The following is a 64,266-nucleotide window of genomic DNA, read 5'->3' on the forward strand; positions in this document are numbered from 1 at the left end:
TCTTTTTGGCCATGAACACACGCCTGGTTCTGCAAGAGGGTCTAGAATTGAGCCCTGCAATTCCTTCGAAGCGGCCCCACTTCTCTCTCACATAGGTGATTCTATATTGCTTCTTATCAGAATCATTAAAAGCCGTAAGCTTATCCTCAACATTCATTGTTTCATAATAGGAATGGATTAGGGATAACCCCCACAGTGATTCTCTAAATTAGTGCGATTAGGTTGTCCCATTGAACCTAGTTCTTGGGATCTCCAGTCAGCGTAGGTTGGGTTTTCCTTCGCACCAATTTATTCTATAGGCTTGAGCCCCATTCCCCTTGACATTTTCGTAACTAACTCTCTGTTTAACCCTTTGATTAGCGGATCCGCTATATTATCCTTTGACTTTACATAGTCAACAGAGATAACTCCAGTTGAGAGTAGTTGTCTAATGGTATTATGTCTACGACGTATATGTCTAGACTTACCATTATACATTTTATTTTGTGCCCTTTCAATCGCAGATTGGCTATCACAATGTATGCAAATAGCCGGCACATGTTTTTCCCATCCTGAAACATCTTCTAAAAAATGACGCAGCCATTCAGCCTCTTCACCACACTTGTCAAGAGCTATAAACTCAGATTCCATCGTGGATCTGGCTATTACAGTTTGTTTGGAAGATTTCCACGCAATTGCTGCACCTCCTAAAGTGAATACAAATCCACTTGTAGATTTTGAGTCTTTCGTATCAGATATCCAATTTGCATCACTGTATCCTTCAATAACAGCAGGATATCTGGTATAGTGCAGTCCATGATCACGAGTGTACCTTAAGTATCTTAGCAATCTGATAATTGCTTTCCAGTGTTCAACTCCTGGATTACTCGTAAATCTACTCAATTTGCTTACTGCATAGGCTATGTCTGGTCTTGTACAACTCATTAAGTACATCAGACTTCCAATGACTCGAGAGTATTCTAATTGAGACATACTCTCACCTCGATTCTTTGATAGATGTTGACTGGTATCTATCGGGGTTCTAGCCAATGCAGAGTCATCGTTACTGAATTTCTCAAGTAATTTTTCAACATAATGTGACTGACTTAGGACTAGCCCTTCTGATGTTCTATGGATTTTAATTCCAAGGATTACATCGGCTAAGCCCAAATCTTTCATGTCAAATCTTGAGTTCAATAACTTCTTGGTGGATTTGATCATCTTATCATTACTACCAATGATAAGTATGTCATCTACGTAAAGACATAAAATGACATATCCCATTTCAGTGTTCTTTATGTATACACATTTGTCACATTCACTGAATTTAAATCCACTTTCCATCATGGCTTTATCAAATTTTTCGTACCATTGCTTTGGTACTTGTTTTAAGCCATACAGAGACTTCACCAGTTTACATACCTTATTTTCTTGCCCAGTCGCAGAAAATCCCTCAGGTTGTTCCATGTAAATTTCCTCTTCTAAATCTCCATTTAGAAAAGCTGTCTTTACGTCCATTTGGTGTACTTCAAGATTCCGCAAGGCGGCAATCGCAAGTATCACACAAATAGAGGTTATTCTCGATACAGAAGAATATGTGTCAAAGTAATCAAGCCCTTCACGTTGATGGTAACATTTAATTACCAATCTGGCTTTATACTTATCTATGGCTCCATCTGATTTCATTTTTCTTTTGAAAACCCATTTACAGCCTAGTGGTTTGCTTCTCGGAGGAAGATTTACTAATTCCCACGTATGGTTTTGTAAAATGGATTCCATTTCGGAATTGATAGCCTCTTTCCATAAAGGTCCCTCAGATGAACTCATTGCTTCCTTGAAGCTTTGAGGTTCACTTTCCATCATGAAAGTGATGAAATCCGGACCAAAGGATTTCTCAGTCCTAGCTCTCTTGCTACGTCTAGGTTCTGTGTCTTGATCAAGCTCTTGTTCTTCATCATTTGTTTCATATAATCTTTTGGATGAACTTGGTTCTTCCTTAGATTTGCATGGAAACATGTGTTCAAAGAACGAAGCATTTCTTGATTCCATTATCGTATTCTTGTGAATATCAGGTATTTGAGATTCATGTACAAGAAAACGATATGCACTACTGTTTTGAGCATATCCAATGAAAATGCAATCCACAGTTTTTGGTCCTATCTTTACTTTCTTTGGAGTGGGTACTGCTACCTTAGCAAGACACCCCCACACTCGCAAGTATTGGTAAGAAGGACTTCTACCTTTCCATAACTCATATGGACTTTTATCTTGCTTCTTTTAGGGCACCTTATTTAAAAGGTAATTTGCTGTTAGAACAGCTTCCCCCCACATGTTCTGTGGTAAACCAGAACTTAATAACAACGCATTCATCATTTCTTTCAATGTGCGATTCTTTCTCTCTGCAATGCCATTTTGCTGAAAAGAATAAGGTGCAGTTCTTTCGTGTTTGATACCGTGTTGAGCACAAAACTCAGCAAATGGTGATTCATATTCACATCCACGATCACTTCTTAGCACCTTAATTTTCTTGCTAAATTGGTTTTCAACTTCACTCTTATATTGGACAAATTTGTCAATAGCTTCATCCTTACTTTTGAGGAGATACACATAACAAAATTTTGTGCTATCGTCAACAAAAGTGATGAAGTATTTATTTGCACCACGAGTTTGTACACCTTTTAGATCACATATATCACTGTGAATTAGATCAAGTGGTTCACTATTTCTTTCAATAATTCGAAAAGATGATCTTGTTAGTTTTGCCTCAACACAAGTTTCACATTTGTGTTGTTTATCAATTTTGAATGCAGGAATGCTTTTCATGTTAATTAGTCTATGAATTGTATCGTAATTAACGTGTCCAAGTCTACCATGCCATAAACAAGAAGACTCAAGCAAGTAAGCAAAAGTATTAACTTTATTCATCACAGGCTTAACAGCCAAAACATTGAGTTTGAATAACCCATTACAAACATAACATTTGCCAACAAACATTCCACTTTTCGACAAAACCACCTTATCTGACTCGAATACAATGCGGAAACCATGCTTGTTCAGAAGCGACCCTGACACCAAGTTCTTGCGGATGTCAGGCACATACAGCACATTGTTTAAAGTCAGTTCTTTTCCAGATGTCATCTTTAGGACAACTTTCCCTTGTCCCTTGATCTCGGAAGTGGCGGAATTTCCCATGAATAGTTTTTCACTATTCATAGATTCCTCAAGAGTAGCAAACATCTCCTTGTCGAAGCAAACATGGCGAGTGGCACCAGTGTCGATCCATCACTCCCTTGGGTTAGAACCCACCAGATTAACTTCTGATATTACAGCACATAGATTCATGTTCGAAACCTCTTGAGATATGTTCTCCACCATATTCACCTCTCGGTTTCTCTTTGGCTTCTTACATTCAGATGCCTTGTGACCCATGCTATCACAGTTATAGCATTTTTCAGAGAACTTCTTCTTTGAAACACCTCCTTTGGGTCTGAGGTTCAACTTCTTGTTGGAGGGAGAGAAATTTCTCTTTTTCGAGCTTTGGCCATGCTCGACAACATTTGCCTTAGCGGTAATAGGAGAAAACAATCGTCTTTCCGAACTCTTGTTGTCTTCCTCGATGCGAAGTCTAACAATGAGCTCTTCAACGTTCATCTCATTTCGCTTGTGTTTCAAGTAGTTTTTGAAATCCTTCCAAGCTGGTGGTAGTTTCTCAACTATAGCAGCCACTTGGAAAGATTCGCTCAACGTCATCCCCTCGGCGTGAATCTCGTGAAGAATCACTTGGATTTCTTGAACTTGACTGATAACCGGCTTAGAATCCACCATTTTAAAATCCAGAAAGCGGCCTACAAGAAACTTCTTGGCCCCGGCATCCTCGGTTTTGTACTTTCTGTCAAGGGATTCCCATAGCTCTTTGGTTGTCTTCTTTTCGCAGTACACATTGTACAGCGAGTCTGCCAATCCATTCAGCACATAATTTCGGCATAGGAAATCAGAATGATTCCAAGCCTCCAGTGCACTGACGGATTCAACATCTCCCTCGCCCTCTTTCAGGTTAAGAGCATCCTCGAATAGGAATCTAGCCAGGTTCAGTGTTGTCAAGTAAAACAACATTTTCTGCTGCCACCTCTTGAAATCCACACCAGTGAACTTCTCAGGCTTTTCACCGTGGCTGGCTGGGACAGTAACCGCAGCAGCACGTGGGACAACTTGAGTAGGCACAGTAGGGACAACATGACTAGTTTCCCTTTGCACGCTGGATTCAGTAGCCATATCTGAACTGAAACCACGTAATGAGTAAATCTGTTTTAAGTTTGTTGATAAAAATATATGGAAAAACAGGACAGATATGCAGTAAATCAAACAAGCGTGCTGTTCACAGTAGAGTATGACTAATGTATAAAACCAGCAAATCAGTATCTTGAAGAAAACAATAGAATAATGCTTAATTAAATCAAACTGAGGCCTGTAGCTTGTACAGTTTCCTTAAAACAGATTCGACCCCTCCTGTATGTGCTCCGAAGATTCAGCGGACGTCTGTTTCCCAGGATACAACGGGCAAACCAGCAGAGTTGCAGCACAAAGCACTATGCTAGCGAACAGAATCAGTACCTGAACTTTATCAGTGAACAGAGCAGAAGCAGTACTGTAGCAGCAGAAGCAGCAGAACTGAAGTACTGTAGAAGAAGTTCTACTGTAGCAGAACAAGTAGAGGAACTGTAGCAGCAGGAGAAAGTGGATTTTTCGGTCTCTCTTTCTAGGCTAGGCGCATCCCCTATTGATCGGTCCGACATTCGACGCGCCCAGATCGCGCTCGTACGCTTGCACACGAGTCAAGCCTTTTTTCCACTGCAAATCGGGCCCATGATTTGCACCCCCCCTGCGCCTGTGTGCGCGAGAGAGAGCCCTTTGACCAATCATAGTTACACCTCCATAAAATGTAACACAATATAACTTATCTATACCACTTCATTTTTCCAATGTAGGACAAACCCACCTTTCCAAATTTCCATTCACTCACATGGAAAGCCCTTAAGCCTAAAAGCCACCTTTAATCCAGCAGTTTATATAATCCTTGTTGGTTGCATGTGCTTTCATATATAATATGTGTAAGTATATGTTTTTTTATTAGTAATTTGTGGTGAACTACGAAATCTTTCAACCGTAAAACTACTATTATTTATTTATGTGTGTGCGGTGCAGGGAGGGATCGGAATACACCTTCAGGTGACATGCATGATACCTCAAGATAAATGTCGATGGTATTGTCTTTATTGATATAGCAACTCATCATGTAAAAACCAAGGCTGGCTCTCATGATTTCTAGTCTGGAAATGGCTTAGATAGATTCTTTTTGTGCATGTATTCAACCTGTTCGTGATCATTTTCATTTGTCAATGGGAAATTAACTAGCTAGACGTATAACAAGGGTCTCTATCTCCCACATTCACAGAAAAAGGCTGATCGATTCCCTTGCTGATACAACTATTAGTCACAATTTTTCTGTGGTATGGATCAGAACTGGCTTCCTCATCGTGAGTTGGGAACATATCTTTGAGAAGATATACATAGTGGGGATTTGACTTATGTCACTTATCAATTTTTTTTAATAACTTCGGTTTCTTTCCTTTGAATCTGTTGTTCCCGGCCGCTTAGAACAAGAAAAATCAATGAAAGAAAATAAAAAACGAAAGCTTAATTTTTTTTTAAAAAAAGAAACTTAGAAAGTTGTATATAAAGAATTGTAATCAGGTGAGGGCGATTAAGATCAGTAATATAAGAGTAAAATAAAATAATAGAAAATGATATATTATTTAATTTTATATCCCAAATATTATGATAATAATAGGATAATCTCAGGATGTGTAATCAAATGATAAGTAATTATAATGTAAGGATAAATAATAGATTATATGATATTTGGTATGATTTTAATAAAATGTATTAACTTTTTTGTGATGTCCAAAATACACGTGCTATAATTTTTTTTCCTTTTTTCATCTTTATAAAATTGAATTTACAAGATGTTTTATTTCTCAAAATAAATCCAATTTTTATTATTGATTTAACAAATATTTTATTAATCGTTATTTTCCTTTTAATTAATCATAAACACTGAATTGATTTTTAACCATAATTGTTTTTTGCTAAATAATATTATGATTAAAACTAAAAAATTATGATATTTTAAAATAAAAACAAATTTGTTTTATGAAAAAAGAAAGGATGTCATTTTTTTTTCCTTTCGAAAAAGATGAGGTTGAAGAGGGATAAATACGTAAATGTAACTAACTAGAAAGAAAAATGTACAAATTAAAACATGATTATACATCACACCTATTTAATGTGATTAATTGTCAATAATATTTCAAAACATGATTATACAACACATAATAATATTTCAAAATTTTCAATATCTCAATTATTTCCACAATTAAAAAATTTATTTGTTGTTTTTTTTTCCGTGGAAAAAGTGAATTTTTTTTTTTTACTCTTTTTACTCAATAAAAAAACATATTTTCCATCATTTTATGTTTTTATCACCATATATGAGTTCACCCAATTTTATAAAGGAAACCATATATCATCCAATATTAATTATTACACAGTTAAATAGTATTCTTTATTAATATTTTATGAAGGATATATTGGTAAAGAAACTCCATTATCATTCCTTGTCAGCATCAAAAAATAGGTAATAATTGTCCCTCAAATTCGAAATAAGTCATATGCATAGTGCGTGCCTCATGAGCCCATCGGGCTATCTTAAACTCATATACTCGAGAAGAACATGTGATAAATCGTGAAATTTTTATCAATCTTCTCCAATTATGTGTGTAAAATTATAATAATAATTTATATAATTTTTTTGTTATATGCTTAGTTTTATGTTTAATTTAATAATAATTGTAAGAAATCACTGAAGGGAATATAGTGTAATTTGAGAAAGATAATTTTGAAAATAAATTGTATCAATTTTGAATAAAAATATTGATGTAATAATTATAATTGTAAGAAATCACGGAAAGGTTATAGTGTAATTTGAGAGAGAATTTTGAAAATAAATTGTATCAATTTTGAATAAAAATATTGATGTAAGAGCAATTTAAGATATCGATTCATGCATATACCGATATGTCCACTAATTATCATTTATTCACTCTTGTAATCATACATCATTTCATCCATTATCATTCTCCATCTATCATATAACGTTTTATCCTTTTTACAATATTATCTCATCGCAGCAATATGTATCATGAATAAAATCATCTCAATTTTGTTGATAAGTGGATAAATTTAATGTTAAATAACTATACCAAGATACATAAACGAACAATAGGTTATCAAATCCAAAATTAGAGGTTATACTCGATAGATAATTCTCAATAAATCGGGAAAAAAGTAAAAGAAGTTTGACGGTCATCAGAATCTCACAACAAAGCCAAGGCGGCAGTATCGTATCATTTTACTAACGTTAGTGCATCAAACCAAATACAAGAAAATCTAAACAAGGCTTGCAAAATTTTGATCCTTCTAAAGACGAGAGACAGCCAGGCCATGACTAAGGGTATTTGATTCTACAGTCTATAACCATTTTCTATTCAAACGCCTCGTCTCAGATAAATATTAATGCAGATTGCGTCAGAATCCACAAAATTTACCTCATAAAACTGGAAATGAACAATGCAAGGGTTTCCTATTCTAAGGCTTCAAATCTGTGGGGATGATACTTTGAGAATTGGAGGAGTTTATTGTTGATCCTACGGGGATCATCTTGACAGCAGCAGCAATAGGCATGCCGAGAAACCCAAACAATATGCTAGCGGACCATTGCCGCAAAGTAAGAGGATAGGTGTTGGCAAAAGTACCTAGGAATTCGACAATGATAATCTGGAAGAGAACCGTGCAGCTTAAAACGCCCACAAAAACATAGTTGTCAAGTATGCCTTTGAAGACATTTATTTTCTCCATTTCTCTAGAGCTTATCTCGTTGAAAACCTGTGAGAGGTAAAGATTACCGTGAAATTCTGGAGTTGACAACTTTCGAAGTAAATAAGAACAAAATTTATTGCAAGGAAGAGTAAAATAAGCGTCAATTAGCATAGATTTATGCATTACTTGATTAAGAATTGAGTAACGCAAAATGGAGGAGCTTTAAAGTAACAGACAACATAACATGCATAAGAAAGATTATTGTTTGTTTCATGTTGAAGATTACCTGACAAAAGACAAATGAGTTGAAAATGAGAGTATTGAGAATGGTATCCAAGTTCTCTCCATTAAGATAGAAAACAGATTTTCCTGAAGTTTGAAGATACCATATAACAACGAATTGATAGATAGATTGTCCAAGAATGTTCCTCCACATGACACTGCTGATGAAATTCCCTTTCCGACCAACTGGTTGTCTCCTCATTAAGTCATTATTTGGCGGTTCAGTGGCTAGTGCAAGTGCTCCAAGTGTATCCATGATCATGTTGACCCAAAGAAGCTGAACAGCGGTGAGGGGGGCACTGCCTGAAAGCGTGCTACCAAATGTGAGTACTATTTTCAATCCAAGTTTGCGTACGCATTAAACACATGTTACCTGTCAAGCAGGCTGATGAGAAATTGACAATAAGAGCAACCACATTGACAGTTAGCTGGAATTGAACAAATTTTTGAATGTTAACATAAACCGAACGACCCCATTTCGCCACTGTAACAATGGTGGAGAAATTATCATCTAGAATTATAACATCAGCACTTTCTTTTGCCACCTGGAAAATTGTAAACCACAGAGTAAGTTTCTTTTACATTCACGACACTGGTTTACAAAATGCACACAGAAGTAGAAAATATGAAAAAACTTGCCACTATGATATCAAATATAGTCTATTAACTAACAGAAATTATCACCTCAGTCCCAGCAATCCCCATTGCTAGACCAATATCAGCCTCATGAAGCGCAGGAGCATCGTTTGTTCCATCTCCAGTTACTGCAACAACCTCCTCAAATGTCGACCGCAGATGTTTCACGAGGGTATGTTTATCCATTGGTGAAGAACGAGCCATCACCTTGCAAAGGAATATATCAGACATCAATATAGAATAGTCATATTAAACCACATGCATAAATAAATACTACACAATGTACTTTTTTCAGGCACCAGCTTAATGGCAAGCCAACAACCAAATGAAAGATTTTGGTGGCATTTAATCGGGCTTCCTGTTATTTCAAACTCAAGAATCAAGATTTTTAAAGTCAGTTTTTGAAAGTATCTTTGAATAATTTTATCAGAAAGTGTGTAATTCAGTTTTTGAATCCGAGCGTGAGAATTTAAAATTGGAAATTGATTTAGAGTTAAACATTTACTGGAACTAGTGTGCTGTTAACAAAGCATATATTTTTCAGAGTTGATTTTGAAAGTGGTTGAAAATTAATTTTAATGCTCAAGTGGCAATGGGAAGAAAACACAGAATTGATCATGGTAAACATGCATCTAGCATACGAATACCTGAAGTTTTGGAATAAGCTCCTGCAACTCTTCCTCGTTCTTCATCCGAAATTCTGGTCCTTCAATTGCAATACCATCATCAGTTAGTATGCCACATTCTCTAGCTATTGCCTTAGCCGTGTTTATGTTGTCTCCTGTCACCATTCGCACCATAATGCCAGCTGACTTACAAATAGCAACAGACTCCTTGACTCCAGGGCGAACTGGATCTTTTATCCCAACAATTCCTATTAAAGTATAACCCTCAAATGGGATAGGGTTTTCAACAGAAAAGTCACTTCCAATATCCCTATATGCGAGGCACAGGGTTCGAAGAGCTTCACAGGCAAATTCATCAATTGTATCCTTCATATAAGTGATGGTTGACTCATCCAGAGGAACAACCTCACCATTTGAGTTCAGAAACCTATCACAGGCATCTAAAATAATCTCAGATGCTCCTTTGCAGTGTGCTTGGAAACCTTCTCCAGGTAACTCCAATACTACACCCATGCGCTTCTTCGTAGAATTGAATGGCTCGACTTTGATAATCTTTGACACTCGTCGCTCTGCTAGGAAATCTCCTCCAAGAAAGAGGCCAAATTCAAGAAGTGCAGTCTCAGTTGGCGTACCAAGTATTTCAATTTTCTCATCTGTATTGATGACAATATCTCCTCCAGTGTTGTTGAATATAGATTTTTGAAGCATTTTCACCACAGAATCAGGAATATTGGAGCAGAAATCTGAACTTTTCATAGAGCCACTAACTTCTTTTCTCTTTCCGCAAATGCATGCTTTCACAACCGTCATGTGGTTAGTGGTTAGCGTCCCAGTCTTGTCACTACAAATAGTTGTGGCTGATCCCATAGTCTCACAAGCTGCCAAATGGCGGACAAGTGCCCTGTCATTCATCATCTTCTTCATTGCAAAAGCAAGGCTCAAAGTAACAGCTAAAGGCAACCCTTCAGGAACGGCAACCACAACAATTGTAACGGCAATAGCAAAGTATTCCAGCATTTCCAAGGCTTCATCTCCAGACCAGCTCCAGTAGGAACCTTGATTCATTTTGCGGGTAAAAAGCCCTTGCACCAGAACAGCGAAGGTAATAACAGCAAAAAAGAGACCTATTTTTCCAATAATGGTTGCGACTCCATTCAGTTTGACCTGCAAAGGGGTTTCATCGTCACCGCCTTCACTAAGAGTAGCCATCAATTTACCCCACTGAGTTCTCATCCCAACAGTAGTAACTAGCATTTTGCAGGATCCATCTTGCACTTTAGTTCCAGATAAGAGGAAAGGATTTGTGGATGTCACATTTATGGGTTCACTCTCCCCGGTCAAACTAGATTCATTTATTAACAAAGAATAACCTGAAACAAAGAGTCCATCAGCTGGGACCTGATCCCCAATAGAAAGATGAACAATGTCACCCGAGAGCAAATCAAATATCGAAATTTTTTGTCTGTAACCATTTCTAGTAACCTGAACTGTAATTTTTTTCTTTTCCTTGTCCAAATCCTTGAATTGCAATGACTGCTTATAGTCACTTGTAGCAGTGACAAAGACTACAAGAAGGATACTAGCAACAATCCCAAGTCCATCATGAGCTCCCCTGGGCCATCCTTCAGTTGCAATGCCAACAACTAATGATACAAGAGCACAAAAAGCAAGTATCATGAGGGTAGTATCTTGAAAGGCTTCCCATACAAAAAGCCAAAAGCCCTTTGCAGGGCTCTCTGCGAACTTATTAATTCCATAAACTTCTCTTCTGTGGTCAAGTGACTCGTCTGCAATACTAATCCCATTGGTGAGACAAGTCGAAAGCTTGCCAGCAATACCCTCCACGCCAGAATGAACTTTCAACTTCCTCAAATTATGGCCTTCAACAATTGATCCTAATTCATCAGCACAAATTTCAAAACCTGCCTCCTTGACTGCCTCTGGCGCTGTATAACTTATACCTGGAGGTATTGAGTGGACGATCAGTATAAAGTAACAACAAATGTTAAATCTCAGGTTGCAGTTGCACAAGTTTTTGAAATCTGACCTTGAATAAAGCTCAGAGCAGCTTGGGAAACTAATACGGCTACCCTAAGTTTTTCCTGCAATGCGATAGCATAATCACATTTAGTTTTCCATCGAACAGAACAATAATGATTCTTCCGACAGATAAGGGAAGAATATTGCGCAGCTGAAGACTCAATTTCACATTGCTACATTAAAATTCCACAAGGTTTTCCACCATGAAACACTTCCTAAAATCAAGTAACTTCCATAGTACAAACATCTTAATAATCATATTATCCTAAATGATATGCATAAACTGTATAATTCAACACGGCGCCATCTTTTCCAAGAGTATGTTTACCGCACATCCTTTCATAAAACCCGAATGAATGAAATGAACAAACCATATTTTTTTAAAACCGTTCCATTATTGACTGAACGTTGTTTTCAGAGTTTCGCATGGATTAAGATACACGAGTCGAGAAATTCACACTGCTAGATAAGCAAAAGAAATGGTCAAAAAGCTCAGTTTGTGATAAAAATTGCTAAATAAACGAGTAGTATTACGTGCGATGGAATCCACAAATCACGTTAAACCAATCGACCAAGATGTTGTGCCTGCTGGTCAACGATATAGTTTGATTTGAATTCAATCTCATAACAAGAATAAATTAATTCCCCAAAAATAGAGTACTTCGTTAGGTGGGAACAAGAGATAATAAAAAATAAACAAATAACAGAAAAACAAAGGAAAAAAGTAAAACATCGGACAAAAAAGTCAACGACGACTCAAAAGAGAGAAAGCAAAGATATTTTTGAGGTAACCAGAGAAAGAAAGATTTGAACAATTCAAAACCTGGTTAGACTTCTGGATCTCACGAACTTCGAAACGTTTCGACAGATTAGCAGTGAATCTAAACCTCCTCTTACGGTTCTTCACCAGCCAACACGCTTTCCTCCATCTCTGCAACGCTTCCTCCGATGAATTCTTCGCCTTCACTTCCGAAAAATCCTTCATAAAACTCCCCATTCTAGTCCTAATTCTTCCTATCTATACCGATCCACAAATCGCAGGCCACACTTACAGATCACACAAAATGGCAGTAAATGTCACCTATTCTAACACTACAATACAGCTTCTGGAAGAGAGCAGCTGACGAAGCTGAACATGAACCGATTTTTAATCAGTTTTACCAGTAGAAAAGTAGATTCAAAGGAGTAAAATATAAGCAAGTTGTTGGATGAATGCGATATTTTTATTCCCAAGGAAATAATGATGGAGGCGGAGTGGAAGCAGCGTCGAGGAACATTCAACTACTCCTTCCAAGCATACACACTAGTTACTCCGTACACGTATATAGACTAAGGTCAAATTGGGAAAAAAAATTGATTTCCTCTCTGGATAGTTATAGCTGATAAATTCTCTAAAAAAATATAGTTTTCAATAAAATTAAATATATGTTCTGTTTTCGTTTCGACTTTTTTGGCACCCCAAGAAAAAAGTATAATAAGAACTTGTTTCATTGGCAGTCCTAAAATTAATTAATATTTTATCCTCCACCAATATATCCGCACTAAAATTTAAAATGTTTGCCCCCACGAAATTTCCAATTCTTTTCATTATTATTGTCCTTATTACGACTTTTTCTTTCTTTCTTTCTCTCTCTCTTTTTTGCTTTCTGAGCCTTTCTCCTTCGTTCTTGCTTTTTAATAGCTTTTTGTGATACAAGCCTTTAAATTAACTGGTTAAGAACATATTCGAGGGTTGTCGGGCATGAATATTTTTCTAAATCAGAAATTATAAATATATAAACAAATAATTATAAATTTAAAATTTTGAATAAAACGTATTTTGATTGTTAATAAGTTATATAACCCAATCCTATATTGGGCCTGATTTAAGGCTATTATGGGCCTCTAGGTATATTAATATAACCCCACTGCCCAGACAGAACCACAAATAGTTTGTGATTTTGGTCTTTAAAAAATTGCAGACAAGGAGTTGGTATAAAACTTTCGAGGCCTTGGCCCATTTTGTTACCAGCGTGCTCTAATTCTCATGAGTTGTTGACCAATTTGATTTCTTCAAAATTTATATTAGAAACACTATATCTTGTTGGTCCAGTAATCACCAAAAGTATGTAATTGATACGATTTTTTAAAAAAAACTGTATATTTCCCTATTGTTTAATGTTTTTATAATATAGTTAGATTTTTTTTATTTAAATTCTACCCACTCATTGTTATACTTTTTGATCTACTCAAGCATGAATCACTACGACAACGACGGGCGAACCGCTTGCGCCAACAAATTTGGTGGTGGAGAGATGGGGGAGGTGCCTTCGACGCTAAGCGAACACACTGTAGTCCGCCCTTCTATATGGTTCTTCAGATGCGCCATCATAGTCGACGGAACTGACTTGTCTTTGAAATGGTAATATAAAATTCAATCATATTTAAATTCAAAAAATTTATATTTTGAAACCATATTCTTCTTAGTCTAAAAGTCTATTAGCGGAAGAAGCCCTCCATCCTGCCAGGGAGCCCTCGTTTGGTCCCTTTTGCTTGGTCTGATACGACATGAAAAGCAACAGAGATATTAAATTTCACAAGTAGTAATATTGTATTTAGATTGAGAGAAGGGTAGAAAAAGGGCGATTTAAGATTTTATAATTATGCAAGGCTATATTATTTAGCAAACAAAGATATTTTTAAAAATACAACTTTAGAATACGCTAGAATAATTAAATTATATTTAAAACAAATTACATATTATATTCCGTAATGTAATTCATGTTATATATAATAAATAACAACATTTAAAATATCATCGTTAGGTGTCCTGACATTACTCCAATGATAATATTTAGTGGGATTCGTTGTAAAACATTTAAAATATCATTTAGTCACCCGAAAGTCAAAATTCATACCGGTCGGTTATTCTTGTTATATTACCAACCAAAAGAAACAATATTCGAATTAATATTTATCGGCCGACATCAAATCTCTATATTTCTATTGAATATTGTTTTATATCCTTTTGGGAACAAGATATAATTTTATTTTACTTTTTACAAATTTATGTTTTCGAGAATTAGATTTCGATATTCATAATAAAAATTAATACTCTTATCATTAAAAGTAATATTTTTTCATGGATGACTCAAATAAGCGATCCGTCTAAAAAAATACGATCCGTGAGACCGTCTCACGTAAGTTTTTGTCAATTTTTATTTGGTTTTGATATCAGACTTTTTTCAATGAAATGAAATAAAATATATGTTATTATTATAAATGTCTCACGGAAGTTTTTGTCAATTTTTATTTGGTTTTGATATCAGACTTTTTTCAATGAAATGAAATAAAATATATGTTATTTTTATAAATGCTAACGATGATGAAAATAAATAAATAATTATTGGCTATCTAGCATTCCGAGTTCGTCACCTAACATTCTCCACCCTCCCTTGACGGCGGTCAATAGTTCAATCTTCAGCCATATATTTTAACCAACAACCGGTTAGCCACGCTACATAATACGTACCGAACTTTTCATATCCAACCAAGCCAGCCATCCATATGATGTATGACATTAAAAGACAACAGTTGAAATCTTTGAATAAAACCAAAATAAATAAATAAATAAATGGTACACCACAACAATAGAACTAGATATTTTTTGGAAAGGGAGCAAAATAATTCGAAATATCAGTAAAATAAAAAATAAAGAATATAAATCAATTATTCTAAAAAAAAACAATAACAAAATTAAAGAAGATAAAAATTTGATTATAAAAATGAAAAAAAAAAAACTAAAATGACAAATTTTGCAATAATTTATCAATAACAAATTCCAAAAAATCACCGATTCCAACAAAATATGGAAATTACGAGAACATTATGTTCATATGAAGTTGAATAGATATAAAACGCTTTCAACAAAATATTGAACTTCATTACTACACAGAAAGTGGCTTGGCAAGATCAGGTCGCCACGATGTGATCAGACAACCAAGAAAAATTCTAGAGGATTTTTTGTTCAATCCCACAGGATATCTATATTTGGAATGAACTCAATATTTATAATGTATCAACAAAAAATTTAATTTGCAAGATATATATCTACTGTAAAACTACGTCAAAGAGTTGATCTAGTTAAAGATGCAACTGCGCTTGTGCTTTGTGCATAGGGATGAATGACAATATTACGAGTTTGGAATGAGTTTAACCAAACTCGAAAGTTCCAATCCATGTTAGATCAGCAAACACGTTAATTATTAGTGTGTTATTAATTCTAGTAAATACCTAATAAAAAGATCTAAAACTTAATACTTTATTCAAAATTATATCTAACCCATAACTTAATGACAAGTTAGCAACAGTGGACGATAATATTATAAATTATTGCTAAATATTAAGACACTCATTATTTATATATAATAATAATATATGATGAGACAGGTTTATTAAAATACGTACCCTCTTCAAACCCGTTCTAGACCTTGCATTGAAAGGGTTTACACCCACGCCACAACCTATTTGGCTAGGTTTAAACCTTTCTTACTGTTGGTCTCACTTGCGGTAATTTGATATAATAAATATGAAAATAAAAAATAAACTGGACACCGAGATTTACGTGGAAAACCCCTAAAAATTATTAGGATAAAAACCACGGACAAGATGAAAAGATTTCCATTATAATATTTTATGATGTACAACCAACTCACTGTGTTTCCAAAAAGAACACACACTTTCTTAATACAGGAGAACAAACACCTCACAAATATTATAGAATTAAGCACTCAAATGTTATCAAATGAGAGAAAACTCGAAGAATGGATGATTTCAGAATAAAAAGGGGAGCTCAATTTATAGAGCCCATTGTCCGTATGAAGACGCGTTTTATAATCTTCCCCCTTCTGAATTATAAGTCAAATATGCCAACCAATGTTTTATAAACGTTTTTTCTACCAAGATTAATAAATATAGTCTGCCACTTATTGCCCCACCTATTGCCGACATTTCTCTCACTTGGAGATTTGATTGAAAATCAAACACATCTCCACACATCCTTTCAATCTTGTCATTACCTGGTGCTTACGTTTCTGTTAGGCCACTTGAGGATCTACACCACTCAAACTTATCAGTGTTCACTGGCTTGGTCAGAAAATCAGCTATGTTATCTTTTTTATGGATCTTCTGCATATCCACACTTCATTCTTCTGCCACTTCCCGTACAAAGTGAAATTGTATTCCAATGTGTTTAGTCCTGGAATGAAAGGCTGGATTCCTTGCGATGCGCAAGGCACTCTGACTGTCACAAAACAAAGGGATATTCTCTTGTTTGTGTCCGATTTCCTCCAATAACCTTTTAATTCATATTGCCTCCTTGCACACTTGAGTAGCTGCCATGTATTCTGTCTCTATTGTAGATAACACCACAACTGTTTGCAGTTTTGAAACTCAGCTTACAGCTCCCTCTGCAAGTGTAAACACATATCCAGTAGTAGATTTCCTATTATCAGGATCACCTGCATAATCTGAATCAACATAGCCCCTGAGTATAAAATCTGATCATCCATAACATAATGCAACATTTGAGGTACCCTTAATGTATCTAAGGATCCTCTTGACAGTGCTCCGATGCTCTCGTCCAGGATTCGCCATATACCGACTAACTTCTTCCACTGCTTGAGCAATATCCGATCTTGTACAGATCATAGCGAACATCAAACTTCCCACTGCTAATGCATATCGTACTCGAGACATCTTCATTCTCTCCGCTTCACTGCTAGGACACATCTTGGAGGATAACTTGAAGTTAACAGGAAGAGGGGTCGATATTGGCTTGCTATCTTGCATGTTGAAGCGTTGCAAAATTTTCTTCAAATAATTTTTCTGGGAAAGCCAAATTTTTCTGTTACTTCTGTCTCGGTGAACTTGCATCCCTAGAATCTTGTTTGCTGTTCCCAAATCCTTCATATCAAATTCCCTAGCCAACTGTGCCTTCAATCCTTGGACTTGATCTTTGTTGGGGCATGCTACCAACGTGTCATCCACATACAACAGCAAAATAATATAATCATCACTAGATCTCTTGAAATACGTACAAGGGTCTGCAATCAGTCTGTTGTATCCAATGCTCATGATATAGAAATCAAATCCCTTGTACCAACACCTCGGCGCATGTTTGAGACCATACAGAGATTTGTTCATTCTACAAATCAAGTTCTCTTTGTCTTTTTCCGCAAAACCTTCTGGCTGGAGCATATAGATTTCTTCCTCAAGATCTTCATGAAGAAATGCCGTTTTCACATCTAGCTGTTCTAGATGTAGGTCAAACACCGCACATAATGTCTGAAATACTATGACTGTTGTAAGCCGAACCATATGAGAAAATATCTCATTGAAGTCAAAATCTAGCACGATACCGCTCCACTTGGTTATTGTCATCACGCTTGATCTTATAGCCCATCTGTTTCCAAAAGATTTCCTCCCTTGTGGTAGTGTAACAAGATCTCAAGTTTATTCAATTCTAATGCATCCAACTCTTCTTGCATTGCTATCATCCACAAGGATACATTCGAGCTTTGAGTAGCCTCGTAGAAACTCAATGGCTCACCATCATCTAATAATAGACAATATGCAATATTACTTTCAGTGACATAATCTGAAAGTCAACCTGGTGGTCTTCTGTCTCGAGTTGACTGTCTTACATTGGAAACCTCAGACTCAACATCTTCTTGTTCTTCGTGCTTTGTTACTGCTTTACAAGAATTTTGACTTTCATCCGTCTTTTTTTTCTACCTTAAATATATTAGTTTCTGAATTCAGTGTGATTTTGTATCCCTTTACTTTATCTTCCTCCAAGATAACATCTCTGCTGATGACAAGCTTGTAAACAGTAGGATCCCACAAGTGAAACTCCTTTACTCCATCAGCATAATCCAAGAAGATACATTTTCCGGATTTCGAATCTAACTTCGATATTTCTTGCTCATTGTACAAAACGTACACAGAACTTCCAAATGTATTCAAATGAGAATAATCTGTCGGCTTCCCAGTCCACATCTCCATCCGAGTCTTCAGATCAGTCGCCACTGAAAGAGAACGATTGATAATATAACAATCAGTTTTGACTGCTTCCGTCCAAAATGACTTGTCTAGAACCGCAGTCCTCAACATGGCTCTTGTTGTGTCCAACAAGGTTCTGTTCATCCGCTCCGCCACTCCATTCTGTTGAGGTGTGTAAGCCATTGTGAATTGTCTTTTGATGCCGTCATGTTGACAATATGCATCAAATTCGTCACTGGTATATTCTCATTCATTGTCAGTCCTCAGACACTTATTTTTTTTTTTCAGAATCAAGATCAACTCGCGCTTTGAAATCTTTGAAAATCTGAAAAACATCTTATTTCTTCTTGATTGGATACACCCAACATCTCCTAGAGAAATCATCGATGAACGAGACAAAGTATCTCGCTCCTCCTAGGGATACAACCGGTACTTGCCAAACATCCGATGAATCAGCTCCAATATGCTTTTGCTTTTGGCAGTAGAAGTGGCAAACTTTAATCTGTGTTGTTTACTGGTAACACAATGCTCACAAAAGGGTAGTGACACTTTTGTAAGTCTCGACATCAGCTTGTGTTCTGAGAGAATTTTCAACCCTCGTTCTGACATATGCCCGAGCATTTTATGACATAACTCTGTTAATTCTTCTCATGAACCAATTGATGCAACAGCTAGTTCCGTCCTCTTTGTGTGTTTCTCCCAAAAGTACATACAGATTTGCAGCAACTTTTTCTGTCTTTATAACCACAAACGCTCTCTTCACAATTTTCACGATCTCATTCTCGATACGGGTTTTGCACCCGATGTCATCCAATTGTCTCAAAGACAAAAGATTTTTCGCTAGTCTCTTCACATGTCATACCTCATGTATGGTGCGAATGGTGCCATCAAAAATTTTAATTTTGAATAATACCGACCTCAGCGATTTCCTATGCATGATCATTTCCCATGAATACAGACCATCCTGAGACTGGTTCATAATGATCGAACCATTATCTCTGAGACGTCATGTGCCACGTCGCTCCCGAATTTATAATCCATGTGTCACAAAATTTGTGCATGCCTTCTGTAACTGTTGCTGCTTCGCTGAATAATATTTCACCACCGCCTGAAATACTCCACATTTCCTTGAGAACTCTTGTTGATACTCACACACTCTTTCTTGAAGTGTCCTTTACCGCCACATTTAAAGCAGTAAATATTTTTCTTCTTACTTCTCGACTTTGATCCACCTCGTCTTTGGCTCCCACTGGAGTCACGGTCCATAAATCTTCCTCTTATCATCGGTAAAGCCTCTGCCAGCTTCGAAGTTGCCAACATATCTTCCTTATTCTTGCGCCAGATTTCTTATCCGAGAACTGCAGTTAAGACATCGTCGAATTTTAGAGAGCCCATAAGAATATTGTTGGTTACGTTGATGATAAGTTGATCTTATGAATCTGGTAGACTTTGAAGTAGAAGTTCCGCACGTTCATTTTCCTCTATTTTATGCCTCATGAAAGTGAGTTGAGTAAATAAAGTATTTAGTGTATTGATATGGTCGGTCATCGATGAGGATTCCGCCATCCGAAAAGTATAAAGCCTTCTCTTTAGGAAAATCATGTTGTGTAGTGACTTGACCTCGTACATCTTTTTCAAAGTATCCCAAATAACTTTTGATGTTCTTATCTCAGAGATACTTGACAGTACTTCGTTTGCTATAGCCAAGTGTAAATTGGTGGCAGCATTATCATTCATCTCATTCCATTTTCCATCATCCGTAATTTCCACCGATCTATCTCCAATAGCCGCCAAGCAATACTCCTTTCTTAAAACTGTTTGTATCTTTATTTTTCACAGCATAAAATTGCTTCCGTTGAACTTTGCTATTTCGTACATGCCCGCCATTATGTCTACAACAATTCAGTAGACTGAACAAAATAATCCCGCCTTAATAAAAATCTCAAAAAATCTTTTCTGGTGTAGAATATCAGTCTAGACTACAACTACATAGCATGTTCAGAATTTTAAGAAATTTTAAACCAAGACTCTGATACCATTTGTTGGTCCCACTTGTTGTAATTTGAGATAATAAATATGAAAATAAAGAATAAACTGAACACCGAGATTTACGTGGAAAACTCCTAAAAATTATTAGGGTAAAAACCACGGGCATGATGAAAAAATTTCCACTATAATATTTTTTGATGTACAACCCACTCATGTGTTTCCAAATAGAACACACGCTCTCTTAATGCAGGAGAACAAATACCTCACAAATATTATAGAACTAAGCACTCAAATGCTATAAGATGAGAGAAAACTCGAAGAATGGATAATTTCAAAATGAAAAGAATAGCTATATTTATAGAGTCTCTTATCCGCGTTCCGTCTTTTGAATTATAAGTTATGACAACCCACATTTTATAAATCTTTTTGATTAATAAACATAGTCTGCCACCTATTGCCTGACACCTACTACCATCCCTGCTTGTGCTGAAGAATTACAAGATGCATAGAATTGCAAAACGCTTGTTGAATCAGCTATACTGCTACACACATAAATTTTTACAAATTTATTAAATATATCAATATTAAATTTTACAATGACGGTGAGGCTCAACAGTGTACATAAAAATTAACATTATATATATATATATATATATATATATATATCATTAACTAGCTCTCAACTACAAGAGATATATGCGTGTCTAATATTTCACGATAAAACACATTTGTATCAAGTGTAACAGGTCAGTATGAGTGCGACCTTGATCTTGCTCACATGCACTTCCGTTGTGGGTTGCCTTATATATTTCATCCTGCATAACCGGAGGCGTGCGGCGGCGCATCCCCGGCCACTGCCTCCTGGTCCAAGGCCATGGCCAGTTGTTGGAAACCTACCGCATCTAGGGCCGAAACCCCACCAGTCGATGGCGGAGCTATCTCGGGTGCACGGGCCCTTGATGCATCTGAAGATGGGATTCGTGCATGTGGTAGTGGCGGCCTCCGCAAGCGTGGCGGAGCAGTTTCTTAAGATACATGACGCAAACTTTTCGAGCCGGCCACCCAATTCAGGAGCCAAATATGTTGCATATAATTATCAAGATTTGGTTTTTGCGCCGTACGGGCCACGGTGGCGCTTGCTGAGGAAAATATGCTCCGTTCATCTCTTCTCCGCCAAGGCTTTGGATGATTTCGTGCACGTTAGACAGGTTACTTGATCATCTATCAGTTCCAAATTAAATCTAAGTTAACTGAATATAATTATTTCTATAGAGTAAAATTCAGGTATGGGCCGGATTTGAATTATTATGTTTTAAAAACTATCAGATGTATTTTGAAGTCGAGGTAAGGGCCATAAAGGAGGAGTTGATCTTCTCTCAATCTTTTGTGTCTTCATTTATTTATGTTTTGGGATGACAGAACCGGCCACGACTATTATCTTCGGAGTAGAGGGTTGTCTAAGAGATCATTTATCAAATGATAAAGACACGTGTCATCATTTATTCATTTACATAGGTGGAACTTATAGAGCAAACCAAATCACGCCGGCCTACCTTAATTTTTATCTTCACATTTCGTCAAGTTTAATTGCAATACTAACCACATATTAAGAATACAAATATTTTTTTATACCATAAAGATTTCAAAGGATTTCTAATGTAAATCAGGAGTATAGATTGTAATTGATGCACACTTAATATTCAGTTATATAGACCATCATCAATATACTACTTTGGGGCAAGACGATTTTATCCAATGAATTGATTGCCATAATTAATTAATGGTTGGTACGCAGGAAGAAGTGAGAGTGCTCACTCGCGCTCTAGCGCATTCGAGTGAAACGCCCTCGCACCTTGGCCAAATGGTCAACGTGTGCGCTACCAACGCGATATCAAGAGTGATGCTAGGGCGGCGCGTGGTCGGGCACGGGCAGGGCGGCGGGGATGCCAAAGCGGAGGAGTTCAAGGCGATGGTGGTGGAATTGATGGCTCTGGCAGGTGTCTTCAACATCGGCGATTTCATCCCACAGCTTGAGAGTTTGGACCTTCAAGGGGTGGTCAAGAAGATGAAGAGGCTCCACTCACGTTTTGATGCTTTCTTGAGTGCCATCGTTGAAGAACACAAGATCGACGGTTATCGTACAAATGAGGGATACGTGGACTTATTGACCACGTTGATGTCTTTGAAGGATGTTGATGATAGCAAAGGGAACAGGTTGACGGATACAGAAATCAAAGCTTTGCTTTTGGTAAGTACAATAATTGTATGGTATCTCCAAATGTTTCAAGGCAGTTATAACAATGATTTTGTAAGAGTCCCAGACTATGCTAATTTTTGCCCCGATGTACATGATCCCACATAACTTTTACGTGGGATTCATACATCTAATGGCTCTCACCACATTACATTTCCTTTATTTAGATCGAGCTTAGAATATAAAATTATTGCAGAATTTATTTGCCGCCGGGACAGACACGACATCTAGTACGGTAGAATGGGCCATAGCGGAGATGCTTCGCCATCCAAAAAATTTGGCCCAAGCGCAGGAAGAACTCGACTCGGTTGTTGGTAAGGATAGACTCGTGTGCGAGGGTGACCTAGCTCATTTGACTTTTCTCCAGGCCACGGTGAAAGAAACCTTGCGCCTTCATCCTTCTACGCCTCTATCTTTGCCAAGAATTGCACAGGAGAGTTGCGAGATCAACGGTTACTTGATTCCAAAAGATTCCACACTTCTTGTTAATGTCTGGGCTATCGGCCGTGATCCAGATGTATGGGCCAATCCACTAGAGTTTCGTCCCGATCGGTTCTTACCTGGTGGGGAGAGGCCCAATGCTGATGTTAGAGGGAATGATTTTGGGTTGATACCATTTGGGGCGGGTCGTAGAATATGTGCGGGAATGAGCTTAGGAGTACGCATGGTTCAGTTGCTGACCGCCACGTTGATCCATGCGTTTGATTTCCATTTGGTTAATGGACAGTTGGCCCAAAACCTTAATATGGAGGAAGCTTATGGGCTGACATTACAACGGGCTGAGCCTTTAGTGGTATACCCGAAGCCCAGGATGGCACCTCATGTTTATGAAGCCCAAGTTTGATGAATGATTATAAAATTTGAACCTTTTGAGCTATTATTGTAATTTGTGGGGTAAGTGTCAACACCCTTGTGTTGTGAACCTGGTGGGTTCAAATCCCATTGTAGTAGAAAAAAGTTAAATATTGTGGTGTAAGTTTTTCTTTTTGGATGAGATTTGAACATCTTTTCTTGTTTCTTTTTACTTTCTAATTTTCATATAAAATTTTCCAGACTATATTCGGTGAAACCGATATTGAAAGACGGACTAAAAGGAGATTTTGGATACTCAGCTATCCTTGTCCATAGAGTTGGCACAACCTTTTCGATTCAACCAAGTTTATTTAGAACAAGACTCACAATTCAAGCGCCAAAAAATATTATTGATAATTTTTTTTTAAAAAAAAAAAAAACGCCACCAATAAAAGGAAGGGGAAAGCAGTGATTGTCAAAATTTACTTGTAAAACTCTTCAATTCCCAAGTCGAATTATGCAAAACCCAATGTAAAAGCAAGAGTTATTTCATGAAAATATCAAAACGTAGCATTTACAAGATAAAAATTTGAACTGGCCTGAACAATTTACAAACTTTGTCACAAACGTTATCTATTTTATAACTTGTCCATTCTCCGCCCCACTTTTTGTTTTTCATTTTCAAAGGAAAAACTTAAAGAAAGAAATGCGTTTCCCACGTGTGTTTAACCTATTACGATTGAAGTTTCCTACATGAATGAATGGAATTCTAGCGGGGGCCGGCATGTGAAATATGGGACGAAATGGAAGAAAAGACTCAGCAGATGTGTTTGTCAGCCGCGTTGGCGGAGCTTGGTCGCCGCAGAAGCTCTATTAGTGACTCTGCCTGTAATCAACACCAACACGGCCAAAATCTCAATCCCAGACAGAGAAACATGATGCATCTAAGACACAATCACTATTTTTGAGGATAATTCAGATGCAGTTTCTAAAACCCAATCATTCTTTCTAAACTGAGACCTCAAATCAGCAGGTCTTAGTTTAATGTGTATTAAACAAATAACAAACACTTCAACGGCGTACCTTGATTGTGGTGTATTAAAAAATTAAGTGCCGACAACTCTTCCAATCATGCATCAATTAACATAACAACCAAATTCATTACTTTCCCATTATTTTATACACAATAATTAATCACCCTAGAAGTAATGCTAACTTCTTGTTAATTAAGACCTTTCAACTATTATTATCCAACTAACAATCTACTAAGTAGGCATATAGGTAGGTAGGTTGGTATAACCATCTCGTTATTTTTCTCTAAAAAATAATATTGAATAATTCAAAATACATCTATCGAACCAATCCATTTCATCATTTACAATTTCTTATACTGAATATCATCAAGATCTTATCAACAAAAAATTAAACTTACATCCATAACTTTAATTCCAATCACAATACTCAAAATCACCAACTCATTTGACAAAAATTAAACTTCATGCTACTCGTGTCTTTGACATCATGGGTCTTACCCGGTTCACCATCGTTATCGTGAAGCTGTTGTTCTAATTTTATAGACATTTCGCGAAACAGTCGCGCTTTCATCGCAAAATACTTTTATAATAAAATTATAAATAATTATATAATTTGAAAAAAAATTACAAAAAACGTTCCGCGACAGTCGCACAGCCGTAAAATTGTCGTTCCGTTCCACGATAACAAAAAAATCACCAAAATTTAAAAAAAAACGGTCGTTATAGTCACACAACCATTTGAACTTAGAACTTTGTACGCAATACCAGAAGTTCCAGAACGTCCGTTCCGGCTGTTCCGCGACCGCGAATCATGGTTTTACCCACAATGTTTTATATACATACATATCACCTTTTCAAGCTAACGTTTAGTAGTGATTTTCCCAGGAAATGATATCGAGTTAAACCATGCACATCCAATTAAATTAATATAATTATATTTGAAATTGAAATATAATTAACGAGCCACCTCGAAAGACATAATTTTTTAATGAAATTTATATTTTGACGGTCGGGTTTCAAGGTATTGGGACTTTGAGCTTAATTTTACCTTTCGTTTGGCGCGACTTGTCCCGGTCTGCGACAAAGCGATCAAGGGAGGAATGGCTCCTTCGCGGGATACCATTGTGCGACACGACGAGCAATCCTCGCACAACCGCAACAATATCGACACCGCTATATCCTTCTGCCGCCGAGTACCCACCTCCACCATCTCCACCACCACCGGAATTCCACCTTCCTCCACCAATGCCGCCCTCGCCTCCGAAACAGACACCAACAACATCATCACGAACGCCGCTTTATCCACCATGTTTGAACCCAAATCCGCCATCATCTCCACCAGTGGCTTCATTATTCCGGCCTCCACAGCTGTCACCTTGTTCTCCCTCAACGAGCAAAGCGAGTACAGTGCGGTGCATGCGTCCTTCTTCCCGCGGAAACTCCCGCCCTCTAACATGCTCACCAGCGGCGGAATCGCGCCGGATAGCCCGATAGTGATTATATTATCTTCGATTTGTGACAGTCTGAGTAGTGCACAAGCAGCGTTCTCTCTCGCAGTAGAGGTGCCAATTTTCAACGCGCGTACTAACGGTTTAATGGCGCCCGAGGAGGCTATCTCTTCCTTATTTTCGTCACATAGCGACAGATTCAATATCGCGGTGACACCGTACTCTTGCAGTTGAGCATCGTTCGATGAGATTATGGAAATGAGGGGTCTAATTGCTCCAGCTTCAGCTATTTTAATGCGGTTCTCGGGATTGTTTTTGGCAAGGAGACGAATTTCCATAGCGGCTTGCTTTCGATCATCTACGTTGCTTGAATTCAGGGCGGTAACGAGATGTGAGATTATCTCGTCGGAGTTATCGGAAGCGCAGGCATGGAATAGGCTTCGACTTTTTCCGGAAGCGGCGGGGAATTCGCTGGATCTGTCACTGTTGCAGTCGCTGAAGGTGGATGAATCGTCGTTTACGAGGGTGATATCGGCGAAATAGGTAAAGCTTGATGGAACGGAATCAGTATCCATCACCGGGTAACGGAGGAATTCGGTGGAGAAAAGAAACGACGGGGAAGAATATAAACAAACAAGAGGAAAGGTAGGTAGAGGATGGGGATGCAGGGAAAGAGGGACACGTGCGCGACAAATATCAGATTGCTCCTCTCTTTAAAAGCGTGCGGAGAAACAAAATATTTAAAGTCAGCCCATTGGGAAAGCTCAAGTCTTCCAGCATAACCATACCTGCGATGACATTTTTAACTTGGTTCCATAAGAAGAAGAAAACAATTCTTTTTTTTAGTTGTTTGACTCAGCTTTTCGACAGCAAATTGCTTTTCAAAAACTTTGTTATACTTGCATAAAATAATAACTTGTACCAGGTACCTCGAAGCCCACCCTTTTTTTGGCCATGTACTTTTTGTTCAATGTAAGATGCGCTTTCGAAATAAGTTAAATCTGATACATAAATCATTTACCAATTGCATTTGTAGTCAATCATTTCAAGTTATATTTTGATTCAATAGAATTTTAAGTTCTGTCCGGTTTAGATTAATATTATTTATAATCCACGCTTGACATCCACCCAGATCAAATTTATATATCCAAATGCAACATTATAGTAGTGCAAAATAAATGCCTCAATTCGAACTTGAAAGAGAAAGGACCGAAAGATGGCAAGTTTCAAATGTATATCCCTCAACGTTGATCAAATCGTCTCCGCAAATACAAGCGTTCATTGTTCCTACTACACAAATACCAGGACTTTGAATAAAACAGTGTCATTAAATACTACTGTGTATGTAAAGATTCCAAAACCCGGGAAATTTGAAACACAAAACATCGCTTTCCTTGGTGCATCGAAACCAGCACTATTATAATAGAACATGAGTACCATCAACAACTTTAACATAATCAGACCAATAAGTTTCGTATCTTAAGTGCAAAACCGTAAAGAAGAAACTCCGTCATGAAGACTAAATGACGGGCTCTCAACATATGCAGCAAAACATGATCTACCCAATTAAAACAAGTTATGATGTCGAGCGGCAATGGTACCAACTTAAAATTAAGGAGCCAAATGAGAATTAATTATAACATGACTGTTCACGCTCCTAACGAAAACTAAGGAAAAATGACGGTCAAAATTAAAATATCGGACCTTGTTTCTCACCTCCATTTTTTGTTCAGCCTCTTCTCCCTCTTCCTTTTTCTTCCCCATCTTCCTTTACTCACAAATACATATGATTCTTCATCATATTCTTCATCGTGCTCATTTTCCGCATGTTTGAGTTCATTGGCATCAATATTGTCCCGTTCTTTGTCCATAAATTTTATCTCCGAATGATGAACAAATTTCACCATGAACGGCTCTCGATTTCTTTTAAGAAAGTAGGCACTCTCGCCTTAATCTTTGAGTCATAGGTTATTTTTATCCCAAGGTAAACAAAGGATTTTTGACGTTTTTTTAGTATAGTTTAGAACAAGCATGGACGGTTGTTTTAAGAGGTAGAGGTGGCGGGCTAGGGCTTGGACTGTGAGAAAGAAAGAACATATAGAAGTCATGAGTGGTTATGTGAGAAGAGATAGGAGTGAGTGGTATGTGAGAGTTTGTTTATTAATATACAGACGGAGGCCATCTCCAAAGCTGCAGGTGCAAGCCAATATTCTTCCTATTGCGGTTGACCCATTCTTGTACGCATTTGACGCAGTGGTGGTCCCTTTTTTAATTTTTTTAATTTATTTATTATAAATATATATAATAAAAATTATAAATATTATTTAAATAATAGTATAATATTTAATTTGATATTTAATAATTAGATATTAAATCATAAAAATTAAAAAATAATAATGGTAAGTTTCAAATGTATATCCCTGAACGTTAATCGAATCGTCTCCGCAAATACAAGCGTTCATTGTTCCTACTACACAAATACCAGGACTTTGAATAAAACAGTGACATTAGATAGTACTGTGTATGTAAAGATTCCAAAACCCAGGAAATTTGAAACACACAACATCGCTTTCCTTGGTGCATCGAAACCATCACTATTATAACAGAACATTAGTACCATCAACAACTTTAAAATAATCGGACCAGTAAGTTTCGTATTTAACTGCAAAATCGTAAAGAAGAAACTCCGTCATGAAGACTAAATGACGGGCTCTCAACATATGCAGCAAAACATGATCTACCCAACTAAAACAAGTTATGATGTCGATATATTAAATCATACAAATTAAAAGATAATAATGGTTGATTTTTAAAATATTTATTTATTTATGTTAATTATTAATAATTAAAGACTAATTTGATTTAACTTAAATATTATTATTTAAATTTATAAATAATAAAACATTTCAAGAATAAGTTGGCTATGGATGTTGTAAACTTAAATATTATTATTTAAATTTATTAATAATAAAACATTAGTCATAATTTAAAATATATTAAATAAAATACAATACTTAATATATGTAAAATAAAAAGAATGTTTCGAGAATATTCTTTTTGGTGTAAGATTTGAAATAAATGTGTTGGAGATGAATGTTGTATTTGGTGCAGAAATCGCACTATTTTAGTGTAAAAATTTGAAACAAAATAAACTTTGTGGTTGGAGATGATTTAAAGAGATGAAATCACTTTATTTATGGTTATCATTCTACTGGACACTTCTAGATACACGTGCATCATTCATGTAAGGCTGCGTTTTGTACCCTTGATAAGGTGGGTTTATGTTTTTTTAACCCACATAATCATATGTTTGGTAGGATTTTTATTTAACCAAGTTAATATCTCCTATAAATGATTAGGTTATATTAATTGGGATAAAATAATCACTACTCTTCCCCTAGAATTATTTACAACTCTTAATACATACTATTTTTCCAATTTTACCCTTGTTCTATATCCAAACTCACCACAACTTCCGACCACCGATCGCCGACCACCCCCCTCCGCCGCCGCCGCCGCCGACCACTTCCACGGCCGACCGACGCCGCCGTCGGCCGACAACCGTCGCCTCCGCCGGCCGACGACAACCGCCGCCTCCATCGACCACTCCCATGGCCGACAACCGCTGTCGCCGCCGCCGACCTCCCCCATGGCCTAACCACCGCCGCCGTCGTCGGCAGACGACCACCGCCACCTCCGATTATCAAGGTGTTCAAATTGTTTCTGTTTCACTCTATCCGCAAATACAAGCATTCATTGTTCCTACTACACCAATACTAGGACTTTGAATAAAATAGTCACATTAGATAGTACTGTGTATGTAAAGATTCCAAAACCTAGGAAATTTGAAACACAAAACATCGCTTTCCCTAGTGCATCGAAACCAGCACTATTATAACAGAACATGAGTACCATCAACAACTTTAACATAATTAGACCAGCAAGTTTCGTATCTTAACTGCAAAATCGTAAAGAAGAAACTCCGTCACGAAGACTAAATGAAGGGCTCTCAACATATGCAGCAAAACATGATCTACCCAACTAAAACAAGTTATGATGTCGAGCGGCAAGGGTACCAACTTAAAACTAAGGAGCCAAATGAGAATTAATTATAACATGACTGTTCACACTCCTAATGAAAACTAAGGAAAAACGACGATCAAAATTAAAATATCGGAACTTGTTTCTCACCTCTATTTTTTGTCCAGCCTCTTCTCCCTCTCCTTTTTCTTCCCCATCTTTCTTTTCTCAAATACATCTGCTTCTTCATCGTGCTCATTTCCCGCTGCGTGCTCATTTTCCGCATGTTTGAGTTCCTTGGCATCAATGTTGTCCCTTCTTTGTCCAGAAATTTTATCTCCGAAAGTTGAACAAATTTCACCATGAACGGCTCCGGATTTCTTTTAAGAAACTAGACACTCTCGCATTTATCTTTGGGTCATAAGTTATCTTTATCCCAAGGTAAAAAAAGGATTTTGAGGTTTTTTAGTACAGTTTAGACCAAGCATGGACGGTTGTTTTATGAGATAGAGGTGGCGGGGGCTTGGACTGTGAGAAAGGAAGAACATATAGAAGTTATGAGTGGTTATGTGAGAAGAGATAGGAGTGGGTGGTATGTGAGAGTTTGTTTATTAATATACAGACGGAGGCCATCTCCAAAGCTGCAGGTGCAAGAAAATAATCTTCCTATTGTGGTTGACCCATTTCTGTGCGCATTTGACGCAGAGGTGGTCCCTTTTTTTAATATTTTTAATTTATTTATTATAAATATATATAATAAAAATTATAATTATTATTTAAATAATAGTATAATATTTAAATTTTATTTTAATAATTAGATATTAAATCATAAAAATTTAAAAATAATAATGGTTGATTTTTAAAATATTTATTTATTTATGTTAATAATTAATAATTAAAGACTAATTTGATTTAACTTAAATATTATTATTTAAATTTATAAATAATAAAACATTTCAAGAATGAGTTGTAGATGAATGTTGTAAACCTAAATATTATTATTTAAATTTATTAATAATAAAACATTATTCATAATTTAAAATATATTAAATAAAATATAATAATTAATATATGTAAAATAAAAAGAATGTTTCGAGAATATTCTTTTTGGTGTAAGATTTGAAATAAATGGGTTGAAAATGAATGTTGTATTTTGTGCAGAAATCGCATTATTTTAGTGTAAAAATTTGAAGCAAATTAAATTTTGTGGTTGGAGATGATTTAAAGAGATGAAATCACTTTATTTACGGTTATCATTCTACTGGACACTTCTAGATCCACGTGCATTATTCATGTAAGGCTGCGTTTGGTACCTTGATTAGGTGGGTTTATGTTTTTTTAACCAACCTAATCCTATTTTTGGTAGGATTTTTATTTAACCAAGTTAATATCTCTTATAAATGATTAGGTTATATTAATCGGGATAAAATAATCACTTATCTTCCCCTAGAATTATTTATCCAACTCTTAATACATCATATTTTTTCAATTTTACCCTTGTTCTATATCCAAACTTACCACCACTTTCCACCACCGATCGCCGACCACCCCCCCTCCGCCGCCGCCGACCGCCGTCAGCCGACCACCATCGCCACCACCGACCACCTCCACGGCCGACCGACACCGCCGCCGGCCGATGACAACCACCGCCTCCGCAGGCCGACGACAACCGCAGCCTCCGCCGACCACCCCCACGGCCGACCACCACGGCCAACCACCCCTAGAGCCGACCGCCGTCGTAGCCGCCGGCCGACGACCACCGCCACCTCCGACCGGCCATCACACAGTCGGCCGACCGCTGTCGCAATAGTGGAAGGACAATTTAGTCAATTCATCAAAAGATTCTAAATTATCTCATTTTTAACAATCATACCAAACATAATATTATTTTATCATTATATATTAAATTTCTACTTCAATTATTTTCTTTATCATTTATCTCTTAATCATTCATAATTTTATTCTCCAACCAAATGCAGCCTAATTATACGATCTTATACCATTCATAATATAATTTTAAATATTATTTTAGTAAAATAAATTAATATTGAAAATGAAAATATATACTTAATAATAGTTGGCCTCAGAATTTATTATAATATATATATATATGTGTGTGTAATTAATTGTGAATGGATCAATCACGGTTCTCTATGCAAGGGACAAACAACTTCTCATTAGTTCACAGTTGTGTGAGATGTTATTGTTCGGACAACATCCTATTTTTATGTCGGTCACAACTTATATCTCACAAATAATATATCACTTACCTGGGTATTCCCAGCATATTTGCATGTATTTTATGGCAATAATAAATTTATCTACCTATATATATAAGAAAACATACACACTTCATAATAATCTTATTGGTTATAAAAAAATTATAGAAAATTAAACATAGCAACTATCATATTATAAATAAATGTATACCAGTAAAATTTATTTATTCACATTAAATATTTGACGAGCCATAAATACCGCATAGCTGCTGGTATACATACAATAGCTCCAAATTATATATTTTTGATGGACAAACATGAAATAAAAGTATGCTTGTCATTTTATTTTATAGTTATTTAATACTATATATCGTTGTCAGAATGACTGAATTATAATATGTCCAAATTATTTTTTATCAGTGTGGACTGAAGTTTACTGTCAGATATATTGATATATACACCATGTTTCTGCAAAAATCATTCCTATTTTGGATCTGCATGGTAATTTTTTAAATCTGAAAGAGGAGTGAGAAACCAGGAAGATTAACATATTTGAGCAAATGTAACCTGCGTAGGAACGACTAACTAGGCAATGCATTTAGTCATTTTTTTAAGATGTCACGGTTCAACCCAACAATATTATAACATAACAAGAGTATCATCAACAACTTTAACATAATCAGAACAGCCAGTTTCGTATCTATATGCAAAACCGTAAAGAAGAAACTCCGTCGTGAAGATTAAATGATAAATGACGGGCTCTTGACATATGCAGCAAAACATGATCTTTCTCCAGAAATATGGCAGTCACCTCCAAGATGTGTTTATCACGATGATGGTCTTCTGTTCATGAAACTATTTCAAGCCACCTCCAGCAAAACAGGAGGAAGAGAGAACTTTCGACTGAAACCTTAAACAATCCCCAACCCAGCCACTAAGCCGTTGGAACTAATAAAAGTTAAAAACTATCCCAATAATTCTTTGAAGAAAGAGTGAATAACTCAAGAGAAACAAAGTTGTAACAGTATGGGTTAAACTTTTCCTTTAAATGCAAGACAAAGTAAATAAGTGAATAAACCAACTATGTATATATGTACAAGAATCTGGTAGGCTACAAAATGTAGGGAAAAATAAAAATATAACTTGACAACTCCTTGGTAAGTTACAAAAGACCTATACGACCATTCCCAAGAAGGCTACCCCCTCGGCTTTTTCTTTGGACCACCTTCTTCAGCCAATTCCTGCATGAGTACACGATTAAAAAAAATGCTGAATGATTGCTTTAATCAGATTTATCCACGAGTCAAGTTATCAAGGCCGATATAGAATAGAATATTTTTCATTTGCGCAAGCATGCCACCAAACCAAAGAATCGGCGAGATGATACATTTATAAAACTTTTGGGGCAATAAAAGACTAAGAACTATTTTTGGGGGCAGGATTATAAATTCTTCCCTGATTATGGTGGCATGCTTACAACCACGAATTAATGACATCAAAAGAAAGAACATAAGTTCAAATCACAAATAAAATTAGTAAAATGTCTTATCACCGCAGACTACACTTAAGGGGTAACATAATCATGATTTCGAAAAGGTTTAGAAACAATTTTTCCTCAATCATAGGCATCATTGATGACCATAACAATAATATGATATTCATGAGAAATCGATATGTTTGAGAAGTTAGTGACATTGAGTAGAGAGGAAAATTTGTAAAAGTGAAGTAAGCAAGGCCATAAAACTTATTACAACAGTCATACCCCTTCAACTCTTGTAAAATCGTCAGGTGGAATCCCATGAGAGTCAGACTTGCATTTAGCATGCACTATGGGACCTAACTGCGACCTGTCCATTCCTACTGTTGACCCAGCCGGTGCATACATGTATACAGCCCCCTTATACATCCATTCTTCCATCTCATCACTGTAAAAATCATCAAAACGCTCTCCACATAATGCACAAGCATTTTGGTCCTCGTCAGCAGGAACAGCCATTTCTTCGTTCTCCTCCTTTTCCACGGCGTTCTCAGGAGGCAAAAAACCTGGAACTGCTTCTGTCCCCAATGCCTCCGCACCATGGAGCCACATACTTACACTTACAAACCACTTCGGAGAAGGCTTTGTTTTACGGGTTTTTAACGTCCTATTCTTGCTAACATGCCAATCCATATGCTTGCTGTGCTCTTCTTGGCTCTTGAATCGAAGACCACAAGTCGTACATTGCCTGGGAAGATCACCATATAAAGCAGTTATTGCAGATTCATGCCGCATCTTGAGACTGTCTGGATCAAAATCCACTCCAACAGAATCCTATTTGTTGTATACAAAGGATGTGAGAGGTTTTGCTCGATTAGCTAATGAGATATAACAGGATATAAATGAGGACTCGATCACATACCCGGTTTGTCAATGATATCAAACCTTGAGCCACTAAAGAACTAAATAAAGTCGAAAGCGGGCCCACAGTTCCAGAGTTAGGAGTCCCTTGACCAAAATTTAGACTAGGTATTGCAGGAGTTGTGCCAGGACGAGGACCCCCAGGCCCTGATGGCAAGGCCGCCCCAGGAATGTGAAATGGCATATGTGTGGCACTCAACGACAAAGGTGGATGCCCACCAGGAAATAGATTAGAAGAGGCCAACCCAATAGGAGGACCATGCCCTTGTAAGTATCCATAGTTTGGACGTGGAACTTTTGCTTGTGATGGGGATGAAGCTGTAGAAGGCAGGAGCAAATTTGGTCTAAACTCCTGAGACAGTAAAAAATTAGGTTGCAGAAAAGAAACTGGTGCATGTCCTTGGAGATTTAAAGGAACTAATCCAGGACTCTGACTGGAAATTATAGGCATGTTCAAATGTGACATGCTCGTCATACCACTCGAATGTGTCCCAGAATGAACCATTTTATTCGAACCGTGATCAACAATGATATTGCCAGATTGGTTCAAGCCAAATTGGCCCATGTTTTGCAATTGTGGGGGAAGAGAAGAAACTGGGGTTAGAATGTGTGAACTCGACAACTTTGCAGGATATCGTGAATTAATTAAAGCTGCAGCGGCATCAGGTCGAATCTCAGGAGCTGGAGAGTCATGAGCAGAACTAAGCTTGGATACAACACTCGAGGACACACCAGAAATCCCATTCAATATTGGGAAATCACCTAATATCGGAAGCCTTTTATCAGTAGAAGTAAAATGGCTTCTATTTTCTAAAAATGAACCACCTCCGTTAGCATTCACACGACTCTGAGAATGCTGTGGTGGTAAATTAGGAGGGGTAATAAGACCGATCAAATCAGTAGGGGGGCCAGCAACATTCGGCAGGACTCCAGCAATCTTGTTGATAGCTCCATGACCAAGCTACAAAAAAGAAAAAGAGAAGAAAATATAATGAGTTAATGTTTCAAAAATCACCAAGAGTTGCCATGAAAGAGTAACAGTTGGTGTGCCCGAGTAAGCGTGGGGTTAAAGCCTGGTATCGAAAAAGTAAATAGCTATGAGAAAAAGTTCAACAAAAACATGATAACTAATTACAAAAAAGGTCATAAACATAGAAATCATATCATAACAAAAGGGTAATATTCAAAGTTGCTAGGTCGTTAGTTATAAACCACACACAGATACAAGAAAGATCAAACATCCTCAGAAAATAAATCAGGCCACTAGCAATAGAAAAACATCTATTCTTAGTTTCCTATGAAATCACCCACCAATGGAACAATGGTGTTTGACGGGGTCATATCTTCCCAATCAAATTCTTCTTCTTCTGTGTTTTGCCATGTTCTAACAGCCCCCTTCGAGTCAATAACATTGGCGTCCAACTGCTCTACCGTTTGATGTTTGGAGGTCAAATTTCTCTCTCTCTCATCAACTCCATAGGCACTAATCAAAGCTCTAGGACCTCGAAGATCAACTTCATTGTTATAGTTATATGCAGCAGAAGTTTTAAGATGGTGATTGGATTTTCCCAGCCAATTTCTCGTTTGCAATTCACTGCTTTCCTCCTCTCTGCCTAATCATTCGACTGAGGCCATGATTAATCCCCAACTTAGATGGTGAGGCCCCAACAGCAACTCTCCTGGGAGAACTATCAACGGTAAACTCATCAAGTGAAGGCACTAATGACCCAGTATTCCCAGCTCTATATGCAGAGGACCGCATGATCTTGGCAGCTGATGGCAAAGACTTTTTTATTGCATCAAAACTGGAAGTTGCATTGTTTGCACCACCAGTTGAGCTTGCACCTTCAACTCCAACCTGCAAATTGAATAGCTCAAAATTGTAAAAACATGATCATCGTACTCCATGAATGTTCTTTATTGTTGCAGATTATGTTCCCTCCATCTGTCATCAGTTATATGAACTTTCCCAGTGTGCTAATAAACATAAGTTTTACATTCCCAAAGCTTTGACAATAAATGCATTTAGAATCATTAGTACAATCACAAATTATGACAACAAATAAAAAATATCTGAATGTCTCGAAGAAAACTAACAAAAAATGTGTAGTGAAAAATGAAAATGATCTGAAGAAGTGAGATAGATGAAGTGCTTACTATATAAAACAAAAGGCACAAAAAGCCAAACAATAAACTATTAAAACCCGTGCTCAAAAAATTTAGCCTCCAAATGAGCAGTATAACATTTTTGCTATGTTTAAGAATTAAAACTATTTTTGTGTGTAATATTGGCTACTTGGAATAAAAGTATCTCTATTAATTCTTGGAAACATTGACCACATCAACGGGGAGTTGTAAAAAACATAAAGCGATAATACTTGATGTCCACTTGTCAAATAGTATTTCAATGAAAAGGACAGCCCAGCATACGGAGTGAGGTTCCTCAAATGATGTACACAACTTTCACTTGCAGAAAGACTAAGCATGAATTTCCATAAATACATTTCGGAAAGACCTACCAGCAACATAAAAATAAACTAAAATAGTTTTTGGGCCTCAAAATAGTCACTCGTCTACTACAGTGAATGAAGCATGTGCTTCCACTATTACAAAAAATGCAACAAAGAGAGTATATCATTGCAATCAATCCAATTTACTCTTTCCTAGAATAATAATACTGGTGAACCAAGGATCAATCCATTTGAATCATAAAAATGAAATGCATTAACAATGTAACAAGGAATCATCGTAAGCAAGAGAAAAGACAATAAAGTAAGAGACAAGAAAATTCAATTAAAGCTTACGGGGCCTACAGTTGAATGACCAAGCTGCCGTCGTGCTTCCAAATATTTTGGATTCACGTGTATTCCATGCGTAGGTCGAGGAGATTTGGAAGTTCTCAACGAACTCAATCTAGGAGATTGACCACTTACAGAAGGGGAAAACTGTAACTGTTCCTCAATCTTGCGAAGTACTGACACTGGGAACACAGCTGACCATGTACCAAAAAGGTGGCGCATCGCAGGGTGCATATTGGGGTGGACTTGAGCATAGGCCTCACAGAAAACCTTTTCGAAATCAAACGCAAATAGGAAAACACAGGCATATTAAACAACATTAGCTCAACATGTCATGCAAAATAGTGAGGCATATAATTCAATATTCAATTCTTTTGTACTCACCTCAGGCAAGTGGACAGAGAAATATTTAATATATTCTTTGCCTATGTTCTTCACAATACTGTCCAAAAGGTACAAGGAAGGCAGCTTTTGATCGACAGGAACCTGGAAGAGATAAACATCAGAGAATCGGAAGTTTTTAATCCACACAGTGTATGAACCTTCAATAAGTACGCTGAGATGAGAAAGAAATTTATAAAAGCGAGTCATCGTAAAAACAAATAATACAAGTGCATGATAACAGGACACAGGCACAGATGGAAATTGACAGTCCTAACTATATAGAAACTAAATCTTGATCGTGGGCGTGGGCGTGGGCATTGACTCATTGGACAACAATTCCTCAAGTGAAATGAGACTCTATGAATACATACATGATCAATCTCTATAATGTCAACTCCTCTTAAGGAAACCAAAATTGGCAGGTTTTATACTACTTGAGCTCGTAGCATACATATTCAAATTCACTATTTAAATCAAATAAAATTTTATTTCTTACTCAGAATGAGATTAAAACCATAATTTCAACTCAAAATTTGCAGATCTGAAAGTGTATGGCTCTTGCAATGAGACAATTCATGTTAGTTTAGTTATGTCAAAGTTGGTAGCTTGGTTTGGTTCTCATACGAAGTGACCTCATGGTTAAATAAGACTTATTTGAAATTCTTTCCAAATCTTCAAATCTGTGCTACCAGACACTTCTATTTGCTCTATTTCATTCATTTGTGAGATTGCCAGGCTCATGATATTTTATGAACTAAAACGAAAATGAAATAATTAAAAATAAAATAAAATGGAAAAAAGAGGAAGAAATATAAAAGAAGCTTTAATCCATGCACTTTATGCTCTACAACTCCATTTGCTACAAACCAATACAATGAAGACTACCAAATCAACATATTTACAAGGAACTCCAAAAGGCTGTCGAGGATTCCAAAGGTACCCTAGATGCTATACCTCGATAATCCGGTAACAAATAGCTTCAGCAATGCCCTTTGCATGGGCCCTCTGCTCACCCGCAATTATAGTGAGATCAGTGATTGTGGGCTTCGAATTAAATGTAAGCTCTGACAGAACGATCTCATAAAACCGTACAATTTCATCCATACTTAAAGGTGAAACTGCTTCTTCGCCAAGGCCACCAAAAAAACCAAGTTCTTCCTCCCTATCCCTCACCATTGTCCTAAATCGATCCAGAATTATCTGCGGCAAGGGTTTCATCCCAACGGCTTCGTTTCGATTTGGTGGTAGCTTGTTAAAACCTCCGTTGCTGATGGGCACAGGATTCTGAAATCTCGAAAGATTATCCATTGAAGGATAACTAACAAAGATGCTAAGAGGAGAAAATCGAGTAAATTGGAAAAAAGGTGTTTTAGTCCTCGCGGAAATTAAAATTAGGGTTTCGAATCAGCGTTCGAATATAAACAACAAAAACAGAGGAAAAATTAAAAAAATTCCGCTATAGAAAATTGGACACCCAACCGGAAATTCCACCGCACGAAAGTCCGCAACTTTCTTCCTGTGGCGAGCTCTAGGGCGTCGTCGAATATGAGACAAGTACCGTAAGGGCTGACGAAGAAAAGAGGACCAAAGGAGGACAAAGGGGGGACGCAAATGCGGCGGAGCGCGCGGGGGATCTGTACCGAACCCACCACTACTAGAAAGACGGCGAAGACGAGCGGGGGGGTTTATGGAGGGATGATGTGAGCGGGCCAACGGTCTGTACGTCATTAGCCACACACATAAATACATTGTACATAATGTACTCTACGCTCGCATTGTGTTCGAGTGTATTCATTTTAGAAATATTTATTTAATATATGATATGGATCAAGAATTAATCTTATTTATTAAATATATATATATATATATCAAGATGATCTTGTACTAACAAATGTTGGTATCATGATATGATTTTTTATTTAATGATGAACATGTTTGTAGCTTATTTTTAACAATTTAATATTGAAAAAACTTTTTATGAGATTGTTATACAGATTAATTTTGTGAAACGAATCTCTTATCTGACCCGATCTATAAAAAATATCATTTGGATTGTTTGTGAATACAAACTTTTGCTTCAACTTTTATGATTTTTAACCAAAACTTGAACAAGTTTGAGATTTTTTTCTACTTACTTATTTTTATTAATAATTTAAAGTTACAATTTGACATGTGTATCTTAAAAAATTTATCATATTTTACAATTGCTTCTGAATTTTTTAAATATTTTGGAGATTTTTTTATAATGTATATATATAATTTACATTTTAAAAAATTCAGAGCAATTGTAATCACCAATTGGATGTGATGAAATATAGAAAAATTGTGCATCCAATGAGTGAGTGACATCTCATCGGTGCTCACATAGGTGTGCACGGTAGGTGTGCACCATATTAAAACTATATACCATATTAAAACTATATATATATATATATATATATATATAAATGAGTGAGAACCAAAAGTAAGAACGGTTTGGAAATAAAAGTTTAACCCTAATACAAACTAAAATTTGACTGTTTGCAGAAATTTTTTTCCAAAATTAATTTTTAGTAAAATGACACATGAATTAGTGATTGTTGATTAATTTCAAATGCACCAAAAACAAATTCAATTATAAATTAAATTATTCCATCAAATGCTACTAAACGTTCAGAATTTTTAAAAAAAGACAAAATTTTCTGTACTTGAGATCCAGAACAAAGGCTGTAAATCGCGACACAAGGTAGGGTTATTTACATAAACTTTTTCTCACAACTTTACAATCGAAGACAAATAATAAGTTAAATTATTCATTAATGATCGTAATCTAGAATGGAAAATGGTTTGTGATTATGAAAATAATTTACATATATGAGGAAATCAAACAATTCAGTTTTATTTTTAGTTCTTTTCACACGTTTCATGCCGATTATTATCCCCAGTTGATGCGCACTTGCTCCAGAATCTGCAAGAAAAAATTAAGGTATTGTGCACACTAAAAAGCCCATGTATAATTCTAAACTACTAATTCTGCGTATGCATTGCTTGGTTAAGCGACAAATATGTTATTTTGGTTTAAATATCAAAACTTAAAAAATTACATCTTCATTACAACACATAAGGGATAATCTAGAAAACTGTCGGATTGTGTTTTTGGTTGGCTTGTAAATTTGGAGAAAACATATATATTGTTAGGCTACAAGATTTTAGGAGTTCTTTGAAAAAATTTGTTGAAGATAATGAAGATCACTAGTTTGTCGAGTATTTCAGAAGGATAGCAAGATAGATCGCTTGCTTGTCGACTTTTTCAGAAGGGCTCCTGACATGAGAAAATCATGTGGAATTGGCATTTGTACTATATATAATTTGCTCAAATTTCTAATACATGACACATTCGGACTCAGTTGTAATTAAGGAATGCCTACGCATTCAATTACCACTGTCAAGAACACTTCAGATTATTTATTGTAAATTGAAGTTTCATTATGATTTATAGTATTTTCATGGAATACGTGGTTACACATCATTGTGGGATATAAGATAGATACTCTACTAAAATTCTATACTATACTATATTATCTATACTTCTATACTATATTATTAAGTGTGAGGACATGATAATAACTACCTAAAGAGGACACTAACTTTTTCTTCCAATTTTACCCTTATATGATACTAATATTACACTTTTGTTTTTTGTTTTTTTTTTTTCTCAATTTCAACACACAATCTTCCAATTTTACCCATATTACACTTTTGTTTTTTGTTTTTTGTTTTCAATTTCAACACACACTTTTATTTTTATTTCTTTTATTTAAATAATTCAAATATCAATTTAGTCCCTCCACAATTTGTCAAATTTCACTTTAGTCCATCGATAATGATAAAAAAAATTGTACACACACGCATCGCGTGTGCAGAATAACTAGTAGTCATTAAAGTTTGCAAAAGACAAGAAGATGGTCCAATACATTGCGAAAATAAAAACTGAGAACACTTACATTGTGCAGTTTGAATTCAGGTAATAAGAGTAACCTCATCCCATCTGCCACTGCAACCGAATAAGATCAAATTGGTGTATCATTACCAGAACATCATCATTCTTTTACAAGTGCACACCAAAGGACGAAGTCCAGTATTCCGCAAATATAGTAGAAAATGTTTAAGCAATTATCGAAAGGAAAATAAAACTGTTTGAACATCTTAACCATTAATTTCAAACGCAACATAAACAGAAAATTGAGAGAAAATAAGAATATGGTAAAATGTAATCCGTGCAACTATGACAGCGAAAAGAAAAAGATTTACAGATATATTTATACCTTAAGAACTGGTTCGCCTTGATTAGTATTAGCCTTTTGTTTTGCAGCAGCTGCTAGCTGTGCTTTTGCAGCTCTTCCTGCTGCAGATTGCTCAAATTGTTTTTGCCTGCATTCATAGCAGGAACAAGCATGTCATGCCGAGTTAACAAGAGAATACAGTAGACATCAAATTACTTGCTTGTGCAGGAGAGGAACATAAAGATGTGCCAGATAGCTGGCTGATGAGCTGGTTACAAGCACAACTAGTTTAACAGTCAAGAAGCCAGTAGAACTATAGATGAATTTGAAATATAAAGAGCACATCGTAGGAGAGAATTATGAACAAAGGAAACTGGAAAAGACGATACAAGATTGCCAGGTTTTTCACTTCTTTAAGCTAGCCAACTGAGAAGCATGAATATGGAAACACATGTATTATCCAGATATTCTAGTTGCTTAAAGAAGAAGAACATGTGTCAAATCTTCAGATGCATCTCATCAAACTTCATATGCATAATTTCCAATTTTATTAATAAGTACAGGGGCCTGGGAAATATGTACATAGGTAAACAATGCACAAACAGAGTTATCTGCCATCATAACGTACCGAAAACAGTCCTGCTTAATTACAGATGCTTCTCAGTTACCACAAAAAACCCAATTGTTTTCAATCCTCAAATAATCCACAAAATGCATCAAAATGGATCTTCCTAAAGGTTATTCATACTCCTTTCTGTCTATTTTATAAGCTCTTATAAGTTAAAAGTCTTTAATCGTACAAGACGTTGCTCAAACAGCCACCTAGGTAAGTACACGAGCCCACATGGCATGTAGACCTTTCAGAAAGGAAGGTGGTGGTCAAGGAAAACAAAACTTTCAGTCCAGTACTAAGAGAGGAAAACATATAAACCTATGAACTCCATAAGTATCTCCAAGTCAAGTTTCTTACCTCTCTCTTTGATAGTTTGATTATTAGAATTTTTGAACTTTATCGAGTAAGGATATTATGCATCTGATTTTTACCTTCATGTAAGTTTGCAGAATTTACATGACCATGAAAATAAAACTATTTAGAATCCTCGCCTATTGTAGTACGACCCTCCATATAGAATTTGCCTAGGAAACAAACCAATTATTGTGTTCCACAAGTTTGTTTCTAGGTGAGATCTACAGAGAATAAGATCTAATAAGAACATCTAATTTGATTTTGAGCTCAAATTAGTAAATCTATCCCCCCACAATGAAATGTCAACTGAATTATCCTTTTTTGTACCAATTCCAAGATAAAAAATTATTATTTCTCAAGTACAATTTCATGCAAACTTCAGAAGATTATTGGATTCTCCACAAGTGCATGGAGAGAAAAGTATCTCAGACTTGGTGATTTTCTCTATGCCTAGTCTTATCCCCTTTACAATAGCTTAGAATAGCTCATAGCCTCGCACTGTATCAGTCCATTATCATCGATGCGACATCTTAACAATTAACAATAATGCACACTCAGAAAATTTGAATAAATTGAAAATTAGAAATTAAATCTTTTTCGAAAAATTAGAAATGAAATTTTAAATGTTTTAATTAGATGCCACGGCTGAATCGATTACACGAGTTCAATTTATTTATCATGAGAAAAATATCAATCCTCGCAAATCCCATCTTGTTTCCCAGAAAATATGAAAAAACAACAGAACAAGCTGATACCTACACCCAGCAAATACAACCACAAACCAGACAATACCGAAATGAGCCCTGAGACACACGAACGGTATTGATCAACTGTGGCACAATTCACATCTTCCCTCGCGAAAACGTATTCCGATTCGATATCAGCAATAATAAATAAATCGTAAACTAATCAACGTTCAACGCAAAGAAAAGCATAAAAAGTGTACCTTTTCTGAGCAGCTTCAGCGGCTTTAGCGCGGGCTTCTTCAGAGGCCAAACGCTCTTCTTCCCTTCTCCTTTGTTTACTCCCTCCATCGAAGCAAGCGAAGCAACCCATCTCTCCAGTTCTCTTCTCCTGTCCATTTGATTATATATAATTTTTATAAATATAACGTGTAAATGGAGCAATGCTGCAATGGTTAGTCCTTAATTCGGGTTTTGACGGGCTGTCTGTTTTTTTTTTAAAAAAAAATTAATTTAATCATTTGGTCCAATACATAGGCATAAATAATTAATAAATTGTGAAAAATTAATAAATTTTTTAAAATATGAAAAATTACAATATAATCATTTATTATTTTTTCCATCAAAGTTAGTTTGGAAATTCATCGAATTTTTTTAGAATAAATTCACTTAAAAGTTAAAGAAATTATATGTTAGGTGTGTTTCATTCGGTGTAGCATATACCATTGGTGTGTGGTTCCAAAAAAATGAGACGGTTCCAAACCAAATGAAGGGCTACGATCCATCGAGTGAAAAAATCTAATGTTTAGAATAATATATTTTTTTTAAGTAGATTTCCCTTTGATTTCAAAATACCAAGATTTACAAAAGTCATATCATTACAGACAAAAGAACCAATCTTTATAGGACAAACATTGATGTAATTCAGATGTTGTCATCGATGAAGATCTTGAATAATGAAAAAAATGAGTTATTTGTGTTAGTTATACGTTGACAACGTCGAATAATAATCCCCTAATGAAGTGGACAAAAAGTGCCTAATTGATGCAACCACTGGTGCTTCCAAAGCAAGAGGTGAGATCTTGTCAATGCATGAACTACATTGGCAGTATCAGGTTCCAAAATGCAGGCTTACCATTGAAAGCACAAAGCCATTAAAACACACGTATGGACAACATATACGTCAATAAGATGAGGTGAGAATATCATGGAACAACAACGAGTCTGTGCAAACAAATCCATCTCGTGCAACAAAACCCACACCAAAAGAAGGAAGATCAAGGATCACGGCAACATTGACTTTAATTTTAACCACATCTGATGGAGATGCAACCCAACGTGATTGTGGTGACTGAAATAATAAAAGATTTTAGATAAGATCCAACCATTTGAAATATCTTATATTCGTATATAAGATTAAAAATTGTATAAAAATTTATAATTTTATTGTTATCAAGATTGATGAAGAAGACAAGACTATCATAGTGCTTAACTCCATGTGTAAGACCCGAGGCCAAAGAAGGCAGGGGTGGTCCGTTCTTTCTACAGGAATCTTGAGGTTACTGAGGACAATGATAGAGCTGAGGATGAGGTTGAAGATGGTGGGGACCTAGTTCTAAGATTGTTGTTCGGTTCAAATTAAGGTCACACAGAATTTTATAATGCTTTAATGGTTCTATGTGGCCGCTCCATAGTCAAGGTACCCCACTATCTTCCGATTTTAAGCTATTATTTTCAACCTCTGGTGTACTTATTTGATGTCATTCCCCTTTCCTGAACTCCAATCAGACCAGATATTTGGGTGGCATGTTTAATGGTATAATATGGCAATATACTCATCTAAACAATTAGAGGATTAAGATACACTGACTTAATGACATTTAAATAAGTTATTTGTGATATGAAGTTAGTCATTAGCGCAGCAAGAATCACGCTTGAGGGTTGATTACGAAGTAACTTGGGACAAGAATAGCTTCTTTCAAAATTCAAGAAGCCAAGTAGAAGATAAAAGATGGATGCCGGTGACAGGATCAATAAATAACAGAAATCAAGCATATAGATATGGGTCGCAAGCCTCTCGGTTTATCTCTGATGATTTGCGGAGAAAACGCTTCAAGGTTGGTAGTCAAGAATGATTGTTCAATTCGAATCGAGACACTTAAATTTTTGTATTTGAACTCAAGCGAAGAATTCACCATGCTTCTTTCTGATTGCAGGAAAGAAGAGTAATTTAAATGTCACAGAATCTTTCCTGGTTAAGCTAAAAGGTCAGTAACTCTCACAGTTTTTATATGCAGCGGCGGACTTGGAAACTTTGAATATTGGCTTACTTTTTTTAAGGATAAAACTTACTTTATAGCAATTAAAACCACTCGATAGATATGACGATTTATTTCATATGAGTAGTTACTTTCTTTAGGCACCATTGGGTGCAAAAGTTGCTTGATTGTGACCTAACATTCCTTATTTTCTGTGTGGTAAGAGTTTCTTGATAGTGATAATAAATTACAATCGACTTAAAAAATTTAGCTAACAAGTCTTATTCAGGTAAATAGAAGCTAAAAATTCCTAAATGATGCAAAACTTAGCAACAAATCATATTCAAGAATCAAAAGTGATTTCTTGTTTTCTGTTTCGTAACTAAGCTAAAAGAACGTGAAATTCGTATGAACTTCTATCTACACGGCTTTTTTGTGCTGTTTTTGGAAGTGATCGTGTTCGTTTTTTTTTAATCACTTTGGAGTGGAACACCGAATTGGCTTAGCTTTCATTTTCTTCTTGACCATGGCTAAAGCTTCCAATCCAAAAAAATCTGAAAAAGGATGCTAATTGATTCTGTTTTCTTGGTTTAGTTTGTATTAATGTTTTTTCTTCCTTTTACTTCGTTTTATGAATGGATTGAATCAAATTGAGGGGCAACGGTATATGTGTAATGTATGTTGGTGAGGTGTATGGGGGACTTCTTAATGAAGCAGGGGAAATGGTGGTGGCTAGCTATTGGTCGAAGAAGATTTATATCATCTCAACGAAGACAGAACTCATAAATTTCGATAACTTATCGATTCTCAGATATTGAATTATATTATATGATATATTGGTATAAACAGCACTACAGTCAAGAGCCATTTGGCTCTCTAACTTGTATGTGATTTTCCACCTCCTTCGTTCAACTTGAAAAAAGAAATTGATACTTTTTTTCATAATTTCCGGTTCACACATGCTCATGAGAAGATGATAATTATGGTAAACTGTGTTGTTTAGACTCGACTACAGTTTTCTTGAACCGTGAATCGGAAGTAGAATTACAACTCGAAAACTAAAATCGGAACTGTTTCTTGGTTTTTGCTTAAGAAGTGGAATTGATGACTAAAGATTTATGTTTGGTTTTCGGCTTCTAAAAATAAAACATAGTATGAGAATTGAGTTGATAAACTTAAATTTAATTCTGTATTTATTTTTTAAATAAAAATTAAATATTAATAATACTCTGTGATGTAATTACAAAATAATTAGTTTCTGTCATCTTTTCTGATCACTTGTAAAATTTATAATCTTAGGCACCACATCACCAACGTGGGCTCCAATCTTCCTAGTTGTAGTTAATTAGATAACAGAATTTTGTCAGAAACTATTTACAAATATGGCTTTATTTCAAAAAATACCAACTGAAAAAAAGTAGATTCAAACAAAATTTATTATTATTACTATTATTATTATTATTATTATAGTCATTAACTCAAAAGCATGTCCTTATGCCTCATTCGAATTACATAGTACATATTCGTCATTGCTTATCTAAATGTCTCTCGTTGTGAGATCGTGATTACATACAATATCTCAAGAGCTGGTTGCTATAATATACTTAAATAACTCTGTTTATAAATAACTGTTATCAAGCTCAGGAAGTTGGGAATCTTCGCTCAGACCTGCTCGATTGCAGACGTGCTAGCTCAGACTTTCCATCTGTTCCTTGATCATCATCTTCAAAAATTTGCACCAGCAATCCTTCTATCGTATCGGGGGAAAGATGAGACTTGACCTGCAGCAGAAGTGATGAGTAAGTGTCGAAAAACTCACTGTATGCAGGCACTATTAACCTAACAGAAGCCTGCCTCATCTGATCCCTTAAATCAGCATCAGAAACGATATTGTAAGTATTCTTGTGCCTTTGACACATTTCCTCAAATCCCACCAGGAAAGCTTCCATTTTATCCCTCACTAGAGCTCCAATTCCATCTTTGTTATTCATTTTCTTCATCTCTTCTATGTCCAGAAATTTGATCAAAGAACCCCATGCTTGCTTTTGATACAAATAAGCCGATTCTTCAGCAACTTGTCGGTATCTTTTCTTCATATACGGCTCTCCTAATAGCTTCCCAAGCTCCACATTTCGAGTCCTCATGTAGATATACCAATAGGTGTTCATAGCAAATATCTGAGCAAGTACTTTGTCCTTGTAACGGCATTTCTTGGACTCGATGTTTCGTTTGATGGCCTCCATGACATTAGAAATGGCATCTTTGAGCAAATCTTGATCGTTTTCTAGATTTGATAGTATGCCCACTTTCCATAACTGCTCAGTCTTGAGTGCTTTAGCCATTGGCGCACTGTAACTATCCGTTGCAAGATTCTTGAGGTAGTTGATGGCATACCTAACAAGTTTAGGAACTGATCCATCTTTTGGTGGAGGTAAACCATCACTATTCCCTTCAATCTGAAGCCCAAATTCCCAAAAAACTCTTGTTGAAGCATGAACTAATAGTTTTTCGAGTTCTCTAAATCGTGAGCATATATCCGCTCCAGATTCACATTCAAAAATCTCTGAGAATTCAGGTTTGAGCTTTTCTAATGAATCAAACATGTCTAATAGCTTAAACAGCTTCTGGGGTTCTTTGTTACTTCTTGCAACACCTTCTCCAAATCGGAAGAAGACTGCCATGATTTTGTCTGCAATCTTTATGAAGCATTCTGGCCACACCATTCCCCCCATGATGTTTCCTAAGACACGTTTGCAGAGGTTCTTCTCAGATACGAAAACTACCTTGACCGCAAGCTCAAAGTGTTGGATCCAAAGAGCAATTGCTGTTTCTAAACTCTCCCATTCCATCTGATCAATTTCTTCTGGTGTGTAGGTTCTTAGGTAATCTGGGCTAAGTCTCATTAATGCCTTGGCCGCCCTTCTGTATCTTACCTGTGCAACATCAAGGAAAAAGAGCTGTTTTAGAATGGATTTTTATGATAAAATTTTGGATAATAATCAAACGCAACAGTACATTTATCATCTATAACAGGATTTAAGAGGACATTTTTTTATGTAAACTTCAACTTTCACCTCAACCTAGTGAGCATTAAGGAAATGAACTAGAAAGAAAGTTACTCTAACCTTTACAAATATATCGATGCATATATCCAAGCAATCATTTGCAGCCAAACTCTCAGAAATTTTTCTGAGCACCGCAATCTCCAAATCACTCCCCAATGTATTCTTCACCTCTATTTCGCTTTTATCATTGCCATTTCCTTCACCAAGATTCTGATGCCTAAGTTTCTGCAGCAAACTCTCACACTCATCCTGCAAATTCAACAATGCCTCATCTAGCAAACCATCGAACTTCATTGAATCCACCTCGGTTTCATATAGCGCCTTAAGGGTGTTCAATGTCTCCCTTAACCGTATTGTCCTGTAATGATCCGTGGCCTTGGTCCTACTCAAGAATTCAACAACTTCTTGAAGTTTTTGAATGGCAGACTCACTTTCTTGACTGATGGAGTGGATTGATTCGTTTAACTTATTGACACAGTCCACATACTCGATCAGTCTCTCTAGTCGTTCAGTGGATTCTTTCTCTGCGATTAGTTTAGAGGCTATTTCTAGAAGTTTCTGTTGGAGGCATTCGAATAGTTTGAAGCTCTCTAGGAGCGACAGGGCTGGAGAAATGGCTCGGTTTATGCGGGTGTTGAGTGCTTTGGTGGCAATGGAGAGGGATTGGAGTGGAGCTACTCTTCTTGAGGCCATGTTTAGGTCTTCTAGAATTGACTCAAAATTTTCATCCATTTTTTGGTAAGTTGAATCCATATTTGCAGAGGATTTGAGGAGGGTTTTAAGATCAGAACAAGCTGTCTGGAGCTTGATTAAAATTGGGTCATCTTCGCTTCTTTGATCCATTAATGGGAAGGGCAAGTTTATGCGTGTGAAAATTTGGTTTTATGGAAGGGAAGGCATATAAGTTTTGGCTAAATTATAGTCTTTGACCCTTAGTTATAGGTTTTTTTTCCCCTGAACAAATAGGTTGCAAGTCATGCAGTCCATAGAAAAAGCCTACATCGACTCTATTTTTTAATTTTTTACATAGTCATTTTTAAAAAAGTGTGTGAAATGTGACCAAATACTTGCACTTGCCGTCCAAATTTGCAATTTTTAGAGAGAATGATTTACTGTGTTGAACAGCGTATAACAAGAAGATAAAAGATCAACATAGAATATGTAGCGTAATGGCATAAGCGACGAGAGTGTGTGTGTGTGTGTGTGTGTATATATATATATATAATTCAAGTTTTCATATAAATTTAGTGTATTATCTATTAACCTCAAACTCTAATTAAGGAGATTTTAGAATATCGGAAGAGGACGAAAGGATGTTTCCTATGATTCTCGGTTTCGATATAAATTAAGAGCATATGGCATATTATTGTGTGAATTAAAAAGGATATTTAAGGAATTCGAAGAATCCAAATGCGACGGCTGGATATGTTTCGAATTAGTCCAATGCATAGAGATTGACGGGGAACAATACATTATTAACATTAATAAATTTATCGAAGTTTCTATCAAAATATTAATTATATTCATGGTCATTATTATTTAACAAGAAAACGATTCGAAAATGATGTATTTTTTATTTTTAAAAAAAGACCTTATTGTGCGTGTTTTTGTAAAAAAAAATAAAGATATTTTGTATATTTCATTAATTTGGGATGATTGTTTTTTTTTTTTAAAAAAAAAATAGACATTAGATTAACTTTGTATAATTCAATACTTTTGGGATGATTATTTTTTTAAACAAACACGCAGTAAATTAATCGACAGTGATATCTATCTACTGTGTATTTCAATACATGTGTTTTGTAAAATATATTAAAGCTTCTACAGCTTAAATCAAAATAAAAAAATAAAAAAAATTCCCATTGATTTATATCCCATCATATACCAAACGAATTACATTCAATATAATCAAACAAGAAATTGGATTATATCATATCGTAATTTATAAATGAGTGATAAAATATTTACGTGTGTCACGCGTGTGTATGTGTTGGAAAATAAATAATTTAAATTGTATTAAATCTATCAGTTTCTGTAATGTAAAAATATTATTTCGTAAACTAATCGTTGATTTCTTTCATTTTAATTTATGTCGCATTTTCATATTTCTCAAATCAAGTTTTTTTTTTCGTATTTTATAAATTTTATCCCATGTCTTTTCAGTTTTTTACTATAATTTTAAAAAATTAATTTCATTTCATTAATTAATTAAGGATCGTAAGTTACCAACCACATCGTTAATTTGAAATAAATACTATTTATTAATATCTGTTTGTCATGTATATATTATTCCACATAAGCTGTTTAAGAAAATAAAAATGCAGAATATATATACATAATAGGGGACGAAGATTAATCCAAATGCTGCATATATATGTAATAATATATCAATCAATAATTAAAATACACAAATCTTATACAACAAGGGCAATAACATAAAGATTATTTAAATAGACCAAGGTGATTGATTATATATTGCCTATTCTAATATACAAATACTTTTTTTCACTTTGGAATTTTCAAATATCATCCGAATCAGTTTTGGGTGCTTCACTTGTATGAAACCTCCATAAAAACCTGCAGTTTTTCTCCTCAAATCCAACTTTCACTACATCACAGAAACCATTGAAACAGCTCCTCTTCCCTTCACTCTCCCAAACAATCTTAACTTGGCTTGTGAATCCATGCATCGACATAATCTTCACCTCTGAATCCCCACAGAACTGAAGCAAAACCTCACCACCAATTCTTTTGCACCCGCCGCTGCACGCTGCTATGCAGTCCAGCCAGCAGCATTCGGGCTGGCCTACCATCTCCTTGTATGCAGCATTTGCGATTCTCACTTTATTGTTAGAATCGGATATAATGGCCGGTACTGTATCCCCCTCGATCTCCTTCTCCACCTCCTCCGGCCGCTTTGCAGTGGCAGCGTGCATACCTGTAGAGTGTACGATGTTCTTCACGACAATGATGGATCCGATGGGTCGAACAGGCTGAGGCATGATGATATTTGACTTCACCGGCTGCTTCAGTTGTGGCATGAAATCTAGTTCTTTAGGACCTTCCTCGGCATTCACGTTCAAATCTATTGCTTTCCTGCAAGCGTGATCTTTTCCCTCATTCCCAATCACCGGGATCTGGGTCGGGTCAGCGGCAGTGTAGTGGATACGAGGAAGCGCCACCGACTCAGCCAGGGTGGCCACGGCCGCGTCCAGGCCGCAGTTAATCGGCACTAGAGAAAATCCATTCGGCGTATGAGAAAATCCATGCACGGACAAGTTTTTAGCGGGCAAATTTGTAACCTTAAAAGAGGTAGAAACCCCCTGGAAACTACTCCTCGATCTCTTCATAGGTGGTGGCGGAAAGGCGGCGCTCCGGCCCCGCTTCCGCGTCCGTGTCGGCCGGGCTTGGAGATGGGCCCACACATCCCTCAAATAAGCAGACTTTCTTATACTCTGCGGCATGGCGCCGGAATTCTCTTTCTCACTTCCATTTTGAAAATCACTATTCTCAGCCAGAGAATTAATGGAAGTGGCTTCAGGCTTTGGAGCGATAGGCCTATACCTAGACATGATTTCAGCAGTTCTTGCAGAGGCATAAGGATTAATTGTTTGAATCATTTTTTAATCAAAAAATGACCAAAATTAATCTTGCGTACGTTTTTGCTCGCTCAAAGGGATCGGGAAGGAGGAGGAGATCAGGTGGAGTGTGAAGTGATGAATAGTGTGAGGGGATTATAAGAAGAAGAATGACGAATGAGAAAACGGCAACATGAAGTAAAATGACAAGTAAAGTTGACACTTGGAGGTGTACGGTGGGTACGTGTTTAAGAATGTAAGAGATAAGGACATGTGGGAAGTCAATACATGCATGCATATAATCTGTGTGTGTGTGAAAAGAGAACCAATAAAAGGAACTTAATGAAGGGCCTCTCTATTGGTTTATTTCCCTTAAAAAACATAATTCCATCATAAAATTATAATAAATTATTCTAAAATCAAAGCATTCATTCCACATATATGTATGTATATACATACACTCTTAATATTTAAAAAATTTATATCAATCCAAATATTATTTTTTGATCGATCAATAGTCCCCATTTAGGACGAAAAATGTTCAATATATTTTATTGGCATTTAAGATCAGATGGATTTACAATAATTAAAGAAAGAGCTAGCTAGGGGCCGGGGTTGTATTACCAATCAAGCGGTGGCACAGATCGATTTCGTTGCACCATTAAAAGAAAAGGGAGAGCTCTTTATTTGTGCAGCAACGCGTGTGGGCATTGGGGTGCATGCATGCCTACACCTATCAACGGCTTGGTTGGCTAACGTCTGATATTCCCTTGTTCCACGTCACCACTTGGGCAGCTTCTTCAAGATTTTTAATTTATTAGGAAATACCAAATATTTTGTCACCATATGAAATGTGTAATTTCACGCATTAAAATGTTATAGTATTGTGAAAAGATGATGACATTTTGCCCATCAATTCTTCCTAAAAAGGACCGGGAATCTTGTAAACGCTTCGAGATAAATTAACCTGGACGGGGATTCGTTGGGATAAAGCTAAGAAGTATCATCACAAAGACAAATGCCTATATGATATATAATATATATTATTGCACTAATATTATACTTATTTGTATAAAATTTTAAATTAATTTGATTTATATTATTCAAATATGGATAATCTCATAATGATAAAAGGTAATGAATGATCATGCTATAATATGAAATAATTATATTTAAATGGAGCTATATCATAATAATAAAAAGTAACGAGAGAATAAATTGTAATTTCAAATAATAAAATAAAAAAGGAAAAAATAGAAGGGGTAAACTGCAAATTTGAGAAATGATCGATGAATTAAAAAAAAAAAAAAACCAAAAAGCAAAAGCCAAAATAGACAATATACCAAAACTTTCTATTATGTCCAAATTTATTAATATAGTAAGATATAAGAAAAATTACAAAATTGATCTAATAAATTTTTCTCATTATAATATCGTAATTTACTTTTATTATCAACACAATTTATATTTTTACAATTTCAATTCTTTTTCGTCGATATGTCGATACAACATTGAATATGTCAATAATATCAAATATTACGTTCAATATCATATCAAAACTCAATCGAATAATTCTTTTTAAAAAAACTTTATTGAATACATATTCCATAATCCACGTAACCTGCTTAATTGAGACGAGACATATAATATTTGCCTTGACAAAATACTAACACATTGTAAATGAATCATATATATATTTGACTGGACACAATACTAACACATGGTAAATGTATTTTTATTTGTGAGCTATTTGATTATGACTTCAAAATGTATATATTGTAGTAAACAAAATAAGACAAATACTACATTGCTAATATATACGTACCAAGCCTCCTCTTTAATTAATGTCCCTTTTAAGCAGTGTAATATGTAATAGATATAGGAAACGAGGTATATTTAAATAGCCAACTATGCAACAAAAATAAAAATAAAAATAAAAAGTACGAAGCTTACCAGCAGCATGCTGGTGCAAAATTTTCTATATTTGAAAATTGAGCATATTATAATTATTTTTTGAGCACACACCAAATAATAACAATAATTGTAATAATAATAATAATAATAATAATAATAATAATAATAATAATAATAATAATAAGATCTACGTCCGGCTGGCTGCCTCTTGGAGCTGTGTTCGAGCTGATTATGCTGGCAATGACAAGTTCCTCGACTTAATTTGGCGTAACATTTAGTAATTAAGAAATATATACTACCGTTCCTGTTTCTCATGTACCGTAAATATAATATTCCGGTGAGAGGATGCTTTTTTATTTCATTTTATCTATTAATTTATCTAATTTCGGGTTTTAATTTATTACCTTCTCAAAGTTTGGTACGTTAACTTTTAGCTTCGGTAGTCCGGGGTTCTATTTGTTAATATTAGTTCAACTATGTTTTTAGAAAATTCTAGTCTGGATAAAAATGAATATCTTACTCGGCCACTGCTTGGAATTAATATGAAAGTTTAATATTTCTAATTGCTAAAATATCATCCGATTTTTGCACTTTCTTTCTCCCTCTTTTAGACTTACCTTTGTGCTTACTGTTACAACTTACCTCGCAGAAAATGTCAAACGCCACCCCAAACCCCACCAATCACCCAGACAACTGGCAAGTTTTAATTCTTCTCAAATTAGATAATATCAGAGCAAAAGTGCAGAGCCATAGACAAAAATAATCTAGCATTATGGTGTGATACATTTGGTCTCGTGTGTTTGTGTATGTGTGGGTATAATTCTTCTTATAAATACATATTAAACTAGAAGAAACACAGCTAGCTCAAGTAGATATCACTCTTCTTCACTTAAAAGAAGCGATGAATGTATCGAATTCTGAATGCAGTAGTGGATGCGAATCAGGTTGGACTGTGTACTTGGATCAAACATCAAATTCCACTGATAAATACACCAGGGTTTTGGTTAAAAATGAGAATCCAGATCAAGAAGATGAAGATTTATCCATGGTTTCAGATGCATCATCAGGCCCTCCACAGTTCCAAGAATACGAAAACTATGCCGGCAGTGGCAAGAATCTGCAGTTGTTTCATGGATATTATGATCAATCTCCAATGCCTGAAAATAAGAAAAAGAGTAAGCAGAATAATAAGAGCAAAGCAAAAGAGCTGATGAGGGTTAAAAAGCAAGAGAATTTTTGCCTTGATGATACTGCCACCTCCCCACTTCCTCATTTCGCGAAGGCAAGTTCAAGAAAATAGATGAAACAATGTGTTTTGCTAATTTTCTATCTGCCCTTTTGAAATTTTATCTTGTTGGTACTTTGCAGGAATTATCTGCTGAGGTAAGTAACAACTTTTCACTTTGTTGTTTAGGAACGTTAGAAAATTTATTGGTAAGAAGTTACTTTTTCGAGCTATTTATGCAGCGTAGTCATATTTATTTTCTGTTACTATTTTCATATTTTTTTTCTAAAAATCATTCAGGGCAAACAAATTACGAAGAAGCACACAGGGTTCTTCAAATCTTCCACAAAAGGGAAATCAAGTGCGTAATTTTCACCGATTCGTGTGTCAATAGTATTTTTGTTGGTTGGAAGAGAAGTATATTTACAATGTTTTTATACTGCGTCCTTTGTGTAACTTGTCAGGCACTTTGGTTGGAAGAAAGAAGCAGTAAGTAAGAAGTGGATAGAACAATTTTAATGGAAATGGCAGTTGAATTTTAAGGATCTTTGTTGTATGGATCTCCTTCATTAATTTAACGAAATTTAGTGTAATTAATATTTTCTACCTGTTATTTATTCCTGTCCGTTCAGTAGGGAACAAGTCTGAAATATAAAACCTAGCCAAACTAACGCCAAAACAATGGAAAAAGAAAAAAAATCTTTAGAGGCTCCATCGGTGATCCTATATCGATTATATAAAAACCAACGAATAATTTAATCATGGAATTTAATTTAAATACGAAAAAAATCCATAATTATGAATATGAAAGCAAGTATAAAATTATCGCTCATCCAAGTACAAACACAAGACCAACATAATAGAACATAGCATATCCACAATAATTACTACAACTTGTGGGCTACGGCAAATATAGTAGATTAATTATAATTATAAAGCAAATGCCTATACGAGAATAAAACCTTTCTATTATAAGAATAGCCAGCCTAGCCAAGAACTTATTGACCTGTACTTTACGAACTTAAACGGGACAATTCTTATGATGAAATCAATAAACTTGGTGCCACTCAACTAAATTTTTTCCCCCAAAACGGAAATCTCATTATTCAGGGTTCACCCTTTTGGTAGGTGAGGGTAAATCGCATGGGATAAACTAGAATCACGCGTTCATCTACTATAATTCTAAGGACCGTGTATCATATTATCGTAAATCCTATGTGATTATCGATAATCCATGAATCTGATATGTGATTATGCAATTGATGTATATTATGAACAATGAAATTGAGAAAATGAATATTGAATATGAGTTGACGTTGTAAGAGCTCGAGTGGAGAAGCTCGGACGCCAATATAGTACAAAAGTCAATATTTGTACAGAACATGTGGCGCCCGGGCGGTAGAAAGTGACCGCCCGAGCGCCAGGGTATGTAAAATTTGTGTTCGGGCAGAACACTCCGCGCCTGAGCGGTAATGTTTGACCGTCCGAGCGCGGCACAACTCACACTCGGGGCAGAATGTCTCGCGCTCGGGCGCGAGAATTCTACCGCCCGAGCGCGAGTGCGGTTGTGATAAGGATGAAATTTTCTTTCTTTCTTTCTTCATTTCTTCACTGCAACTTCGAGAGAAAGGAAAGGAATTCGATTTCTTTCGTCTGAATCGACTTCGAAACGCTGTCTAAACGCGAAATAAATTATATATTTGGGATCTTCGCGTCGAGGGCTTCTGTCTGAGGTAATTTTCTTCTGGTTCCAGCAGCTCTAAATATCAAAGTGCTGGAATAGCATGTATTTGAAATTGAATTTCCTATATGTAGTAGAATAACCGACAATAAACTCATATTCGAAGTCGGAATTGAATTATGATTTGATATGAATTTTTGAAGTTTCAAAAGATATTTGAAACTCATATTAATGATTTTGGACTATGTTATTGATTGGAATGAGTATGTTATTGATGTAGATAAAGTATTATACTGATATCTTCAGGCTACATCAACTGGAAACGAAGAATTGAGGTATGTTGCGACCTGATAACATACGACATGTATCTGTATTATATGATATATGTTGGATTGATTTGACTGATTGGATTGAGAATATGTGTCTATATGCCTTATTTGTTGATTGATGTGGCATACTTGACATTGAGATTGAGATATCGATGTATAAAATAAATGTTTTGTTAACACACATCGTTTGACGCATACATCGATACATGACATGCACGTTGAGCTATGATCCTTGGATACCCTGATATGATTTGATTGGATTCTGGGGTTTGTGAACACAATGCTATGTTTGGTATTATGTGACCCTTAAAAACATAGACATTAGTGGCCCCGATGATTGGATATGAGATTTGAGATTTGATGGCGTTTTGTCGACGCTATCATACGAGTATCCCTTATTGAGGCCGGTGTGCCAGCTCGAGCATTGATTTGATAGCGATTCGTTTGATTCTGACATGTGCTCAGTAGATGGGCATTTGACCTGATACCTCCACGACATACATGCATTGCATACCATATATCATTGTTTAGATATCTGTGGTATATATGATTGGTTGTTCCATACTGAGCTTTGCTCACTCCCAAGGGGGGCTGTTGTTGTCTTTGTGTGTGGACAATGGCAGGTACTCCAGGTTATCAGGAGACCGGAGAGGGTACTTCTGGAGAGAGTCACAGTTTGAGTTGAGATTTATGTTTTGTTCCCAGTAAATATGTATATGTATTTATATACCGGGGCATGTCCCGAGGATATGAGTTGTTTGTATATGATTGGTTTTGAGTTCGTGTGAGCATGTTTATGATGTGAGATGAAATACTATTTTTAGTATTTAAATTATAGAAGAAATATTTCGGGCTCATTGTAAAGAAAATTTTAAACTCGTTTTCCGCTGTAATTAGTTAACCCTAATCAAAGTGCATTGTAATAACGATTAGGAGCTAAGGGCCACACACTAGATGGTATCAGAGCATAGCTGGGAATGTTCGATTGAGTCTTGTGTACACGTGAATAGGCACAAATGAATTGTGCGCATGTGTTTGATTTATTTGTATTACTTGCTCTTACTTGATTTGATTTGAGTAAGTATCTGATGAGATTGATGATATGAGATGATGAGATTATGAAATTGATATTGAATTGTGATATTCATCTTTTGATTTGTAGATGGATCCCACAAATGAAACTGCGAGTAGCAGTACTGAGAGGATAGTTGGACAATTTGAAGGATTGTCCATGGATGTAGTGATGGCTCAATTCCAGGATTTGAAACCACTGAGGTTCTTTGGCACTGAGAGTACTGAAAGAGCAGAGGCCTGGTTGAAGGATATTGAGCATTTGTTTAATATTGTTGAGTATTCCAAGGCTCGGAGACTGAAACTTGCTCTCTATCAGTTGAAAGACCGAGCTAAATCTTGGTGGGAAGCCGCTGAGATTGGATTGAAAGAGGCCGGGATTGAAGTCACATGGGATGTCTTCAAGGTCCAATTTTTGGAGCAGTTATCCCCTCCTTCTTATTATACTGCTCAGGAGAATGAATTCAATAATCTGCAGCAGGGAACGATGACTGTTGCAGAATATGCTTCGAAATTTTCTACTATGTTGAAGTATGCACCTCACGTAGCTGGGAATGCGAAGGCAAAATATAACAGGTTTGTGAATGGATTACATCCTGCTCTATATACTTTGTTGTTTCTGGATTGCCTACCAGCTACGCAGAGGCAGTTGAACGAGCCAAGGCAGCCGAGGCTGGACTTAGGCGAGGAGGTCCACAGTATACTCCTCCACCTCCAGTGTCAGCTCAGCAGCCTACTTTGCGGCCGAGAGGTAAGAAGTTCAAGAAGACTGTTACTGTTTCTTCGTCTTTTTCGAGTTCGAGTGGATCTCAGAGAGGGAGTCCTGTGATTGCTCCTTACTGTAGCCATTGTGGGGGTAAACATACTATCGAGCAGTGTCGAGGTATGTTTGGTACTTGTTATCAGTGTGGGCAGGAAGGTCATTTCTCTAGAGTATGTCCGAACAGGGGTATGACTTCTTCCCAACCCCAGCCAGGATTTAGAGGTGGCCCCAGTATGATGAGACCTACTGTTCCTGCTCCATCCTTTCAGCAGTCGAGTGTCCCACGATATCGAGGACCGGGTGGTCAGAGTGCCCAAGTTCCTCCTCAAGTGAGAGTGTACGCCATGACCGAGGATCAGGCGAGAGAAGCTCCTGGTGGAGTGATTGCAGGTATTTGCACGCTTTGCGATTATCCTGCACGTGTTTTATTTGATACAGGAGCATCTCATTCATTCATATCTCATGCATTTGTTGCATCTCACGATATTGAGTGTACCCCGTTGTATGATACTTTGTCGATAGCCACGCCAGCAGGGAAGATTATTTTGTCTGAGAACGTTGTGCATAATTGTGTATTGATATATGAGGATAATGTGGTATTTCTGAATTTGATTGTCCTCCCAATGCACGACTTTGATTGTATTGTTGGCATGGATATCTTGATGGCAAATCGAGCTACTGTTGATTGTTGTCATAGAGCGGTTCGATTTCGACCGATTGATGGACCCAAATGAAATTTTTATGGCAAGGGTTCCCAAGCCAAAATTTCATTGGTATCTTCCTTGGAAATGTCTCGACTTTTGACTAGCGGAGATGAGGATTATCTTATCTACGCTATTGATGTCTCTAAAAAGGAACATTCTTTATCTGAGATTCCTGTTGCGAAAGAATTCCCGAATGTATTTCCCGATGAGATTCCTGAGTTTCCTCCTCATCGAGAAGTTGAGTTTAGTATTGATCTTGTACCGGGAACTGCGCCTATTTCTAAAGCTCCTTATCGCATGGCACCTATGGAATTGAAAGAACAATTACAGGAACTTCTCGATAAGGGATATATTCGACCGAGTGTATCACATTGGGGAGCTCCAATTTTATTTGTTCGAAAGAAAGATGGTACTATGCGAATGTGTATCGACTATAGGCAACTGAATCGGGCTACTGTGAAAAAATAAGTACCCACTTCCTCGTATTGATGATTTATTTGATCAGCTTCAGGGTACTTCTGTATACTCGAAGATTGATCTTCGATATGGATATCATCAAGTACGTGTTCGAGAGGAAGATGTGCCTAAAACTGCTTTTCGTACGAGGTATGGCCATTATGAATTTTTGGTTATGCCTTTTGGTCTCACGAATGCTCCTGCTGTCTTTATGGATTTAATGAATCGTGTCTTTCGAGATTATCTTGACCGATTCATTATTGTATTTATTGATGATATTCTTGTGTATTCGAAATCGAAAAAAGAGCATGCTGAGCAGTTGAGACTGGTGCTTCAAATTCTTCGTACTAGTCATTTGTATGCTAAATTGTCCAAATGTGAATTTTGGATGGACAAGGTGGTATTTTTCGGCCACGTCATTTCGAGACATGGCATATCTGTTGATCCTGCGAAGGTCGAAGCTGTAATGAATTGGCCGAGACCTACGAATGTTCCTGAGATCCGTAGCTTCATGGGTTTGGCTGGATATTATCGTCGTTTTATGGAAGGATTTTCGAAAATAGCTAAACCTATTACTCAACTGACGCAGAAGAATCAGCGATTCATTTGGACAGATGAATGTGAAGCTAGTTTTCTTGAATTGAAGACGAGATTGACCACAGCACATGTGCTTACTATTCCCTCAGGTACCGGAGGATTTGTGGTGTGTACAGATGCGTCTGGTAAAGGTTTGGGCTGTGTTCTGATGCAACATGGCAAAGTGGTTGCTTATGCGTCTCGTCAATTGAAATCTCATGAAACTCGTTATCATGTTCATGATCTTGAATTGGCCGCCATTGTGTTTGCATTGAAGATTTGACGACATTACTTGTATGGAGAAAAGTTTATTATTTATTCGGACCATAAGAGTCTGAAATATCTCTTTTCTCAATCTGATTTGAATATGAGGCAATGCATGTGGATGGATCTCCTGAAGGATTTTGATTGTGAGATTCAATATCACCCTGGATCGGTGAATGTTACTGCGGATGCCCTTAGTCGGAAAGTTTATGATTCTGTTTTAGCCTCTGTTTGTGTCGCCAAGGTACATGAGGATATATGTACTTCTGGTTGGACTTTTCACTCGAATTGGAATTTTGTCACTGTCTCAGCATTGCAAATTGAGCCGAACTTGACATCGAAAATACGAAAGGCCCAACGAAGCTATGCTCAGATCCAAAAGTCGAAAGAGCTTGTATCTGCTGGACATCAGTCTGGATTCCAGACTTTTTCTAATGGTTCTTTACGACTTAATGGCCGGCTGGTAGTTCCTGATAATTCTGATTTGAAATTTGCCCTTCTTCGAGAAGCACATTGTAGCAAATACAGTATTCACCCTGGAGACCGAAAGATGTATTTGACATTGAGACCTCAATTCTGGTGGAAACGTATGAAGAATGACATTGCTGAGCTTATTTCTAAATGTCTTGTCTGTCAGCAAGTGAAAGCCGAGAGAATGAAACCTGGAGGATTGCTCCATAGTCTTGAAATCCCGAAATGGAATTGGGAACATATTGCTATGGATTTTGTGACTCATTTACCTCGTTCGCCCAAGGGCTGTGATGCTATTTGGGTCATTATTGATCGGCTTTAAAAATCTGCGCATTTCATTCCGTATGAACGGACTTATCCTTATAAGAGAATGACCCGTTTATACATTGAGAATATTATGAGGCTGCATGGTGTGCCAGTCTCAATCGTATCTGATCGTGATCCCAGATTTACTTCTAAATTCTGGGTAGTTTCCAAGAAGCGATGGGTACGCGTTTGGCTATGAGTACTGTTTATCATCCTCAAACTAATGGCCAAACTGAGCGTACGAATCAAACGTTAGAGGATATGTTGCGTGCTGTTGTGATGGACTTCAGAATGAGATGGCAAGATGCCTTACCATTGGTTGAATTTTCTTATAATAATAGCTTTCAGACGAGTGTCGGTATGGCACCGTTTGAAACTCTATATGGGAGACGATGTAGATTACCGTTATTCTGGGATGAAATTGGTGAGAGACAATTGACTGGACCTGAAATGATACAGAAAATGAACGATAAGGTTCAGTTGATTCGGCAGCGGATGAAAGCTGCTCAGGATCGTCAAACGAGTTATGCGAACAAACGAAGACGACCCTTGGAATTCCAGAAAGGTGACAGAGTATTTTTGAAAATATCTCCCTTTAGAGGCACTGTTCGATTTGGCATGCGAGGGAAGTTATCTCCTCGTTATGTTGGGCCATACGAGATTCTTGATCGAGTTGGTGATCTTGCGTATCGATTGGCATTGCCACCAGCTCTATCTGCTATTCATGATGTGTTTCATGTTTCTATGTTGAGGAAATATGAACCAGATCCATCGCATGTGCTTGCACCTGATGAGGTTGAACTGGATCCTTCTCTTTCCTATGTTGAACAATCTGTTCGCATTATGGATCGAAAGGAGAAGATATTGCGAAATAAATCGATTCCGTTGGTTCGAGTACAATGGACACGACATGGTGTGGAAGAGTCGACGTGGGAATTGGAGAGCAAGATGCGAGATTCGTATCCGTATTTGTTTGATTCTATGTCATCTGTTCCATTGTATTCAATGTATACTGATCCGTTTACTGTTTTTAGTTTTGATATGTACTATAACTGGTGACATATATATGTTTGCCAATATTATGTATATATAGATGTTTGAGATTTCGAGGACGAAATCTTTTAAGTGGGGGAGAAATGTAAGGATCGTGTATCATATTATCGTAAATCCTATGTGATTATCGATAATTCATGAATCTGATATGTGATTATGCAATTGATGTATATTATGAACAATGAAATTGAGAAAATGAATATTGAATATGAGTTGACGTTGTAAGAGCTCGAGTTGAGAAGCCGGACGCCAATATAGTACAAAAGTAAATATTTGTACAGAACATGTGGCGCCCGGGCGGTAGAAAGTGACCGCCCGAGCGCCAGGGTATGTAAAATTTGTGTTCGGGCAGAACACTCCGCGCCCGAGCGGTAATGTTTGACCGCCCGAGCGCGGCACAACTCACACTCGGGGCAGAATGTCTCGCGCTCGGGCGCGAGAATTCTACCGCCCGAGCGCGAGTGCGGTTGTGATAAGGATGAAATTTTCTTTCTTTCTTCATTTCTTCACTGCAACTTCGAGAGAAAGGAAAGGAATTCGATTTCTTTCGTCCGAATCGACTTCGAAACGCTGTCTAAAACGCGAAACAAATTATATATTTGGGATCTTCGCGTCGAGGGCTTCTAACTGAGGTAATTTTCTTCTGGTTCCAGCAGCTCTAAATATCAAAGTGCTGGAATAGCATGTATTTGAAGTTGAATTTCCTATATGTAGTATAATAACCGACAATAAACTCATATTCGAAGTCGGAATTGAATTATGATT

General features: G+C 36.5%; 7 protein-coding genes, 1 long non-coding RNA gene and 1 pseudogene across 10 annotated transcripts; 3 read left to right on the top strand and 6 right to left on the bottom strand.

Moving 5' to 3' along the window:
- Positions 1 to 7,358: 7,358 nt before the first annotated feature.
- LOC142525268 (calcium-transporting ATPase 1-like) lies at positions 7,359 to 12,784 on the bottom strand. Its single transcript, XM_075629499.1, has 7 exons — positions 12,322 to 12,784; positions 11,506 to 11,560; positions 9,480 to 11,419; positions 8,881 to 9,039; positions 8,570 to 8,741; positions 8,201 to 8,499; positions 7,359 to 7,980 (listed from the first exon to the last, which is right to left on the bottom strand). The coding sequence occupies exons 1-7, from the start codon at positions 12,493 to 12,495 to the stop codon at positions 7,684 to 7,686; spliced, it is 3,096 nt and encodes a 1,031-aa protein (XP_075485614.1). The 5' UTR covers positions 12,496 to 12,784; the 3' UTR covers positions 7,359 to 7,683.
- An 8,453-nt stretch (positions 12,785 to 21,237) lies between these two features.
- On the top strand, positions 21,238 to 23,800 carry LOC142524675 (flavonoid 3'-monooxygenase-like). Its single transcript, XM_075628728.1, has 3 exons — positions 21,238 to 21,736; positions 22,324 to 22,776; positions 22,979 to 23,800. The coding sequence occupies exons 1-3, from the start codon at positions 21,281 to 21,283 to the stop codon at positions 23,624 to 23,626; spliced, it is 1,557 nt and encodes a 518-aa protein (XP_075484843.1). The 5' UTR covers positions 21,238 to 21,280; the 3' UTR covers positions 23,627 to 23,800.
- A 333-nt stretch (positions 23,801 to 24,133) lies between these two features.
- LOC142525620 (uncharacterized) lies at positions 24,134 to 26,842 on the bottom strand. The gene is made up of 2 exons (XM_075629949.1): positions 25,657 to 26,842; positions 24,134 to 24,460 (listed from the first exon to the last, which is right to left on the bottom strand). The coding sequence occupies exons 1-2, from the start codon at positions 26,629 to 26,631 to the stop codon at positions 24,392 to 24,394; spliced, it is 1,044 nt and encodes a 347-aa protein (XP_075486064.1). The 5' UTR covers positions 26,632 to 26,842; the 3' UTR covers positions 24,134 to 24,391.
- A 6,518-nt stretch (positions 26,843 to 33,360) lies between these two features.
- LOC142524217 (polyadenylation and cleavage factor homolog 4-like) lies at positions 33,361 to 39,641 on the bottom strand (annotated as a pseudogene).
- A 921-nt stretch (positions 39,642 to 40,562) lies between these two features.
- Positions 40,563 to 44,238, bottom strand: LOC142525624 (uncharacterized). Its single transcript, XM_075629954.1, has 4 exons — positions 44,051 to 44,238; positions 42,180 to 42,285; positions 41,859 to 41,908; positions 40,563 to 40,822 (listed from the first exon to the last, which is right to left on the bottom strand). Exons 1-3 carry the CDS (start codon positions 44,158 to 44,160, stop codon positions 41,894 to 41,896), a joined length of 231 nt encoding a protein of 76 aa, XP_075486069.1. The 5' UTR covers positions 44,161 to 44,238; the 3' UTR covers positions 40,563 to 40,822; positions 41,859 to 41,893.
- Positions 44,239 to 45,313: 1,075 nt separating this feature from the next.
- On the top strand, positions 45,314 to 46,950 carry LOC142523647 (uncharacterized). 3 transcript variants are annotated; one of them, XR_012814800.1, is made up of 4 exons: positions 45,314 to 45,486; positions 45,694 to 45,904; positions 46,004 to 46,054; positions 46,763 to 46,950. It is a non-coding gene; the product is annotated as an uncharacterized LOC142523647 (long non-coding RNA). The 3 variants fall into 3 exon arrangements; XR_012814801.1 differs by having other exon boundaries at positions 45,705 to 45,904; XR_012814799.1 differs by having other exon boundaries at positions 45,314 to 45,904.
- Positions 46,951 to 47,523: 573 nt separating this feature from the next.
- On the bottom strand, positions 47,524 to 50,102 carry LOC142524825 (exocyst complex component EXO70I-like). Its single transcript, XM_075628941.1, has 2 exons — positions 49,171 to 50,102; positions 47,524 to 48,978 (listed from the first exon to the last, which is right to left on the bottom strand). The coding sequence occupies exons 1-2, from the start codon at positions 49,951 to 49,953 to the stop codon at positions 47,686 to 47,688; spliced, it is 2,076 nt and encodes a 691-aa protein (XP_075485056.1). The 5' UTR covers positions 49,954 to 50,102; the 3' UTR covers positions 47,524 to 47,685.
- Positions 50,103 to 51,629: 1,527 nt separating this feature from the next.
- LOC142524014 (uncharacterized) lies at positions 51,630 to 52,730 on the bottom strand. Its single transcript, XM_075627740.1, has one exon. The coding sequence runs from the start codon at positions 52,728 to 52,730 to the stop codon at positions 51,630 to 51,632; it is 1,101 nt and encodes a 366-aa protein (XP_075483855.1).
- A 2,773-nt stretch (positions 52,731 to 55,503) lies between these two features.
- LOC142524015 (protein SOB FIVE-LIKE 5-like) lies at positions 55,504 to 55,902 on the top strand. Its single transcript, XM_075627741.1, has one exon. The coding sequence runs from the start codon at positions 55,504 to 55,506 to the stop codon at positions 55,900 to 55,902; it is 399 nt and encodes a 132-aa protein (XP_075483856.1).
- Positions 55,903 to 64,266: the final 8,364 nt, after the last annotated feature.

The sequence above is a fragment of the Primulina tabacum genome, chromosome 14, assembly GCF_025594145.1.
Source record: "Primulina tabacum isolate GXHZ01 chromosome 14, ASM2559414v2, whole genome shotgun sequence".
NCBI lineage: Eukaryota > Viridiplantae > Streptophyta > Magnoliopsida > Lamiales > Gesneriaceae > Primulina > Primulina tabacum.

Coding starts and splice junctions, on each gene's coding strand:
- LOC142525620 (XM_075629949.1), bottom strand. CDS start 26,631: ATGGATACTGATTCCGTTCCATCAAGCTTTACCTATTTCGCCGATATC. Junction 24,461..25,656: donor CAAGTCGCGCCAAACGAAAG/GTAAAATTAAGC, acceptor TGTTGATTACAG/GCAGAGTCACTAATAGAGCT.
- LOC142524675 (XM_075628728.1), top strand. CDS start 21,281: ATGAGTGCGACCTTGATCTTGCTCACATGCACTTCCGTTGTGGGTTGC. Junction 21,737..22,323: donor ATTTCGTGCACGTTAGACAG/GTTACTTGATCA, acceptor GTTGGTACGCAG/GAAGAAGTGAGAGTGCTCAC. Junction 22,777..22,978: donor AAATCAAAGCTTTGCTTTTG/GTAAGTACAATA, acceptor AAATTATTGCAG/AATTTATTTGCCGCCGGGAC.
- LOC142525268 (XM_075629499.1), bottom strand. CDS start 12,495: ATGGGGAGTTTTATGAAGGATTTTTCGGAAGTGAAGGCGAAGAATTCA. Junction 11,561..12,321: donor AGATCCAGAAGTCTAACCAG/GTTTTGAATTGT, acceptor ATCGCATTGCAG/GAAAAACTTAGGGTAGCCGT. Junction 8,500..8,569: donor CTCATCAGCCTGCTTGACAG/GTAACATGTGTT, acceptor GCACGCTTTCAG/GCAGTGCCCCCCTCACCGCT.
- LOC142524015 (XM_075627741.1), top strand. CDS start 55,504: ATGAATGTATCGAATTCTGAATGCAGTAGTGGATGCGAATCAGGTTGG.
- LOC142525624 (XM_075629954.1), bottom strand. CDS start 44,160: ATGGGTTGCTTCGCTTGCTTCGATGGAGGGAGTAAACAAAGGAGAAGG. Junction 42,286..44,050: donor GCTGAAGCTGCTCAGAAAAG/GTACACTTTTTA, acceptor CTATGAATGCAG/GCAAAAACAATTTGAGCAAT.
- LOC142524825 (XM_075628941.1), bottom strand. CDS start 49,953: ATGGATCAAAGAAGCGAAGATGACCCAATTTTAATCAAGCTCCAGACA. Junction 48,979..49,170: donor GCATCGATATATTTGTAAAG/GTTAGAGTAACT, acceptor GATGTTGCACAG/GTAAGATACAGAAGGGCGGC.
- LOC142524014 (XM_075627740.1), bottom strand. CDS start 52,730: ATGATTCAAACAATTAATCCTTATGCCTCTGCAAGAACTGCTGAAATC.